Source organism: Medicago sativa, chromosome 2, assembly GCF_051527215.1.
Source record: "Medicago sativa cultivar Bolivia chromosome 2, Bolivia_mono, whole genome shotgun sequence".
NCBI lineage: Eukaryota > Viridiplantae > Streptophyta > Magnoliopsida > Fabales > Fabaceae > Medicago > Medicago sativa.
This window is the reverse complement of record NC_140750.1, coordinates 26,605,343-26,674,928: the sequence shown is the minus strand read 5'-3', so window position 1 is coordinate 26,674,928 and position 69,586 is coordinate 26,605,343. Positions and strand designations below refer to the sequence as shown.

The 69,586-nt window shown below is 34.5% G+C and overlaps 5 protein-coding genes and 1 long non-coding RNA gene across 30 annotated transcripts; 4 read left to right on the top strand and 2 right to left on the bottom strand.

Annotated features, from left to right (window-relative positions):
• The first annotated feature begins 25,419 nt into the window (after positions 1-25,419).
• Positions 25,420-27,142, top strand: LOC146945871 (UPF0481 protein At3g47200-like). The gene is made up of 2 exons (XM_085748860.1): positions 25,420-25,526; positions 25,822-27,142. The coding sequence occupies exon 2, from the start codon at positions 25,825-25,827 to the stop codon at positions 27,088-27,090; it is 1,266 nt and encodes a 421-aa protein (XP_085604986.1). The 5' UTR covers positions 25,420-25,526; positions 25,822-25,824; the 3' UTR covers positions 27,091-27,142.
• A 732-nt stretch (positions 27,143-27,874) lies between these two features.
• Positions 27,875-33,151, top strand: LOC146945870 (uncharacterized). 23 transcript variants are annotated; one of them, XR_015026528.1, is made up of 9 exons: positions 27,875-28,044; positions 28,343-28,469; positions 28,644-28,667; positions 28,755-28,821; positions 28,924-29,045; positions 30,210-30,294; positions 30,817-30,903; positions 31,219-31,264; positions 33,073-33,151. It is a non-coding gene; the product is annotated as an uncharacterized LOC146945870 (long non-coding RNA). The 23 variants fall into 23 exon arrangements; XR_015026527.1 differs by lacking the exon at positions 33,073-33,151 and adding an exon at positions 32,612-33,036; XR_015026531.1 differs by lacking the exon at positions 33,073-33,151 and adding an exon at positions 32,612-33,036 and having other exon boundaries at positions 31,122-31,264.
• A 1,564-nt stretch (positions 33,152-34,715) lies between these two features.
• Positions 34,716-35,330, bottom strand: LOC146945869 (uncharacterized). The gene is made up of 2 exons (XM_085748109.1): positions 34,952-35,330; positions 34,716-34,858 (listed from the first exon to the last, which is right to left on the bottom strand). The coding sequence occupies exons 1-2, from the start codon at positions 35,328-35,330 to the stop codon at positions 34,716-34,718; spliced, it is 522 nt and encodes a 173-aa protein (XP_085604235.1).
• A 2,369-nt stretch (positions 35,331-37,699) lies between these two features.
• Positions 37,700-43,471, top strand: LOC146945868 (uncharacterized). Its single transcript, XM_085748108.1, has 2 exons — positions 37,700-37,991; positions 38,088-43,471. The coding sequence occupies exons 1-2, from the start codon at positions 37,700-37,702 to the stop codon at positions 43,139-43,141; spliced, it is 5,346 nt and encodes a 1,781-aa protein (XP_085604234.1). The 3' UTR covers positions 43,142-43,471.
• Positions 43,472-48,323: 4,852 nt separating this feature from the next.
• Positions 48,324-50,683, bottom strand: LOC146945867 (uncharacterized). Its single transcript, XM_085744159.1, has 2 exons — positions 50,015-50,683; positions 48,324-48,804 (listed from the first exon to the last, which is right to left on the bottom strand). The coding sequence occupies exon 1, from the start codon at positions 50,678-50,680 to the stop codon at positions 50,027-50,029; it is 654 nt and encodes a 217-aa protein (XP_085600285.1). The 5' UTR covers positions 50,681-50,683; the 3' UTR covers positions 48,324-48,804; positions 50,015-50,026.
• A 2,062-nt stretch (positions 50,684-52,745) lies between these two features.
• On the top strand, positions 52,746-61,510 carry LOC146945866 (putative uncharacterized protein YDL057W). 3 transcript variants are annotated; one of them, XM_085744158.1, is made up of 8 exons: positions 52,746-53,208; positions 57,222-57,289; positions 57,370-57,494; positions 57,607-57,689; positions 59,400-59,521; positions 60,408-60,572; positions 60,794-60,887; positions 61,012-61,510. In XM_085744158.1, exons 2-8 carry the CDS (start codon positions 57,283-57,285, stop codon positions 61,211-61,213), a joined length of 798 nt encoding a protein of 265 aa, XP_085600284.1. In that variant the 5' UTR covers positions 52,746-53,208; positions 57,222-57,282; the 3' UTR covers positions 61,214-61,510. The 3 variants fall into 3 exon arrangements, with proteins under 3 accessions (XP_085600284.1, XP_085600283.1, XP_085600282.1); XM_085744157.1 differs by lacking the exon at positions 52,746-53,208 and adding an exon at positions 56,252-56,341; XM_085744156.1 differs by lacking the exon at positions 52,746-53,208 and adding an exon at positions 56,255-56,346.
• Positions 61,511-69,586: the final 8,076 nt, after the last annotated feature.

Sequence of the window (69,586 nt, the reverse complement as noted above, 5' to 3'; positions counted from 1 at the left end):
TTTAAGAGAAAGAAAGATTTTTCTCATTACATGGTGGACCAATTTTTGGCGGTTCAAAACATGAAAAAGAAAGATAGAAGAAGAAACTCCGCTCCTGAATGAAGAATACTCTTTAGGCACATAATGATTGCTCACATGCATATAGAATGACAATTAACTTTCGTTCGACACTTTTTAAAATGGTTAAGGCCTTTTTTTACCGATTTAAAAAGTGTGTCAAACGGTAGTTAATCACCGTTGGGCAGCCTAAAGAGCAATTTCCCTCCTTGGTTTACAAGATAATTGTTATATGAACATGACTTATCACTTTCATTTAAATTTGCTTATATGTTGTAGGAAATGTCACAGATGATCAGTTTTAATTTATGAAAATTTTGCAGGGAGAGAAAATCATACAATTACAGATCTTAGACCATCTATCATGTCATATAAACTAACTCGGCTTAGTTTGCTCTCATACATTAGCTAGCTATTGGGAGGTCTAATGCGTAATGTGTTTCCCCTGTCTCTGAAGTACAAGAATATGTTATGGAAAGCAAGTGAGAAAATGAATAACAATCATTGCTGGAATCAGTTGAACATCACAATTAACAGAGCAGTTTAAATTTCATTTTGTTTAAAGATGAAGCAAGGTAAGGAGCTGAAATCAAATTAGAAGTATGAACTCTAAGCAATATTTACAATATGGACTCAGAATTATCATTTTCATTTAAATTTGCTAAAATGTTGTAACTACAACTTATCAGATTTCACCATTGAAATTTTCAGAAAGAAAATAAAACTAACAAGTTGGCATGCAAAGGACAATACAAAAAGACAAATAAAGAATCATGCATCTTCATTTTTATTCATATTTTCTCTATTCCTTACACAAAATATACGAGAGTCGCCTTTGACATGCATTGGTGGCGCACCTACAACCTTTTCTTATCTCTAATAAAAGTATAAAGTGGAAACTAAAACATTTACTACAAAAGTGTTTTGTATCATTAATTTAAATAATGCAAAGTGGGTGTTTTTGTCCAAAACATAAAGGTGCATCTTGCTAAAATAGACCTTCATAAAAATGAGTGGGTCCAAAACAAGAAAGAAAGAATCAAACCAAACACCTAAAAACCACAACAACAGAACACCTTCAGAACCCAATCACCAACGATGAGGAGGTCGCCGGAAAAGCCACCCAAAACTCACCTAGTGATGTATAGAACTAGAAAACCACTCTGAAGTTCCTGAACACGTAAACGTTGATTAATTTAGTTATCAATTGAACCACCACACAAATCTTCTTAGAACAACTTTGGCAAAATTAATTTTGTTGGAGGAAATGAGAAAGAGAAAAAGATGCAGGTAATAAAGATAGAAAAAAATAGGGAATTTTTTAACCACACAATGTGCACTTGATTTGAAGAAATTCGGAGAAGAATTGAAAAAGGGAAACACGAGAAAAGGAAAATGAAGAAACGAGCAGATGAAAGAGAAGGAAGAAGAATAGTAGCAATAATCACACACCACATATTACACTTTTACCCCTTACTATTGATTTGTCCAAAAAATAAAAATGAGGTCTTTTGGTCCTAATGAAAAGGTGCATCTTGCTAAAATAGACCTTCATAAAAATGAGTGGGTCTATTGTAGCAAACCCTATATATATATATATATATATATATATATATATATATATATATATATTTATTCAGGGTCTTATCTGAGACAGGGTAAAGAAGACGACCGTCCTAGACCCTAAAAAATAAGTTTAAAATTGGGTCCCAAAAATAGGGTACATTAAGAATGTTGAAATCATTAGAAAATGATGAATTCAAAACAAAAAAAAACTTGTACAAATTCTAAGGATGTGTTGATGTGAACATTTAAAATTCTTGAGTTTTTCTAAGCCACAAATTGTTTTTCAAATGTTTAATTTGTTTATCAAAACCTCTTAACTATGTCGGTTATTATTACATCTGTAGAAAGAAGAAGTTAAACTTATTGAAAAACTACTTCAGATCGTCAATGTTACAGGAAAAGTTGAGAGATATAATAGAACATATTGATTTAGACAAAATTATCATCGATTTTGTAACTAGAAATGCTGGTAGGAATTGATTCATATTAGATTATCTGATTAATTGTTTTGTCGCAATGTATTTGTGAATTGATGTCTACTTTTTCTATTAGATTATTTTTTTAACGCAATAAAATTATCATCTTCAATCAAATAACTTTTACACCTTGGAAAATCAAAAAATTTATATACAGAGTTTAAATTGTAGGTTTGTCTTACGCCACCAAAATCTTAAAAACAGATCTGTATATATTGTTGGAGTTTTAACATAGATGTCAAATATCATAGATACAAAATATAACATATCGTAATTTATCATACATGTAAATGTGTACCTTATATGACCGAGTATGATTTGAGGCCATTGAACGATCTTAAGTGTTTGAGAGCTCTTCTATCTCTTATTAATGAATGCAGTTGTGTTTTGTTCGTGTGTGTTCTAACCTAGTGGAAGAGTTAAAATATATGTTCATCAGTTGAGGGAACACCTCTCAACATGCTTATATAACATAACAATCCAACCCATCTCAAGTTAGTTTCAATATAGTTCAATTAAAATACTTTTTTTTAAGGAGATTCATCTTTTAAACAAATGCATAAGATATTAAATAATTAAGAATGCCATAAATTCAATACAAATGAAATATGGTGAAGAAGCAGAGAACACTTCAAGCGAAAATATTTGATGAACTTATCAAGTTACATAGTTACATTGATGCATAGATATGCTAATGGTCAAATTACATCTTATATACGGCAGAGTCCTTACAATTCACGGTTCTTCGGACAAAATTAACTCCGTTCAAGATGCATACGAGTTTGATAAGATCATATCGAACCACAAGTTGCATATCATTGAAGGAGCTAATCATGCATACAATAATCATCAAGATGAGTTATCCTCAGTTCTTATCAGCTTCATCAAGGAAACCATTGACCAGAAAAAGGGTACCGCTAGGCTATGAACTCCTCATTTTCCTTTAACTAGTCCTTAGATTCGTGCGATACGAGAAGTTAATTATCAAAGATTGGTAATTTTAAATGTAAGATGAATCTCTATTTATTTTGTTGTATAATTATTTAATTTAATGTCGTTTATTTATTTACTTTTTCTTCGCTATTAAGTTTTATTAGGTTTAGTTTATTTGTATTGTAGTGCAACCCTAACTTAGGTACTTAGGTTGTGACAGAGCCTAATATTGATGTTTATATCTGCCTATCTAAGTAATTAGTTAGGAAACTAGACAATAGATACCGAAAGCGCGTAGACCCTAGTAGTGAGTATACTTAGGAGGTGACATTACTAGTATTGAGTAAAATCTGTTGAACCTAGGATGTAACTAGTAATTCTTAATTGAGGAAACAAGTACTACAAGATCTAGACCGAACCTAGTAGAATCATCTCCTAAACTCTTGGTAAGGTAGACGCTGATAGGGTTGTCCGTTTGTAGAACTACTAAGAGAGATGGAGAGTGTGCTATGAGATACTTAGAAATCATAGATGGGAAACACCTTTATGAATATTGGCTTTCATTGCCTTTGGAAATTTAAGAATGTCACTATAAAGTCTATGTTTCAATTACCTTTGAGGGAGTAAGGCCTCACACACAAGGATCACTGTGTGACCAGTAGGTGCAACTCAACATTGGAGGGATAGACCTAAATAGACCGAGATAGTATAGACCCCGCACGTAAGGATCACCGTGCGATCAACAGGTGCAGCTTGACAACTGATTAGGTTAGAACGTCCCAACGGCCTCATCACTTATATAGTCTACTTAAGATAAATAAACGCGACATGAATGTCATTTAAATCCAACAAATAAATAGGTGGATTCGAAGAATCCTAACCGCTGCTTACTTTTCTGCAACCAAAACAGGTAACTCTCTCTGTTGTAAACAGATAAAAATTACAAATCTCTATCCTTCAACTCTTTTATTTTATTTTGTCTAACCAAATAAGTAACGCAAATTGTTTGGACGAAACGACAATCCATATGGATACGATACAATACTCTACTTATCATTTTATTACTTGGTAAATGATTTGGTACACTTGTCTAATCCGACCATCAATAGTATTTATGGTCGTACTCTCAGCGTCTCGGATTTTGCGTTAATTATTAATGATTGGCATCGCCTACTTTCTTCGAATTTAGCAACCTCTGATGTGAGATTTATTAGGAGACCAGCCAATGAAGTTGCTCATAGTTTATCTAGGGTAGCTCCATGTCATGATAGTGTCCGTATTTTCATTTGAATTTCATCTTATCTCTATTCTTATTTTAATTGAAATGCATTAAGTTTTTTCGTATATTTTTTTTAACAAACTATACTTATATTTTTCAATGATACTGACAATATAATATAATTCTTTTTTTTTAACGACGCCAACATAATCACATTTTTTTAGTCAAATTTTTTTAAAGGTATAATTGAAAGTAAAAAAACCAGCCTCAAACCATGTATTCTCTTTATATATACTAGTGTAGTATGTCCGTTATTTTTATTGCGCTCACGTGTGTAAATTATTGTGAAGAATATTTTTTTTATGAAATTTAGATTTTGATTAAAATTACATGTATAGATGTTTGTGACTCCAAATCATGGCCCTAAATATGTTCGTGTAATAGGACACGATTATTATGTTGTGAATTGTTTATGAATATGTTGGATGTGGAAATCCTATTAGGAAACAACGTTGGAAAAAAACATTATTTCCTATGCTTAAATTAAAAACAAATGCGAGTTCAGGGCTTCCTTTTCTATGCTTAGTAGATAACAATTTTCTTTTAGACTAACCTTGTTTATCTATTTTAATGACATCAATGATATAACAAAAAAATATAATATAAATTCTTATCTTTTTAATGACACCAACAATAATCATTATTATTGAAATAATGAAAAAGTCAGCCCAAAATCTTATATATATATATATATATATATATATATATATATATATATATATATATATATATATATATATATATGGAGGGATATTTTGACTCCAAGAGTAAGTGTAATTTCTTACTCCAAATCTTGACCTTTAATTCCAATTTTGGTTAATGGCTTAGATTAATTGATATTGTAGGCTTTAATTCCATTTTCTATTGTAGTCAACACTTATCATCACAAAATAACAAAAAAATAAATGTCTTTTAATTGATTGATTTTTTTTCTTCTTCCATTGCTTTTTATTTTTTTTCACACTAGAAGAATGTTTGAGGTTAACTTAAAATCTTTTCCTTCAATTAAAAATTTCAAGATTCACTCGTATATTTTTCTTACGCTAAAAGATTTTTTTTCTCCCATTGATTTTTTTCTTCTCCCTTTACTTTTTTTTACGCTAAGAATTTACGCTAAAAGATTTTTTTTTCTCCCATTGATTTTTTTCTTCTCCCTTTACTTTTTTTTTTACGCTAGGAAAATTGCATATATTTTTTTTTAAATAATAGCATATTTATTCATCTCCCGTTACTATTTTTTATACGACATATTTTTTTTTTGCTTTCTTCATTATAATCCTGATCTTTTCTTATATTTTTTGTAAACACACATTTTTGTACTGATCTGTCACGGGAGAAAAAAAAAGATGATAGAGGAAGTAACCCTAGTCTTTTCTTATATCTAATTCATTTACAATAATTGCATAAAAAATAAATAAATTTGTGTATTTTCTTATATAAATAACGACAAATTAAAATAATCATCTCCATTGTAGTTAGTTTTTGTTGTCATGGACATACATAGATGATGATGTTATTTGAGAAAGAAAATGTTAGAAGAAGAAGAAGAAAAAGCAATCAATTAAAAGGCATTTATTGTTTTGTTATTTTGTGGTGATAAGTGTTGACTACAATAGAAAATGGAATTAAAGCCTACCATATCAATTAATCTAAGCCATTAACCAAAATTGTAATTAAAGGTCAAGATTTGGAGTAGGATATTACACTTACTCTTGGAGTCAAAATATCCTCACCCTATATATATATATATATATATATATATATATATATATATATATATATATATATATATATATATCTTACTTACTAAAGCTTGCCAGGTCAAGCTAACCCTAACCCTAACTCTAAAGCTAGCATTTTCCCGCTCATTCTAAAGCTTTTATGTCGACGCTTGACCTCCTCACCTTTAATACATGCCATAAAGTCATTTCATTACAGATTGTAGTAACTGCCATTTATAACATGATTGCATATTATTTTAATTTTTGAGATAGAATAACACACGATTACTGTATTAATTGTCATCCCAAATTAGACCCGTGAATTACGTACAAAATTGTATAATGGAAATAAAATAAGACACAATCAATTGTATATTGATTAGCATTAAAACCACACGGTTGAAAATTTCTTTTAAAAACAAAAGAGGCCACATGGTTGCATATAAAAAAAACAGCACCTTTTGCATATTAAAAGAAAATCACACAGTTTGCATAATGAAAATAAAATAACACACAATCAATTGTACATTAACTAGCATTATTGTATAATGGAAATAAAATAACACACAATCAATTGTAATAACACACGATTGCTGTATTAATTGTCATCCCAAATTAGACCCGTGAATTACGTACAAAATTGTATAATGGAAATAAAATAAGACACAATCAATTGTATATTGATTAACATTAAAACCACACGGTTGAAAATTTCTTTTAAAAACAAAAGAGGTCACACGGTTGCATATAAAAAAAATAGCACCTTTTGCATATTAAAAGAAAACCACACTGTTTGCATAATGAAAATAAAATAACACACAATCAACTGTACATTAATTAGCATTATTGTATAATGGAAATAAAATAAAACACAATCAATTGTATATTAACTAGCATTAAAACCACATGGTTGAAAATTTCTTTTAAAAAAAAAAGGGAGGCCACACAGTTGCATATAAAAAAAACAGCTCTTTATGCCTATTAAAAGAAAACCACACGGTTTGAATAATGGAAAAAAATAACACCCAATCAATTGTACATTAACTAGCATTATTGTATGATGGAAATAAAATAACACACAATCAATTATATATTAACTAACATTAAAACCAGGGACGGACCCACGTTCAAGGGTCTGTATGCCATGACCCTCACAACATTTTTTACTTTCTCAATACTATGTTCATGAGAATTTGTTCACTAGCTAGCATAATTATATTATTATTATTTTTAAAATATTTTAAGTGTAATAAAGTATATATGATAATTCCATCAAAACATTCTAAATATATAATAATATATGTAAAAAAAGCTAACAAAAATATTTCATACACCCTCCGGTCAATATTATAAGCAAAAATGATTTCTTTTATAATTATTTAATAAATGATGTACATGGTTTATAGTATAGACCGCATACATCATTTATAGAATGAATTTAAAATATTTATTTTTGCTTATAATAGTGACTAGATGATGTATATAATATATTTATTGTTAGAATGATATATACACATGGCCCCCGCTATACGGTATTTCTGGGTCCGTCCCTGATTAAAACCACATGGTTGAAAATTTCTTAAAAAAAGGAGGCCACACGGTTGCATATAAAAAAACAGAACCTTTTGCATATTAAAAGAAAACCACGCGGTTTGCATAATGGAAATAAAATAACACCCAATCAATTGTACATTAACTAGCATTAAAACCACACTGTTGAAATTTTCTTTAAAAAAAAAAGGCCACACGGTTGCATATTAAAAAAAAAAACAACACCGTTTGCAAGTTAAAAAAAATCACATGGTTTGCATATTAAAATCAGTCTATAAAATCAGCATCCTTTCTCCTTCCATTATTCTATCGTTGATTTCAATGGAGGGTCGTGGTATTGAAACTTTGCTGTCCTATCACTGCTTGACAGGTGCTACGGTTATTTTTTCTCACAATTACGACATGTTTTAATATCTTTTTCTATTTTTTAAACCTTTATGATGTTGCAGGTCCTTTGCTCAAAAAACCAGTTTCATCCTTTGAAAGTGTTGTCAACAACTATTGTGTGAAGTTTAGGACGTACATAGTCGAGTATGATGTTGAAGAGGTGAAGATGATTTTGTCTGACATGTTTCATTTTTTTTTTGTTATCTGTAATGGTTCTAATCGTGTTTTTTTTTGTTGCATCAGGGGGCTGTTATGCTACCGAACATGTTCACGAACGACTTTGGGGACCAAGTTCAACGATTTGCAACTTTGATTGATGCAAAGAGCAATCAGTTCGAGGTGTTGGTTGAAAGAATTGATGGGTCTGTGTTTTTCTCCAAGGGATGGAAATCCTTGCGTGTTTTTCGCAATGTATCCTAAATTGTGTACTTGGAAGGATTGACCAAAATTAAACTTCTTCATTGTTAATTATTTATGCTTGACAATTTTCCCTAGGTTGTGTACTTTCTATTACTTAAGAGAATTAAAGTTCTTCTATTCCTTTGATTCATGGCTTGTTTTACAACTTATTGTTTTAATTATTATGACTTATTCTACTATGATATAATATTGGCTTAGGTAACACTGTGAGTTTCTACATGAAAATAAGACCCGTGCGTCAGCACGGGTCATGGTTCTAGTATATATATATATATATATATATATATATATATAGGGCATATCAAGTGAGAGGACATCTTATAATGAGAGATGAGAGGGTTAAATCACAACCCTTGGATCAATCTTTGCTGTGATATGCAATTTTTATAACCGTAGAGGAATTCCAGCATCTTTCTCTTCTTACGCGTCTTCGCTCTTCTCTCAAACTTCTCCAATTCCTCAAACTTCAAACCCAGTAACTCATCATCCTTCAACAATCGAATCCTTCTTCTACTCCCAAAACCTCAAATCGTTCATGTTTCAAATGATTAGATCTAAGGATTGAGTGAGCGATTTGAAAAATTAGGCGATTTATGTTCTTTGTCTCTCTTTGATGATGCCTCGTTTTGGAGTTTATGGGTTGTTCATTAATTTTTCTTTTGATTAAAATTTAGTTCACTCAAATGAGAAAGAAGGAGATTAGTATTATAGTAGTAGAACTCGTTTTGGAGGACAAAATAGTAGTAGAACCGCAAATCCCTAATATTAATTTTTCAAATCCCTAATTCTTGAATCTGAGTTCTATGAACAATAAAAAGAAATCAAAGTTGGTCCACCGATTTCCAAATGGGCACAACGAAATCAACCATGAGCTTATTATATATTTGATTGAAAATCTGTGAAATAATTGAGAGGAAACAATCTATGAATGAACAAATACGATGATTTGGATGTGTACTTTGAGCAATGAATGAATATATGAGAAGAAGACATGGAGATGGAGAGGCAACAGTAGCGCATTATAAGGAAAATTTAATCTGAGCCGTCTATTTATATCCTATGGTTGTGATTTAACCCTCTCATCTCTCATTATAAGATGTCCTCTCACTTGATATGCCCTCGAGGGCATTTCAAATGAGAGCACTATTTAAATGAGAGGGTGAGAGGAATTAATTTAAACCGTTGGATCTAAATCAACGCTTCAGATTTAATTGCTCTTTAAAAAAGGGTCATGTACTGTGTAACCTCCACCCTTTCTCTTTTTCCACTCTGTTCTTCTCTCTGACGTTCTGTGCCGCTTCTTCTTCTTCATGTTTTTAATTTCATGAGTTGGTCTAAGAAAAGGAACTATAACGTTGAGAAAAGGAACATTGACAATCCTTATTCATGGTTTTAATTTCATGGTTTTAATTTCATGAGTTCTTCTTCTTCTTCATGATTCATTATCAATCGACAATCCTTTAAACAGAAAGATCGAAAACAACTGAGAAAAGGAACCATAGCGCTGTGAATCCCGTTGATGAGTGTTCGTCATCCTTGTTCCTATTCGTCGGCGAAGTTCCTGTTCACCGGAGTTCGTCGCTGCTGTTCTTCGTATGGGAAAAAGTGCTTGTTTTTTAATCTGAGTTTAAATGTTCTTGATTTCATATTATTTTTAAATTGGATTTTTCATGGTAATATGACAAAATTAGGGATAACAAGGTTGAGATATGAATTAGAGAAGAGTTTAAAAAACCTTAAGAAAAATACAGAAAGGGAACAACTGGAATGAATTTACGGAAGAGAAGAGAACTTGCAACTTTGAATTTAATGGGTTAAGTTTTTAGCTAGTAAACATGAAGGAAGGAAAAAATCATTCAGAAATTGTTTCACTGCACCTAATGAAATCGATTCATAATATTGTAAATCAACATTCAATTTTTGATTGAAGAAACAGTGTGAAGATTAATTGGACTTGAAGTTTAATGGTTTAAGTTTTCACCAAGTTTTTCCAACATTCTATATCCAAAATCTGAGATGCAATTGTGGAACATTGAAATCAAACCTTTTATTAATTTGATTGAAGAAATTGTGTGAAAATTTTGGTAGGTTAAATATGTTTATGAATTTTGGAAAGAAAAAAAAAATGTGTGAATCAATTGAAAGAACCAGAGAGGGATCGCAGTAGTGAGGAAGAGGAATAGATGCAGGCGTGCTAAAATTAAGCTGTTGTTATTAAAAGTAGATACCACCATAAAGATTGATCTAAGGGTTATTATTTAACCCTCTCACCCTCTCATTTAAAAAGTGCTCTCACTTGATATGTCCTCTATATATATATATATATATATATATATATATATATATATATATATATATATATATATATATATATATAGGTTTTGTTACAAGCCACCCTTTGGTGGTGTCTGTTGGAACAAAATGTGTATAACAATGAACCTTAAAGAGTTTTGATGATAACAAGGTATTAAAAATTGTAAATTGGACTAGCTAATATTTGTTCAAGTGTACAGGACCATAATTAAAAAGTTACATCATCATTGGTTCTGAATGAGCAAATAAAGAGCAAAGGAAACAACATAATTGAAGCTTGGACGCTCCTGAAGGCAACGTGCTCCTGAAGTTAAGTCGCTTCTGAAGTAAGAATAGTGCTCCTGAAGACAAGAGGTCCAGAAGTCATATCATCAGAAGCTGCATCATCAGAAGCTGCAGAAGCTGTATCATCAGAAGCTGCATCATCAGAAGCTGCCTCATCAGAAGCTATTTCACCAGAAGCTGAATATCAACTGGATTTGCAAAGATTCAAGAATTGAAGAATTATCACTGCAAAAGCTGTCTATTGGATTCAAAAACGCTACAAAGGATTAGTGGAATTTTGCAACGGTCATTTCAAAGGTGTTTGAAGGCATGTGCTTGCAATTTGGACGAAAGCGTTGACATTCGTACGAATTGTACAACCACGTTCTCCACTACTCTGTTTTGTGTCCACGCTACAAGACAAGAAAACAGCTCCAGAATACGGCTTCGCCTGCATAGATGTTCCTTTGGATAAGGAATGGATTTCAAATTAGTTCTTCATAGGACAACAACCAAATCAGGCAAAAGATCAAAGGTGAAAGATCAAGCTTCAGCAACGACTCTTTGGGTGTTGGCAATTTCACAACGTCTCTTTCACACCTCTATATAAAGGAGTGAAGACCTAGAGATTTTGTAATGCTGAACAACAGACTCTCAATACTTTTACAAGTGCCAAATCTCTGCTGAAATTGTTCTGCATTCACTTAGAATTTCTGTGTCTCAAAGTCATATCTTAGAAATTCTTAAGTCCATTGAGTCTGTATCTGATTTGTATTGTGAGCACCTCTGATTGTATATCAAGTGTTCAACCTTAAACAATTTTCTGTGTAATTTTTTTTAGTTAGGAAGTCTCTTGCAGTTGTGCTTGAGCAGGAAGTCTCTTGATTGTGTTCTTGAGCAAAGGAAGTCTCTAGCTTGTGTGCTTGAGCAAAGGAAGTCTCTTGCTTGTGTGCTTGAGCAATTGTAATCAGATATTACTCTTAGTGAAATCTCCTTGGAAGTGCAAGGGGGACTGGACTACTTTCGGATTGTGGAAGGAACCAGTATAATTGCTTTGTGTCGTTCTTCTTCTCTCTCTCTGTTTTATTCCGCTGCATTTAGATTCTGATTATCACTTCAGAAGCTGTCTCACTTAGCTTCTGATCAGTGTGTTCAGTTTTTAAGAGAAACGAAGAATTTTTCAAAACACAATTCAACCCCCCCTTCTTGTGTTTTTCTCACCTTCAATTGGTATCTAGAGCCTTGGTCTGTTGTGTAACACTTAACCGTGCAACAGTCAAAGATCTGAGAAAAACATGTCTACTCCTCCTCCTACTGGTTCTGGTGATACTAGCTATAAAAATGTCTCACATGATTATAGTGATAGTAAGAAATCCAGTGTTGGGAAGATTCCAAAATTCAATGGAGATGCTGAAGAATTTTCTTGGTGGAAGACCAACTTTTACAGTTACATCATGAGCCTAGATGAAGAATTATGGGATATTCTGGAAGATGGTGTTGGTGATTTAGTCCTTGATGAAGAAGGAGCTGCTGTGGATAGAAAGAAACATACTCCAGAACTGAGGAAACTCTATAAGAAGCATCATATTATCAGAGGAGCTCTTGTCACTGCCATACCCAAAGCAGAATACATGAAGATGAGTGACAAGTCCACTGCCAAAGCTATGTTTGCTTCTCTCTGTTCAAACTACGAAGGGAGCAAAAAGGTCAAAGAAGCAAAGGCTCTCCTGCTTGTACATCAGTATGAGTTATTCAAGATGAAGGATGATGAAACTATTGAGGAGATGTACTCAAGGTTTCAAACCTTAGTTTCTGGGCTACAGATTCTAAAGAAGAGCTATGTTGCTTCTGATCATGTAAGCAAGATACTCAGAAGCTTACTTGCCAGATGGAGACCAAAGGTGACTGCCATTGAGAAAGCTAAAGATTTAAACACTTTAAGTGTCGAAGATCTTGTTAGTTCTCTCAAAGTTCATGAGTTAAGTCTTAATGAACATGAGTCTACTAAGAAGAGTAAATCAATAGCTCTTCCATCCAAAGGCAAGTCATCAAAAGCTCTCAAAGTGGTTGAATCTGAAGAGGAAGAACAGTCAAGTTCAGATTCTGAACCAGATGCTGCTGAAATGGCCATGCTCTCAAACAGACTTCAATACCTGGCCAAGAAGAACAGAAAGTTTCTCACCAAAAGGGGTAACTCCAGAAGCTCAAAGAAAGAAGATCAGAAGGGATGCTTCAACTGTAAGAAGCTGGGACACTTCATTGCTGAATGCCCTGATCTTCAAAGAGAAAAGTCAAAGGACAAGTCAAAGAGGTCTACATTCAAACCAAGCAAATTCAAGAAGCAGATTAAGCAGAGTTTAATGGCAACCTGGGATGATTTGGGTAGTGAATCTGGATCTGATAAGGAGGAAGCTGATGAAGATGCAAAGGTAGCTGTTGGGTTGGTAGCAACAGCAACTTCAGAAGCTGGATCAGATTCAGACTCAGAAGATGAAAACGAGGTATATTCCAAAATTCCCAGAGATGTACTTGTTGAGTCACTTAAAGAACTTCTTACACATTTTGAAGTAAGAACCAATGAGTTGAAGGATTTAAAAGAAAAATATGATGATTTGGTACAACAGCAAAAATCAACTCTATTGGATCTGAAAGCTTCTGAACAAGGACTTAGGGGCTTTGACTTCATGTGTAAAACATATGAAGATCAGCTCAGGTTCTTATGTTAGAAGCTACAAGAAAAGTGTAATGAAAAACCTTTAAGTAACCATGAAATTGCTCTTGAAGATTTTATTATATCTGGCATTGACAGAAGCAGAGTAGCTTCTATGATTTATAGCATTTACAAGAACAATGGCAGAGGAATTGGTTTTCCAGAAGTGAAACTTGAGAAAACCAACCTAAAATCTTGTTGTGAATGCATCAATGAAGGTCTGAAAACCTTCTTTGTACCAGAAGGGGCTGAGTTGGAAACTGTTGTTCAATCAGAACCTGAAGCTTCTAGTTCTAAGGCTAAGATTACTTCAAAGCCAAAGAACTCTAAGTCAAAGGCTATGATCAAATCTGATTCCAAGACTTCAAAGGTTAGGATCCTGAAAAGATCAGAACCTATTCCTCAGAGTCTGGCGAAACCAAAATCTGAGGATCTGAAATCTAAGTTTCAGAAGAAGACAGTTACTGCTTCTGAAGTACCAAAACCTAAGGTGATGGTTAATCAGAAGCAACCCAACTCACAGCACAAGGTACAAGAAGTGAAGAGTAAAGCCTTAAGTACTAACCTTCCAGGACCCATAGGACAATGGGTACCTAAATCTAAAAATTTCAATGATGCAGGTATGTCTAAGAGCAGTGCCAAAGCAAAGATCATGGTACCTAGACAGCGGTTGCTCAAGACACATGACAGGAGACAAGTCCATGTTCCTCAGCCTAACAATGAAAGAGGGAGGAAATGTGAAATTTGGAGGCAACCAGTCAGGCAAGATCATAGGTACAGGAACTATTGGTAATTCCTCTACCTCAATTAATAATGTATGGTTGGTAGATGGTCTTGAACATAACCTTTTGAGCATTAGTCAATTTTGTGATAATGGTTATGATGTGCTTTTTGAAAAACCCAACTGTACAGTAATCAACAAGGAAGACAAATCCATTGTGTTCAAAGGAAAGAGAGTTGACAATGTCTATAAAATCAATTTTTCTGAACTGGCTGATCAGAAGGTAATTTGCCTACTATCAGTAAATGATAAGAAATGGATGTGGCACAGAAGGTTGGGACATGCTAACTGGAGGTTAATCTCTAAGCTTAGTAAGTTGCAACTTGTGAAAGGGCTACCAGACATTGACTATCATTCAGATGCACTCTGTGGTGCATGCCAGAGAGGGAAAATAGTGAAATCATCTTTTAAAACCAAAGACATTGTTTCAACCTCAAGACCTTTAGAATTACTCCATATTGATTTATTTGGACCAGTGAGTACTGCATCCTTATATGGAAGTAAATATGGATTAGTCATTGTTGATGATTACAGCAGATGGACTTGGGTGAAATTCCTGAAAAGTAAGGATTATGCATATGAGGTATTCAGTAACTTCTGCACACAAATTCAAACTGAAAAAGAGTCAAAGATTTTGAAAATCAGAAGTGATCATGGTGGAGAATTTGAAAATGAGCCATTTGAAGCTTTTGTGAAAAACATGGAATCATCCATGAATTCTCTTCTCCTAGAACTCCGCAACAAAATGGGGTTGTAGAGAGAAAGAATAGAACTTTACAAGAAATGGCCAGAACCATGATCTATGAAAACAATTTGGCTAAACATTTTTGGGCAGAAGCAGTGAATACAGCATGTTATGTTCAAAACAGGATCTATATTAGACCTATTTTGGAGAAAACTGCATATGAACTCTTTAAACGAAGAAAACCCAATATCTCTTACTTTCATCAATTTGGATGTACATGTTACATTCTGAACAACAAGCTCTACCTAAAGAAATTTGATGCCAAGGCCCAAAGAGGAATCTTTTTAGGTTACTCTGAAAGGTCAAAGGCATACAAAGTGTATAATTCAGAAACACTCTGTGTTGAAGAATCTATGCACGTTAAATTTGATGACAAGGAGCTTGAAGATAAAACTTCAAAGCAAGATGAAAGTTTTGCAGAGATACAGGTTCCTGAAGTTACTCCAGAACCTGATCAGATAGCTGAATCTGAAGATAGTCCAGAAGCTGAACCCACATCAGAAGCGCAAGATGAAGCTGCTTCTGATGAAGCACAAGATGGCTCACATCAAGCAGATCCTCCCAGAAACATATTCAAACATAAGTCTTCACATCCTGAGGAGCTAATCATTGGAAACAAAGATAGTCCAAGAAGAACAAGATCACATTTCAGACAAGTAGAGTCAATGATTGGACTAATCTCAATGATTGAACCTACAACAGTTGATGAAGCACTTTCAGATGATGGATGGATCCTAGCTATGCAAGAAGAGTTGAATCAATTTCAAAGAAATGATGTGTGGGATCTGATACCCAAACCTCAGCACAAGAACATTATTGGAACAAAATGGGTATTCAGAAACAAGCTGAATGAGCAAGGTGAAGTAACAAGAAACAAAGCCAGACTTGTTGCACAAGGGTATAGTCAACAAGAAGGCATTGATTACACTGAAACGTTTGCTCCAATTGCAAGATTGGAAGCAATCAGGTTACTTCTTTCCTATGCAGTTAATCATGGCATAATATTATATCAAATGGATGTCAAGAGTGCATTTCTAAATGGTGTCATAGAAGAAGAAGAAGTGTATGTCAAGCAACCTCCTGGATTTGAGGATATTAAATATCCTGACCATGTTTTTAAACTGAAGAAATCACTATATGGCTTGAAACAAGCTCCCAGAGCTTGGTATGATAGACTAAGTAATTTCTTAATCAAGAATGATTTTAAAAGAGGACAAGTTGATACTACACTCTTCAGAAGGACCCTTGGGAAAGATATTCTTGTTGTGCAAATATATGTTGATGATATAATATTTGGTTCTACTAATGCATCTCGTTGCAAGGAATTTTCTGAGTTAATGCAGGATGAATTTGAAATGAGCATGATGGGAGAGCTGAAGTTCTTCCTTGGCATTCAAATTAATCAATGCAAAGATGGAGTCTATGTTCATCAGTCTAAGTATACAAAGGAGCTTCTGAAGAAGTTCAAGTTTGAAGATTGTAAAGTGATGAACACTCCAATGCATCCTACGTGCACCTTAAGCAAAGAAGTTGAAGGAGCTAAAGTTGACCAGAAGCTGTATAGAGGTATGATTGGTTCTTTGTTATACCTCACTGCATCTAGGCCAGATATTTTATTCAGTGTATGCTTGTGTGCAAGATTCCAATCAGATCCTAGAGAATCTCATATGACTGCTGTCAAGAGAATCTTCAGGTATTTGAAGGGAACAACTAATCTTGGACTCCTTTATAGGAAATCCTTAGATTATAAGCTAATTGGATTCTGTGATGCTGATTATGCTGGTGATAGGATTGAAAGAAAGTCAACCAGTGACAATTGTCAATTTCTGGGTGATAATCTTATATCCTGGGCTAGCAAAAGACAAACAACTATTGCTATGTCTACAGCAGAAGCAGAATACATTTCAGCTGCAAGTTGTTGTACACAACTACTTTGGATGAAACATCAGTTGGAAGATTATCAGATAATTGCTAACAGTATTCCCATTTATTGTGATAATACTGCTGCTATTTGTTTGTCAAAAAATCCAATTTTGCATTCAAGAGCAAAGCACATTGAAATCAAACACCATTTTATCAGAGATTATGTTCAAAAAGGAATTTTAGATATACAATTCATTGATACTGAAAATCAATGGGCTGACATATTTACTAAGCCTTTAACTGTTGAAAGATTTGATTTTATAAAGAAAAATTTGAACATGCACTTTGTATCTGATTAAATGCTTGCTTGCTCCTGAATAGGATTTTAGGTTCTGAAGTCAGTTCAGAAGCAGTAGTCCATCAGAAGCTCTTTATTGAGGTTCTGAGGAAAACTCGCTTCTGATAATAATGACGTCAGCATCTGAAGTCCAGAAGTTGGATTTGTTGCTTCTGAATAGTTGAATTAGTGGAAACGTTGGGAGTTACTTTTTAAAAAGTAACTTCTGGCCCACTAACTTGGTAGTTACTCTGTGAACTTCTGACGCGGCCTGTATGTATTGGTGTATAACTAAAAGGGCAATGATGATTTAATAGCTTTGAAAGTACTTTTCACGCACCCCCAATTTTATCATTAATGTTATGTTTGTTTGTCTCTTTTGAATTGCAATCGTTTTACTTTTAACACTTTGTCAATTCACACACTACTCACTCACAACAAACACATTTGCTCTCAAACCTCTTGCGAAGTAAGCGCATTCTCTCAACCTTAGAACCCTAAAATCTTCATCTTCTACAAAACTTCTTCAAACATCATCAATGGCATCATCAAGCTCAAAAGTTTCAGAATCTACATCAAACATGCAAAGCGCACCAGAATCTGGGTCAGTCTACAAAGAGAAGAGTATGGATATTCCATGGAAATCCTTAATAGTTCAAGTAGAGTCACCGGTGGATTTTGCTTCACTCAAGAAGTACGAAGTGAACATGGAAGGATTGATAGAAACTCAGAAGCTGTCTGAGTATTTCAAGATGCTAAATGGGCCAACATATGTGAACTTGGTCAAGGACTTTTGGTTAAAAGCTGAAGTGTACAATGAAAAGCCTGCAAAAGTTGTAAGCAAACAAGCTGGGTCAAAGAAAGGGAAAATGACCATGGATATGAATCCTACATCATTTGATAGCTTAGAAATAAGGTCTGAGGTGATGGGCATTCCTATAACCATCACTGAGGGCGTTATAGCTAAAGCTTGTAGAATGAATGCAGAAGGAAGATTCCAAGAGATAGTCAAGAAGGAAGATGTCCTGCTAAAAGGCTACTACAACACTCTTCTGGGTGGAAAGAAAGATGCCAAGCCTTCAGAAATGGAGATTCACAACAGAATGATGGTGAAATTCAGTAATGATTGCTTCTTTCAAAGAGCAGGAGGGTCTGATCAACCTAACAACCAACAGAAGCTAGCAATTTACTTCATGGCTATTTTGGAAAAGATAAACTTCCCCAGATATGTAATGGATCATCTCTGCTGGGCTATAAACGATAGCACTATCAGAGGAAGGAAACAAGTGCCCTATGGAAGATTGCTCTCTGAGATCTTTCATCAAGGAAGGGTGGTGGAGTTCTTAAAGAGGACAAGGAGTGCTTCTGATAGATGCTTCGAAGTATCTACTGCTGAAAGGACTATCAGTAGCAGGAGCTTATTCTCTATGAAGTTTATCAAGAAGGCTCCTGAAGATGAAAAGTGGTTGGAGATGACCACAGAAGAAACTGAGATTATCAGGAACTTTCCTTCAATCTTTGAGGAAAGTAATCCTGAAATCTTGGCTAAATCAGTAGCTGAGTATGTCTTGGAAGAAGATGCAAGCACTCAGGAGGAAGCTGTTCCTGCTAAAGTGAAGAAGGTTAAGAGTGCTACTGCATCAGAAACTGCTACAGATAAGGGCAAGCATAAGAAGGATGTTAAAAGAAAAAGAGGGAAAACTGAAACAGTTTATCACAAGGAAAAACTGGATGAAGCTGTGGATGAAATAGAAAAAGAGGAAGCTGAGCCCAAGCTGAAGAAGAAAAAGGCACCTGTTGATATGAAAAGCTCTATGGTTGAGCTGACTCCTGCCAAGGCCAAAATGGCTAAGGAAATTGCTGCTTTTAAGTTAGCAGATTTACAGGAGAAGAAGAGAATTAGGGCTGCTTCTATTCCTGAGAAAAGAAGTAAGGGCAGATCAGAGTCCATCATCACAGAAGAGCATCTGAACAAAACCCTTGATGGGATAAAGGGAAATGAGGATAAGGAGAAGGCATCTGAACTAACCTTCACTCCAATGGTTGTAGTGACTTCTGATATGGAGAAAGAAGCTGATGAGCAAGCTGTTCAGATGCTAACTGAGATAAAGAGGAAAGAAGCTCAGTACAATCTGGAAAGGGATCAAAGGCTCAAGGCTTCAGGACTGGAGAAATGTGATGAATTCTTCAAGAAGAAGTCTGAAGAAGTCAAGGAAGTGGCTGTTAAAGCTTAAGAAGCGGTTCTGAAAGCACCTAGTGCTACCACTTCAGTAGCTGGCTCTTCAGTCAAGGTATGTCAGATTCCAGTCACCTCTACCCCCATTTCACCCCTTTCACCACAAGCAACTGAGCAAGAAGAAGACACTTCTGTCTTAGACAGTCTTGCTCTCCACTACTCAGGTGAGTTACCTATAGACAAACCCACCTCAGAAAAAGCCTCTGAAACAACCCCAGAAGCAGCTGCTTCTGAAAATGTTGTTTCAGAAAACCCCCATCAACAAACACCTGAACCACATAAACCCACAACACCCCCACAATCACCAATAGTTACCATTGACCCCCAACTCAACACTCAAACATCAACTTCACCACAACAACCACCAACTGAAACTGAAACCCAACCAGAACACATTGAACCCCAACCAACTCCCATGGATATTGACAACTCTCAAGTCAATGTCCAAGACCTAACCTCTACCGCACACATTGCTTCTGACCAGCCATCAACCTCAACCCCAACTCAACACATCACCATTCCAGTTTCTAGCCCTGTTCAAGACCTTGAACTTAGTGATTCTGATCCTGAAATTCTTGAACAACCACCCACAAACACCCTGGAATCTGGATATATTGATGCTGAGCTACTCTCTATTCTCTCTCAAATGCATAATCTGGTGGATCAAAGGAGGACAATCGATCTCACCAACGCATATGAAGACTCCTGGGCATCACTTTAGAACCGGGCAACTGAGCTTATTGAAAACATAAAGGCTAAGTGCATCAGAGTCAAGCAAGCTTCTGTCAGAAGGCTTATGGAAAATCTGAATCAGAGTCTCAGAGTTAGAAATCCTACACTGCTCCTGGCAAACCAGCCTTTCTTCTTAGAAATGGACTACTTGACCAGAGAAGCAAGGTTGTGTAAGCTTCTGAAGAAACAGATGGCACAGCAGCAGCAAGAGGCTAGAGAAAGGGAACAGGCTCTTCTCCAAAGGCAACAATTTCTTGAAGAACAGTTGCAGAAGAAAATTGAAGAAATGGAGAAGATGAAGAAACAACAACAAACCAACCTTTAGTTGCACACCTTAGTGTTATCTTTTGTTTGTTGTTTGTTTTAACTTCTTAGTCCTTGCTTCTGAAACCATCTTGTTTTATTTCTCTATGCTTCTGAATGCTTAATGGTTCTGACTGCTTAGCTACTTCTGAATTATGTATAATGCCTGGATATTCTTGTTCATATACATTGCTCTGATTGACTTAGTTATTTTCCTATTATACTCTCTTCATGTTTGAGTTTTTCTCAAATCTTTTTGTCTTTTATGCTTATTTTTTTTAATCTTTTTGATAATGACAAAAGGGGGAGTATATGTGACAAGTATTTAAAGGCTCTGAGCCCCATTAATGGCATTTGAATTTTTTGAAAAACTTCTATCATTTTTTTTACCTTATTGGTATAAGCTATGAACGAAAGAAGGAGTATCAAAATTCAAGTAAAATTAATTGAACCATTCTTCTTATCTCTAAATTAATTCTTTCAATGATTCTTTTTTTAAAGCTCTGATAATTTTATTGTGCGAAAAATGAATTTAATTAACCTGGATAGAACTTAGGGGGAGCTTACAAACCTCACCTTAAAGACTATCAGACTCAGGGGGAGTTTGAGCTTACAAACCTCAGATTCTGAGCTTACAAACCTCAGAACCCCAAAGTCAACTTGTTAATTAGATTAACAACAATTGATCAATTTTTAAATACTTTTGTTTGTCATCATCAAAAAGGGGGAGATCGTTGGAACAAAATGTGTTTAACAATGAACCTTAAAGAGTTTTGATGATAACAAGGTATTAAAAATTGTAAATTGGACTAGCTAATATTTGTTCAAGTGTACAGGACCATAATTAAAAAGTTACATCATCATTGGTTCTGAATGAGCAAATAAAGAGCAAAGGAAACAACATAATTGAAGCTTGGACGCTCCTGAAGGCAACGTGCTCCTGAAGTTAAGTCGCTTCTGAAGTAAGAATAGTGCTCCTGAAGACAAGAGGTCCAGAAGTCATATCATCAGAAGCTGCATCATCAGAAGCTGCAGAAGCTGTATCATCAGAAGCTGCATCATCAGAAGCTGCCTCATCAGAAGCTATTTCACCAGAAGCTGAATATCAACTGGATTTGCAAAGATTCAAGAATTGAAGAATTATCACTGCAAAAGTTGTTTATTGGATTCGAAAACGCTACAAAGGATTAGTGGAATTTTGCAACGGTCATTTCAAAGGTGTTTGAAGGCATGTGGTTGCAATTTGGACGAAAGCGTTGACATTCGTACGAATTGTACAACCACGTTCTCCACTACTCTGTTTTGTGTCCACGCTACAAGACAAGAAAACATCTCCAGAATACGGCTTCGCCTGCATAGATGTTCCTTTGGATAAGGAATGGATTTCAAATTAGTTCTTCATAGGACAACAACCAAATCAGGCAAAAGATCAAAGGTGAAAGATCAAGCTTCAGCAACGACTCTTTGGGTGCTGGCAATTTCACAACGTCTCTTTCACACCTCTATATAAAGGAGTGAAGACCTAGAGATTTTGTAATGCTGAACAACAGACTCTCAATACTTTTACCAGTGCCAAATCTCTGCTGAAATTGTTCTGCATTCACTTAGAATTTCTGTGTCTCAAAGTCATATCTTAGAAATTCTTAAGTCCATTGAGTTTGTATCTGATTTGTATTGTGAGCACCTCTGATTGTATATCAAGTGTTCAACCTTAAACAATTTTCTGTGTAATTTTGTTTAGTTAGGAAGTCTCTTGCAGTTGTGCTTGAGCAGGAAGTCTCTTGATTGTGTTCTTGAGCAAAGGAAGTCTCTAGCTTGTGTGCTTGAGCAAAGGAAGTCTCTTGCTTGTGTGCTTGAGCAATTGTAATCAGATATTACTCTTAGTGAAATCTCCTTGGAAGTGCAAGGGGGACTGGACTACTTCCGGATTGTGGAAGGAACCAGTATAATTGCTTTGTGTCGTTCTTATTCTCTCTCTCTGTTTTATTCCGCTGCATTTAGATTCTGATTATCACTTCAGAAGCTGTCTCACTTAGCTTCTGATCAGTGTATTCAGTTTTTAAGAGAAACGAAGAATTTTTCAAAACACAATTCAACCCCCCCTTCTTGTGTTTTTCTCACCTTCAGTGTCTTTTAACAAGTCACACCTTAAGGTGTGATTTTCACTTTTTAGTTATAACTTTGCTAAAAGACACTTTCATAAAAGTAAGTTGGTGTCTTTTCGCAAATGCTCATAGAGTAACTTGATAAAAGACATCTTCATAAAAGGTGTCTTCTATCATAACCCTATATATATATATATATATATATATATATATATATATATATATATATATATATATATATATATATATTCGATCTAGGTTTTTACACTTTTTAAAACATAAAGGAGAACAAATTAGACATATATTCATAGTGTGTGTTACATTTATTTATTTATTTAGGATTCACTCCCATCAATTATCTTTTTAAAGGATAAAGGATAAGGAAAAAAAATTGATATATCATGAACAATAAAGATTGAATTTGTTACACTTTTTTTAATATATTTGAATTTACTCTTATCTATTTGTTATATGTGTTATTTGTATTTAAAGTTGATGGTAATTTGAGAAAGAGAAAAAGTCAGCCCAAAAAGAGCCAAAATGGGCTATTTTCTTTATCTATACTATATATAAAGAAAACAACCTTTTTCAGCTCTTTTAGGCTGACTTTTTCTCTTTCCAAAAATGCCCTCAATTTACAATACAAATAAAACATGTAACAAATAGATGATGATAAATTTAAAAATTAAAGAAAATGTAACAAACACGATATAAATTATATATATATATATATATATATATATAAATGTATGTATGTATGTATGTCTGATTTTTTTCTTTATTATTTAAAAAGTGTAACAAATTACTCCCTCCGTCCCATAATAAAGCATAAAAAACTCATTTTCTTTATCCCAAAATATAAGAAAAAAAGACAAACTTTTATCCTATTTAATCTTGTTTTTTTAAAATATCTCTTTTCCAAGAATTTTTTTTGTTTATTCTCATAAAATTAAATGCAAATTACATTTAATTTTCCATCAACCAATATACTAAAAGTATACACATTCGGATTAATGTTTTCCGATATCATTCTATTAAACAAATCAACAGCATCTTTCAATTTACCAACAACGCAAAAGCCACTAATTAAAGAACTATAAGTGACAACATCAGGAGAAATTCTCTTAGCAACCATTTCACAATATAAATCAAAAGCATCGTTAACAAGTCAAACAGTATTGAGAGAGGAAATTTGTTGTTCACACCATTAATAAGGCTGAAACACACTAGTAAATGACCGTAATACCCCTCAGCAGTTAACTGCCGTCGGTTTCTTATTTTCTCAGTGTACTAAAAATATATCGAAGTAATAAAATTTATAAAGTTTGTATCCACATGGACTGTTTTAATTTCTACTTGACAAAAGCGTTAAAATAAAGGATTTAACAAATAGCGGGTATGTAAAGCATATATTTGATTGAGTTCAACAGCAAATAAAAATAAAAATAAATGGTTTTGAAAAATATAGAGATAAAAAGTGATCAGATCTTTCGAATCAATTAATTATCGATGTTTTGTAAATTGCACCTAGTCTCTACAATTATTCTCCTAGACTCACGACAAAATTAACAAAATATTTTTGATCAATCCCTTGACTAAGAACACACTTCTAAAGCTACAACACCCTAATCCCTTAGGTGAGTTCGTAACCGTTGAAGGCTTTATGAACGTTAATTTTTATGTCATAACCTAACAATCATCTATCCCGTTAGATTAACCAGAATTATTAGATCTAATTGAATAACTATGGTCAGTAGTCAATTGATATTTGAATTCAGTTTATATGTGATCGTATACAAAAAGCATCAAGAGCAAACAATTCTGAATAAGACTAAGACTAAGATTATAATTGCATTGAAAAGAGTTTATACAATCACATGGTTCAAACAGCTCAAATTAAAATCATCTAAGACCTAATCAAGAAACTAGCCACACATGATGATGAAACTAAACAACATAAAATAAGAAGATAAACCCGAAAGCATCCTCTGTTGATACGTTGTTGTTTCCAATCCGTTGATGCTCTTGTGTGTGTGTGGCTTCTTTCCCTTCTCCCCCTTGATTGTGATGTGTGATCCTTCCAAAACCCAAATCGTGATCATACCGTAACGTGAATGAATTCCTGATGTCCAAAGTGCCTCCTTATAAATGCTCTCTTCTATCCCACACTTGTGTTGCGTAGACTTTTTTTATTCTAAGGCCCACTTCTATTGTTTTCTTCAAATGCTATTCTTTACACCTTTATATTGGCTCACCACATATTTTATTCTTTTGTTTGGTTGGCTACTAACTTTAGCAATAATAAACCTGTAATCTCAATCTTTTGCTATTTGACTCAATAAATTAAAATTGACAAATTTATTCAAAATGACTTTAAATTAAATACTAAACTAATAAAAATGGAATTAAAACTTAATTAAAAAGAATCTAAAAATAATGAATAATCCGAAAATGAGTTTAGAATTTATAATCCTAACAAAGAGTATTTTGGAAATAAAAATAGAGTGTGAAAAAACTAATAGCCATTTATCGATTGGTTAACTCATAGCCTCAAATTACACAGCCTTCAAAAATATCACGGGCATTTTATGGAACGTGAGACTATAAAGCAAGACCAAACGTCAGAAACCAATGCAAAAGCAACACTGAGAGACACTACAAAAAAAAAAAAAAGCAACACTGAGAGAGCGGAGTTGAGATCTGTACCAAAACTACTGAAGATTAAACTTCACTATTTCAACATTCAGGTTCCTCTTTTTTATTAGTATACATTGTTCTGTTTTCTTTCAACGATGAATTATTGATAACTTGTTTCTTATATGTTATTGGATAACTTCACCAAGTAGCTTTATAGGTCTGACTTGTTAAATAAAAGCAACAAATATAATTTAAATCGTAAAAATTTAAGCAGGACTATTGTTTTTATATATGAAATTTTAGTGGTTACCATCTTGCTACAACTTTGAAGCAATTTAGCCTCTATTGTTAAAAAGTAGAGTATAGCCGATAAATTATCTGATATTGAATTTATGACGTTTTTAGAAAATGGAGGCAACAAAACCAAATGGTTATGAGCATGGACTGAAGAATGAATTGATTGAAATGCTTGAAGGAGTGGTTCCAGAAACTAGAATTAATGATCATTGTATCTATAAAGTACCACCAGATATTCGCCAAACTAATCCACAAGCTTATACACCTCAAACTATTTCCATTGGTCCTTTTCACAATCCACATGGCTTAAGTAGTGACAACAACACTTTGCATCAAATGGAGGAACTCAAACTCAAATATCTCAAGGGATTTCTAACTAGAACAAATCTATCTGTGGATGATATTGTTTTAAAACTTGAAGTGTGGGAAAATAGAATTAGAAGCTGTTATGCAGAACCTGTTAGCTTAAACAGCAATGATTTCTTAAAAATCATTATAATTGATGCATGCTTCATAATTGAACTTTTTCTTAGGTTTTTTACAGACGGAAGTTTCCCTATAATTGGTGACGTTAATCGTGACTTATTACTCCTTGAAAACCAGCTACCCTTTTTTGTTCTTGAAGACATATACAAATTAGCTAGTTTAAATCGTGATGAATTTCCCCCATTTATTACGATTACTCTAAATTACTTTGGTGGCTTCATTTTCAACCCACAGAACATACACTTAGAAAGAGCACAGTGGCCAAAACACTTCACAGATCTTCTAAGAACTCTTTCGCTGCCATCATCATTTGATTTTGTACAAGAAGAAATGGGAAATGCAATTGAAAATGTATGCAGTGTGAGCCAATTATCAGAAGCAGGATTAGTATTTCAAGTAAGTGGTAAATGCTTACTTGACTTGGAATTTGATAAGGGCGTGTTGAAAATGCCATGCTTTCATGTCCATGATACGACAGAGATACTCATGAGGAATATATTGGCATTTGAACAATGTCACATATCAGATAAAAAATACATTACTCAGTACTTAATTATCTTAGATTTTCTTATTAATACGGAAAAGGATGTGAGCATCTTAGTTGATAAGAACATTATTGTCAACTGGATGGGTGATGCTAATGCAGTGGCTACAATGGTTAACAATCTTTGCAAAAATGTCCCAATGCCTAGCCTCAATTTAAAATATCTATCTATATGCGATGAGTTAAATCGTTTCTATAAAAACCCTATGAATAAACATAAGGCTACCTTTGTCCGTGAGTATTTCAACACTCCTTGGAAAATAGCATCTACTATTACTGCTGTATTGCTGCTCTTATTTACGTTCATCGAGGCTGTATGTTCAATTTGGTCATTATTTAAAAAATGATACAATTAATATCATGTAATATGTTAATCCTTAGCTACTTTGTTAATTACAATAGTACGGTGATTTTCTTAATAGTTTGTCTGGGTGCAACGGAGAACTCAGAACTACAGTGATTATAAATCATTGTTGGATTTAGGTTGTACACTTAATTCTTTCTAAATATATTGCTTTTTATTTTTACAAAACATTTTAAATTAAATACACGTACTCAGATCTGTGAGTGCAAATTTACACCCATGTACCGAATCTATTTAATTTCACACTTTCGGTTTCTTTTTAATGGAGTTCTCTTTCCTGCAACAGGGGTTTATTATATCATTGGCAAAGATGCAAATCAAAATCAATTCAAACTTCAATCGACCGACATTGCTTTTTACATGGTTATAATTTTAATATTTGATACCATCAAAAATTGTGCAGGCTTTTCAAATTTGATGCGGAAATTCATTACGAAACATTAAAAATCTAATTGAATGAGGGTTGAGTCTAGGTATTGGGTTACGATGGTGATTAAATCAATAAATCGGTGGGACTGAATTTTATGGTTATCACCACATGGTGCTTGTTAATAGTTGTTTCGACGTCAACGATGGCTTTGATTCATCATGAGGAAAAGCAAAGATCGGGTGTCTCTCAATTTTTAATACTGTTACAAAATGAATATAGGGGGCATATCACATAAGGAGGCTTAATACTGTTACAAAATGAATTTACTTCTCTGGGATATTTTGGAAGTTTGATTGCATTAGCATTCATATATATATATATATATATATATATATATATATATATATATCAATAACTCTTACAAAAGATTTTAGCCAAAATTGCCTGGTTTCACCTGTTCATCTCCATTCCGATGGGTTTAGTTTTTTAAATCCGGCCAATTTTTTTATCACGTGGATTTCCCCTTTTCGCGGAAGCTTGGCGGAGACAGTTTTTGAGTTGATTCAGGTTTGTTACTCAAACTGTTTTTTGTCTTTTAGGGGAATTTTTTGTCTTTTTGGTAAGATACTCCCACATCATAATCTTCTATTTTGTTTTGTTGTGAAAGTACAGATTCCTTTTGTCTCATGGGTGTCTCTTTGTTGAAATCTCCCTATTGCCCTCTTTGTAGTGTATAAATAGTTGTGTGTTCTGGTTGTTTTGTTCAGTTTTCTCGGTCCCCTTTCTTTTTCTGCTTCATCTGGTTCTGATTTTCTGGTTTTTGTTATCGGATTTGAGATGGATAACTGTTTTCATTCATTGGCAGTTGTTGCACCTGAAGGGAGGGGTGGCGTTTTAAGGTCAGGGTCCTTAGGATACGACCCTGACCTTAATCTGTTCAAGTTTTGCTGATTGATGAGAAGTAATTACTTTCATTTTGTTATTCATACTAGGTAGTGATTTTCCTCTTTGAATTATGTAATTGTGAATTATATCCTCTGTTATTGTTATAGGGTGCCACAACTAGGAAACAATTGCTGTATGTTTTTTTTTAGAAGAATTAGGACCTAAATGTGGAAAGTAATCTAAATACAGTATTGTATACTAATGGAGCTACTGTATTGCAGGTAAGTTTCTTGCCGACAGAGAAGGTGGGTTTAGGGATTGGGTTTGTTCAAGTCATTATCATTTTTTGTATTTGATTTTATGCTCATAACATGTTTGTGAAATTGTCTCAGGATAAGAAACTAATGTTGAATCTGCACAAATAACTTTTGCAGATTTTTCATTTCTCTAGATTATCATGTAAGTGCTGATCTTCTTACAATGGACTATCATTTGCATTGCTGAATCCTTTGTTTTTATTTGGTTAGTATTTTTAAGCTCCTCAAACTTTACATATGACAGGTGGAGCAGTTCCTAAAAGCATTCAAGTTGAAGAATTTTTATTTAGGTGTGGTTTTGTCAACTTATGAATTTATAGCTACAAATGAAAAATGGAGAATAATTTATGCAATTCGAGAAGGCAGGTTTGAGTTGTTATGCCATAGAACCTCTTATTATTTGTTTAAGCCATTGTTTTGAAGTTAAAAAGTTTTTTTTTTAAAGGCTTTGAAATTAAAAAGTTGTCTCAATGTTTCATTGTTTATTTAAGTTAGTAGAACTTTGACTTTTTACTTAACACCAATTTTGTTTGACACAATCAAATATGTAAATGACACAAGAAATATGAAATATGACTTTTACAATTGTTGATCTTAATAGAGGAACAGGCTTAAGTTCACCTGTCTTCCTTTTTTCTTCTTCTTTTTAGTATGAAAAGCTTCTCACCATTTTTTTGCATGTATAAAATGACATGTCTATTTCCTCATACAAACAAAAATAAAATTCCAATTATGAATTTCAGAGGTCTTTTACACTTCTCCTTGAGTTAGTACCGCATATACTTTTTAGCATTAAAATTTATTGATCCCTTTGTTTTGAAGCAAACAACCAAACTCAAGAGCTTTGCAAACAAGTGTGATGAAGTATTATAACTAGCTTATTTGATAAACACTTTAAAGTGATTTATGTAAAGTGATGACTTCAGCTTATTTGATTTATCTATTTATTTATAATTTATAACTAGCATTGAATTTCATGGAGACTTATTATATCTTTATTTTCATTTTCTACCTTCTAGATAATGAGTTTGAATAACATGAGATAGAAATCAAGGTTGGGATTAGTAAAAATCAAAGGGAATTCACAGCTTTTGTTCTCTGCCCGTTTGTGTTGAGAGACTTCATTTTGGCAAGACATGTTTTGAATTTCATATTTGTTAGTGTAGATAAGTGATAAAATAATGTTGATTTTCATATTTTGAATTTCAATAACTCTTTCAAAAGAGAATAGCAAAATTGTTTACTATTGAAACACCAATTTAGTGAGTTCGGTTTTCACTCAATTGTTTAGCTTGGTTTTGTCAGATTCAATTGCCTTTTTTCTGTGAAAATCTGTTGTACTTCTGCTGTTGCATTTTGTCAGAATGATATCAATTTGATTGTGTTGTTTGTTATTGTCTGAGTTGCAGATAAGGCATTTGTTATTGTTGTTAATTACTATAAATATTTGCATATGGGATGGATCTGCTCATGTATCAAAACCTCGCTGATATTACTTTTGTTGTGCGTTTGTTATTGTCTGAGTTGCAGATAAGGCATTTGTGCAGAATGTGATGAATATAACTAGGCTCTTGATCAATCCTGACATTCCAGAGGCTCTTCAATTGAAGAATGGGTATGTTTTTTTATTGTATATCTATATAACTTTGGAAATTTTCTGATGTAGATGTCATTGTATATCAATTGTTGTGACGTGTGTGCTATATTTCTGGGTGGGCTTTGATGGAGTTGAGACATCCAAGACTGTTAATGGATTGGTTGAAGGAATTTAGGAGGAATGAGAGTTATGAATATGACTGTGGTTGGGTGGTTGATTGAAATGCAGTGTAATTTGGAACGGGAAGTGATTGTGTACAACTAAAGGGAGATGGGATTATTCTGGTAGTATTAATTGTTGAGGTTGTTGTCGTTGTCTATTCTTTTTACTATGAAGCCATTTCCTGTGTGTAGATTCAGTTGAGTTTTTTTTGGTTGAAGTAGATTCAGAAAAGTTTTTTGAAAAGGAAAACAATTTTTACCAAATATTCTACCTTCTTTTGTTATGACTTGATTTTTTCTTTATATTTATTTTTTTGGGTTTTGTTGGGTACCATTCATCTCGCATGTTATTTCTATTTGGCCTTTTTTTTTGTTGCAGAGGAGTTTCATGTCGAGCCTATTTGTCCACACAAGATTTGTTTTGCTTAATAATCAGTCACTTTCATGATTGTTGTCCTGAACAAAGGTATAGGCAATGAGAAACAAACAACTGCATTCATACTACATTCTCATGAGTATAGCCACAATTGATGTTCAATAATGAGAAACATGTTTAGTTGAAAATGCATGACATCTATGGGACAATATTATGCTTTTGGTTATTTTGTTTTATTTCATTGCTTTTTGCATTTTTGTGATTGTGAATTGGTTTGTAATTAAAATAGATAGCTTCTATAATTGCAGCTTCGTTTACAAGCAATGGTCAACTACACTCTGCAAATTATAATGTATTTTGAGCACCATCATCATTTTCATATATCATGCGGTGTTTGTTTTCCAGGTTGGTGTTTGTTTCCCAGCTTAGGACTTTCAGTGAAAGTACAAAGGTATACCAACTCATTTCTTCATCTTATATCTTTCATTCTAGGGAATTTTTTTTTAGCTTTTAGAACTTTAAAATCTGACCTTTTTTGAGTTATAAAGCTTTATAATCTTAAAAGCAGGTTACCTTAAAGTATTACTTTGTTAAAAGCAGGTTACTTTTTCAATAGGATTTTAAAGAAGTTTTTGAACTTACATATCTGACCTTTTTGAATCTATGAAGCTGTATTAGTTAGTTTAAATCTCCATGCCGTTTTACAACTTCGAAAACTGAACTCTTTTAACCGTGTAAAGTCTTACTTAGTTTAAAGCTTCATTTATTTTTAAAGAGGGTTTTAAAGAGAAGAAGAAACTAACTAATATAGAAGATGAGGTTAAATTGACACAAGTTTAAAGATTGATGAGACATTTACGTGTAGTAATGTAAATTTCGTTATGAAATTTTGTGTTGAATGTAAATAGAGTTTGAGAAGTGGAAAAGTGTGTGAGTTTGAAATTAAATTGGTTGACTTGGACTCCTTGAGTATTCTTTTCTTTCATTACATGATTGATATATAATTTGGGTTGTCTCATTTGGGTGCATGAGTCCTCTTTATATTCCTAAATTTGTGATGATCCTTGAGTCAAGAGTCAAGAATAATGATTCTTTGATCTGTTTGGATCTATTAAACACTAACTTCATGAAATATTTCAGTAACTTTGTTAGGTCAGTCGAGTGTTATTGAAGACAAAGGAACGAAGAAGTATTGATGATGAAAATACAAAATAAGAGGGATAGAGTCGCGGACAAACTCAATGACCTGCCTAGCTGCAATCAAGAAACGTCTATGGAGAAGCACCTTATGCTTGATAAAGCAACTTCAGCTACAACATTTAATTTTAAAAGGTTTACAAGAGGTGGATATACTGTCAAATAAATTTACAGTCATGTTAGTTTCTCTACAGATTTGGATTTTGACTCATTTTTTATGTAACACCTACTTCTCATACATTATCTATATGCAGTTATTGAGCATATATGATATACACCTAATTCATGACATTACTTTTGCTCTGTACATTCTACTCCAGAATTGACATCATTTGATGGATGATGACTCTTTGGTAAAATGTAATGGAAAACTCTTTTTATAGCTTAGCTTAACCCCATTTCATAATTATATTTATATAGGTTATGTTTGAAAATGAAAAGTTATAGTATATCCAGTATTGATTCTTTCATATACTCATGGATTGTTTGATTAATGCACGTGCTTTTTGCAAAAATGTAAGCGGATAGGCACTAATGAGTTATAATACTTTGTAAATGATATATACATGCTTTGATGTATCATTCTTTCTTGACTCTGTAGAAATGTTCAGCAAGCCGTTCATGATAGTCTATTTGCTTCACCAACAAAAGCATTGAATAGCAAGCTTTCAATTATATTTAATTGAAATTCGGAATTTAGCTTTGTTTTCGTGGATCGATTGTCATTTTAGATCAAACTGGACAGTGCAATGTCCCAATATAAAAGAAGAAAAAAAAAACAAATTAAATTGGTGTGTCATCCATTTCTAAGGACAAATGTATTGCGTAAATGTTGGTTTATACATATTATTTAACTAATAAAAATGAACATGTCGTAGAAGAATTTTTTTTGTTGGTTTATACGTATGAAATGGAGAATCGATGCAAGCATATTTTGTAGATGATTTTAAAGTTTTAGTGTTCTTAGCTTTTGTGTTCGTGTGGTGTGCACATCATTTGATATGTGTCATGTCATCGGTTGTAACACACGTAATATTTATTTTTATACAAATTGTCGTGTAGATTGTCGACGACGTGTAGTCGAATGTCAACTGTTTTCCACCCGTGCATCGCACGGGCACGACACTAGTATATAACATCACAAATACCAAACCATCAACACTTAGAAAACGCAGGATAGAACCCTCAAAATTGAAATTGGGAAGAAAAAAATTGAAATAATTCAAAGATAGAAGAAGGCCCCGTTTGGATAAACAGCTTATATTGATGCTTATAGCATTAGAGCTTATGGCACTAGAGCTTACATCATAAGCTCTTATACTCAATAAGCTATTTACGTTTGGATATGTACACTAAAAAGTACTTACATAAATTGAAGTGTTTGGATGTGACATTACATAAACAATTATTGAAATTTTAAATATTTTTAATTTAACAAAAAAATTAAAGAATCGAACCACAATTATAAAAAAAAATTTGATAAAATTAATCAAGTTGTAGAAAACAATATTATAATATATTAATTTATTTTTGAGGGAATAATATAATTAATATAATATATTAATTATATATATATAGTATAATCAATATTCGTCCTTAAAAAAATATATAGATATTAAAATATAGTTTGTTACCAAAAAAGATAAGTTAAGTTTGTTTTTTTTATTCAGTTTCATTTTGTTACGTAACAAAAAACTAATAAAAATCTTCCGTAAAAAAAAAAAAACCTTAGTTACGTGTGTTACTTTTTTTTTTTTGGACCAAAAGTTACGCGTGTTACTTTAATAAGATAAGTATATAGCAATTTTGTTACTCATGCACCGCCAAAGATAATAACATTATAATTAAAATATATGTTTTGAAAAAGTGGTTCCAGAGAGAATCGAAGGAGGTTACATAAATTCATAAGCTCCTTGTTAAGCCGGAGGATAAGCTGAAAATTTAGGCTTATTAAAATATGGCATAAGCAGCTTATGAAACTACGATAAGCTATTTTTATTTATTTACCCAAACACCTTTAAAAAGGCTTATGGGAGTAGATAAGCCCACATAAACTCAAAATAAGCCAATCCAAACGGGGCCGAAATTAGATGGAATTTGGAACCGCAAACCCTGAAGAGAGGGACAAGAAAAATTAGGGACGCGTGAATGATGGAAAAGAGGGAGAGAATGGTTACATGATTGGCACATGAGTCACTTAAGTGGTGTTTTCATCTCATCCATTGCTTTTAATCCGATGGCTGCAATTTATTCTCATCATTCTCACATAAGTTACCCATTCTCATGTGATATGCCCCCTATATATATATATATATATATATATATATATATATATATATATATATATATATTTGAAAGATGGATGGACTATAGGTGTAGGCTTCTATGGATCTTGTCCCATGCTGTCCAGTAAATCTAATGTCCATGTCTTGATACTAGAAAGAGTAGAAACATGGCCAGTCATAAATAATTTGTATGATTAAAACGAAGCTTTTTTAGTTTTTTTTACCGAAACAAAGTTAACTATTATCATTAATCATCCAATGTTCAATACAAGAAGGATAAGAATCAAAAATACGGTGACTAGCCCAAGAACAGGCCGCCCTAGCTAAACTATGAGCAACCATGTTCGCTTGTCTCCTAACAAACTTCACCTCGAAGTTGGAATGTAAAGATAACTGATAAATAATACTAGAAACAATAGCTTAGAATTCCGAATCACCCTGGCACGAAGACGATAGAGCTTGCACTAGAGTAGATGAGTCGGACTCGAAGACAACCCGGTCCCATCTGTTCGCATCAGCAAAGTGAAGAGCCTCAAGTAATGCTACTGCCTCCCCCTCCAAAACTGTCATATTTGCCCGCTGCCATTTCGTTTGAGCCCGAATAAATTGCCCGCGGGAGTCTCTAACACAACACGCAAAAGATGTAATATGGTTACGGTCATGGAACGCGGCATCCACATTGCACTTCAACCATGTCTCGCGTGGTTTCTCCCAAACTGAACTGTTACCTTGCACTCTATTCTGCCCGGGTTGCACAACCGGTTGTGGGGGATGTTTATGAACCTCTTGCCATTGCTGCCATGCATCTAGTGCCGTCCTCCCAATGCTTGTTGAAGTATGATGAGCGGCATTCCAAATGACATCATTACGTGCAGCCCAAATTTGCCAAAGAAGTGAAGCCACCCGACCAGCAATGTCTCGGCTTTCGGAACGACATATATCAAAAACAAAATCTGCGAAACTGCTCACAGTTCCAACTCGCGATTGCAGCACAGTCGAAAGGTCTGCCCAATACCAACTCTCACGCGCCACCATACAACCCACAAAAGCATGCCAATCATCCTCAACATCCGTATCACACCAGGGACATATCACCTCACATTGTACATGCCGTGATTGTAGTTGGAGACGCGTCGGAACACACCCTTTGCAAATCCTCCATAACAAATTACGTGCTTAGTGAGGGGAATTCACATTCCAAATTCTATGTCACTCTCCTTCAACATGGAACCGATCAAAAGCTTTTTTAGTTTACTAGTAATTTTTAATGATAAAATCTTAAGTTACTTGTTAGCTTATACATAATGACCACAAATTCATCACCAGAAGCTACGAGAACTCCTAAAGCCACAAGTTGAATTCACATCATCTGGCAGTTACATAAGCTTTATAAATTTTAGGTTTAATTGTAAGTTTGGTCTTTCATGTTTATTTTTGGTTTCAAGTTGGTCCCTTATGTTTTAAAAGTTTCACATTGGTCCCTTATGTTTTAAAAGTTTCAAGTTGGTCCAAAATGTTACTCAACCCTTTTATAAGTTATTTTATAGTAACATTGTTGTGGACCTGCAGTCCTGTATCACTAGTTTAGCCAATGGTTTCAGATTGTACTATGTCATATTCATTATGTTGCATAAAGGAATTGTAAAAGCGTTGTTATATGATAACCATACACCGATCAAAGGACCTTATTATTTGTTCACTAGCTTAAGTCGACAACAAGACTAATCATTGATTCGACAACTCTTAGAAATCACGATTGGACCTAACACAACCCTGTAAAACCAGTTTGTGAGGTGAAGATTACCCCCACATAGAAATACTTGTCCAGATCATCTCTCAACCAATGTGAGATTCTTTAACACATCCCTTCACGCCTAAACTTTATTGGTCTTGGTGCGTGGATATAAATGTTGGGTGGCTTGATAGCGGAAACCTAATAGCATAACATGTAGCCCAATGGATCTTTGAGGAGACTCTGATATCATCTTAGAATTTGTCCCCACAAAACTGACTTGCAAGGTGAGGGATGTCTTTCTTATCAATAGTCGTATCTTTTATATGTGGAACTTAGGTTTTTCGCATTACACCCCCTCCCGTCCTGCACTAATGGGTTTGGTGTCTGCATATAAATGGAGGGTGACCCGTGATGACACCTTGTCATCTTAGTTTTCCTAGGTTTTTTTGATGACATTTTGGGTCATTTTCACTGTAATTCTGGAGCTAAGAGCCACAAAAGAGCAAAAGAGAAGGCCTAAAGAGAAGTCAGAAATCGGTTACCGAAATTGAGCATCAGTAACCGATTTTGCTGCTGATTTTCACGCCCTCGTCACTGGATATTTCGGCCACCGATCCTGTATTGTGGATCGCATTTTCCTGGGCCTTAATTGTGGATCGGTTACCGATTGGATGCCATCGGTAACCGATTTTGACTGTGTCTATTTAAAGGAACTCAATCTCAGACTTGAGGGATACGATTTTTGGAGATAAAAACGGCTGGAAACACATAGGAGAGCGATTGGGAGCATCTTGGAACACCATTGAAGGAGTTTTAACAAGGTTTATTCATGAATTCATCTTGTAATTCTTCTTCTTTTGTTTATTGCTCAATTATGTGTAACTAAACCCTCCTTTGTTGGGGATGAGTAGACCTAGATGAACATCATTGTTATGACCTAGTTTAATATTATTGATTGAAATTCATATGATTGTTTCTCTTATTTCCGTTCTTAATGCTTTTTATTGATTGATCACCTTTAAATTGATTTACGGTTTATTTTGTGAAACGGAAGTGGAATTGATAAACGCTTTGAAATAAGAGATCCTTGCCTTTGTAATCTAGGAATAGATACAAACCCTTGGAATCATCAAAAGAATTCTTGTTCGTAATGCTTAACCCTAATCTTCAAATTCACTAAGGAATTAGGTTTTTATTTTAGGTTTAAAGTTTTTGTCACTAAGGAATTAGGGCAAGAATAAATTAGATGATTCGATAACAATCATACGCGTCGATTCAATAGTTAAAACTAGGTTATTAGCTTTTCATGGTCATCTAGCGAAACTCATCCCTGACATCTTTCTCTCACTAATCTTAATCACTTTAATTTCCGTTATTTCCAATATTGCGATAAAACAAACCACTTAACCTTTTGTTCAATTAAGTCATAAATACAATTCAACTGTATAACGCGATCCTCGAGTTTGACACTCGGTCTTACCGTTTTATTTACTACTTGAACGATTTCGTACACTTGCGAAATACGCTATCAAGTTTTTGGCGCCGTTGCCGGGGATTGCCAAATCACTGTTGAATTTTATTTTCTTAATTGAAATTTTTTGCTCTGCAACAAAATTATTGTTTTTATTTTTGTTTTTAAAATTAGTACTCACTCATTGTCTAACCTTGTATGCGAGGCCAACCCTCAGCTGAACTTACCTTTATTCCAGAAGTTGAAAAGTACTGCCGAGCAATCCGGAAAGAAGCAAAACTCCGAAAACTTCGAGAAAAGGAAGGGACCAGCGGAGTAGAGGTTGACACGGACGAGCAGTTAGACGAAGAGATGGCGGAGGGACAACCGCCACCACCGCCACCACCTGAAGAAAGACTTCTAGGAGACTATGGGGCCCGTGACAGAAACCGAAACAGGCTGACCATCACTAATCAGCCTGTGACGGTAAACAAGTTTGAAATCAATCCCGGTCTGTAGCGGGAGTTGAAGGAGAATCAGTATGCGGGAAAGTACAATGAGGATGCCAACAAGCACTTGAAGAGTTTCTTGATACTTTGTGAGACAGCTAAGGTACAAGGGCACTCTGAGGAAGCAAAAAGATTGAGACTGTTCCCGTTCACTTTAACTGATGATGCATATGAGTGGTTTGATTCCTTACCGGCTGGTAGCATAACAACTTGGAATGAGATGGAAGATAAGTTCTTGGAGCAATTCTTTCCTACAGCTCTATTTGTGAGGAGGCGACAAGACATTTCCAGCTTCCAACAGAAAGAGGGAGAGTCCTTGGGAGAAGCTTATAAAAGGTACAAGAAGTTAATCTCAGCATGTCCCGAGCACAACTTTGATACTACGGTTCAAATGCAGATGTTTTGTAATGGTCTACGTCTGGCTACTAGACAAGTTCTCGACACAGCTTCCGGTGGTTCCATCAATTTCAAGACCGCCTCTCAAATAATCAAAATCATTGAAGCTGTTGCACTTAATGAACAAATGGAGATGAATGATAGAACCGGTGGTACAAGGGGAGGACTCATAGATCTGAATCAACTTGAGCTCAAAAATGCTCAAAGCATACTAACTGGTAAGCAGATTCAAGATGCAGTAGCTGCTGAAGTGTCAAAGAAAATGGCAGCACTTAACTTAACTCAACCCCAAGTTGCTCCGGTGAATCAAATGAACACTGTCAAATGTGATTGGTGCGCTGGTCCTCATTTCACTATGCATTGTGATGTGCCCATGGATGCGACCCAAGTGGAGATGGTGAACTACCTCAGCAGTCAAGGGAACCAGGTTCGAAATAACCCTTTTGCAAATACATATAATCCAGGCTGGAGGAACCATCCAAATTTCTCGTGGAAAAATCAGCAAGGTGGTTCTCAAAATCAACAACAAGGGGGTTATCAAGGAGGTCCATCAAATCAAGCTCCAAAGAAGGCTGATTGGGAGTTAGCTATAGAAGCAATGGCATCCAACATGAATGCCTTAGCTCAAGAAACCAGAGAGGCTCAAAAGAATACAAGGGCTTCAATCAAAAATCTTGAAACTCAAGTTGGTCAAATGGCTCAACAACTCACACAACGAGCACCAGGAACCCTTCCAAGCAACACTGTCATCAATCCAAGGGATCATGAAAATGTGAACATGGTCACTACAAGAAGCATGAAGAGGGATGAATCACTATCATCTCCAGCTAAACATGATGAAGGTGACTCATCTCCTGAATTAATTGAAGTGGAGGTTGAAGTGCATGATGCCGTTAACACTCATGTTGTCGAAGAGCCAGAAAAGAAGAAAGATGAGCCTCCAAAGCCACAAATCAAGCTGCCTTATCCTCAAAGGCTGAAGAGAGAAAAAGATGAGAAGTGCTTTGCAAAATTCATCGAGATGTTCAAGAAGTTACAAATCAACATCCCATTTGCTGAAGCCCTCCAACAAATGCCTTCATATGCAAAATTCATGAAGGACATCCTTTCAAGGAAGAGAACGATTGATGATGAAGATGTGATGCTCACCGAGCAATGTAGTGCGGTCTTGCAAAGAAAAATTCCAAGGAAACTAAAAGACCCCGGGAGTGTCACTATTCCTTGTACGATTGGGGATAGAACTTTTAAGAAGGCGCTGATTGATCTTGGAGCTAGTGTGAGTTTGATGCCTTTGTCTATTTATAAGAAGTTAGGCATCGGAAGGGTAAGAGACACAAGGATGACTCTACAGTTTGCAGATAAGTCTTACAAATTTCCCTATGGCATAGTTGAAGATGTTCTTGTGAAAGTTGATAAATTCATCTTCCCGGTAGATTTTGTTGTTCTTGAGATGGAAGAAGATGATGATATTCCTTTGATTCTAGGAAGACCGTTCTTGCAAACCGGAAGGTGTTTAATTGACATGGAAGATGGCACTTTAACTTTGAAATTCTTTGATGAGGTGGTGAAGTTGAATGTTCTTAAAGCTATGAAGCACCCCGAAGAGAAAGAAAAATGCTATAGGGTCGACATGATCAAATCCTTTGTGAAAGAAAAACTGCAAAAAGAGATACCAGCACTACCACTTGAAAGAGTCTTAAGTATGCCACCGAAAATTGCACAAGAAAGTGAGGATCCTAAAGAAGGTGAAGTCTTAGCTATGTTGGAGGCCTCTCCATCCCACAACCGTCGCACCCCTACTAGGTGGGAGGAACTTCATCCTCAAGACGAAGTTGTGGAGAAATCAAAAGAAGCACCGGTAGCTGAACTCAAACAATTACCTTCTCACTTGAAGTATGTGTTCCTTGGTGAGAAAGAGAAGTACCCAGCCATCATTAGTTCTAACTTGAGCAAACTTGAAGAAGAAAAATTGTTAAGGGTGCTTAGAATGTACAAGGGTGCTTTGGGTTGGTCTATTGAGGATTTGAAAGGCATAAGTCCTACTTTCTGCATGCATAAAATATTGATGGAGGATAACTTCAAGCCGGTGGTGCAGCCACAACGAAGGCTAAATCCAGCCATGAAAGAGGTGATTAGAAAGGAGGTGGTGAAGTTACTTGAAGCTGGTATCATTTATCCCATTTCTGACAGTTCGTGGGTGAGTCCCGTCCAAGTTGTTCCTAAAAAGGGTGGGACTACCGTGGTTACAAATGAGAAGAATGAGCTGATCCCAACACGTACAGTCACCGGGTGGAGAGTTTGTATTGACTACCGAAGGCTGAACACTGCAACCAGGAAGGATCACTTCCCACTGCCTTTCATTGATCAAATGCTTGAGAGGTTAGCGGGTCATGAGTACTACTGTTTCTTGGACGGGTACTCTGGTTATAATCAAATTGCGGTGGCACCTGAAGATCAAGAAAAAACTGCTTTCACATGTCCTTATGGGATATTTGCTTACAGGAGGATGCCATTTGGGCTATGCAATGCCCCTGCCACATTTCAAAGGTGTGTCATGTCCATATTCTCCGATATGCTTGAAAAACATATTGAAGTTTTTATGGATGATTTTTCTGTCTTTGGCTCTTCTTTTGATCATTGTTTGCATAATTTATCTCTTGTATTGGAAAGATGTCAAAAGGCTAATTTAGTCCTAAACTGGGAAAAATGCCATTTCATGGTGAGAGAGGGAATTGTTTTGGGTCACCGAATCTCCCACAAGGGGATAGAGGTTGACCAAGCAAAAATTGAAGTAATTGAAAAACTTCCTCCTCCCACTAACGAGAAAGGCATTCGAAGCTTTTTAGGCCATGCAGGTTTTTATAGGAGGTTTATCAAAGATTTTTCAAAAATAGCAAAACCCCTTACTAACCTGCTTGTCAAAGACATTCCTTTCCAATTCAATGATGAATGTCTGAATGCTTTTAATACTTTGAAACAAAAATTGATCACTGCCCCTATTGTCATTGCACCTGATTGGTCACTACCTTTTGAAATTATGTGTGATGCAAGTGACATAGCTATTGGGGCAGTACTTGGTCAAAGAAAAGATAAGTTGTTGCATGTTATCTATTATGCCAGCCATGTTTTGAATCCAGCACAACTTAACTATGCTACCACTGAAAAAGAACTTTTGGCTGTTGTTTATGCTTTTGATAAATTTAGATCTTACCTGTTAGGGTCTAAGGTCATTGTTTACACTGACCATGCTGCACTAAGGTATTTGTTTTCTAAGCAGGAATCTAAGCCAAGGCTTCTTAGGTGGATATTGTTGTTGCAGGAATTTGATTTAGAGATCCGTGATAAGAAAGGATCGGAGAACACGGTGGCTGACCATCTTTCTCGCCTGGAGAAGATGGATGAAACAGAGGAGGAGAGGCCTATCAAGGACCTCTTTGCTGACGAGCACATCTTAGCTTTTACGATGGTGCCGTGGTTTGCGGACTATGCGAACTACATGGTGGGTAAGATTATTCCTCTTGACTTTAACTCCCAACAACGTAAGAAATTCCTACATGACTGCAAGTCATATGTGTGGGATGAACCATTTTTGTACAAAAGGGGGGTTGATGGTTTGTTAAGAAGATGTGTCCCCGAAGATGAACAAGAAAAGGTGTTGTGGCACTGCCATGACTCCAGCTATGGGGGACACTTTAGTGGGGATAGGACTGCTGCAAAGGTCCTTCAGTCAGGCCTGTTTTGGCCTACTCTTTTTAAAGATGCTTTCACCTATGTTCAGAAATGTGACCGCTGCCAACGCACAGGAAATATTTCAAAAAGAAACGAGATGCCACAAAATCCTGTGTTAGAAGTGGAAATCTTTGATGTGTGGGGAATTGACTTCATGGGACCATTCCCGTCCTCATACTCAAAGATGTACATTTTGGTGGCAGTGGACTACGTTTATAAGTGGGTGGAAGCAATTGCCACGCAAACCAATGATGCTCAAGTAGTGGTGGCCTTCCTCAAGAAAAACATTTTTTCACGCTTTGGGGTTCCTAGAGCCTTAATTAGTGATGAAGGCACCCACTTCCTCAATCGAAAGATGGAGGCGTTGTTGAAAAAGTACAATGTGCATCATCGGATTGCCACACCCTACCACCCTCAAACTAGTGGACAAGTAGAAGTGTCCAATAGGCAAATCAAGCAAATTTTAGAAAAAACTGTGAACTCGTCCCGAAAGGATTGGTCTCTTAAGCTTGATGATGCCTTATGGGCATATAGGACTGCCTTCAAAACACCTATAGGTATGTCCCCTTTTCAAATTGTTTATGGAAAATCTTGTCATTTGCCCTTAGAGCTCGAACACAAGGCTTTGTGGGCAACTAAGCTCCTTAATTTTGATCTTTTTAAAGCAGGTGAGTCTAGAATTCTTCAACTCCATGAGTTGGATGAGTTCCGGAACTATGCCTACGAGAATGCCAAAATTTATAAAGAAAAGACAAAGAAATGGCATGACAAAAAGATTCAAATTAGGGAGTTTAGAGAAGGGCAACTTGTTTTACTTTTTAATTCCAGGTTGAGGCTGTTCCCTGGAAAGCTGAAGTCAAGGTGGTCCGGGCCATTCAAAGTGGCGAAAGTTTATCCGTACGGTGCTATTGAGGTTCAACATCTGAATTCTGACAAGACCTTTAAGGTCAATGGACAAAGACTCAAACCATATTATGGGGGAGAGTCGGAGCGTTCAAGGGAGTCCATTTCGTTACAATCCACTTGAAGGAAGAAAAGTGGACCGTCAAGCTTAGGACGTTAAACCAGCGCTTGATGGGAGGCAACCCATCGTAGGTATATTTTTCTTTTTCGTTATCTTTGCATTTATTTTATGAAAAATGTGGGCATTTCAGATTTTAAGTCCCACACAAAAAATTCAGAAATTTCCTTTTGAAAATGACAAAAATCGGTAGTCGTTTTTCACAATCGGTGACCAATTTTTGACACCAAAAATATTTTTTTAAGTCTGGAAAAATCGGTAGCTGATTGAACAAATCGGTGACCGATTTTCTTTTTTTTTTTTTTTTTCTGGCAAAAATCAAAAAAAAAAAAAAAAAAAAAGAGGGGGCAAAATCGGTGGCCGATCCTCTACTATCGATAGCCGATTTTGGCGAAAATTTTTTCCCCACTCGCTGGAAATTTCGGTGGCCGATCCTTTGTCCATCGGTGGCCGATTTCGGCTGTTATAATACCCAGCCTTCATAATTTCAGTCATCTTCAACCCTTTAAAACTTCCCTTGTGCGCCGCCCAACCCCCATAGGTACCGAAAATCTTCCCTTTCTTCTTCTTTTCCACCATTCAATCCAACCCAAACCTCACATATTCATTTAATCTTCATCCTAAACATCCATAAACCTTTCCCAAACCCACACACCTCTTCCTCCCTAACCTCACACATTCATAAACCCTTATCAACAACACCAATAACCACTACCCATTACCTTCCCCAAACCACCATTAACATAAATCTTCACCACAAATTCATCATACACCAACATTTAAACATTCAAACCTTCAATTTTTCCCAACACTACACCATAACCAAACCCTAACTTTATTCCCAAATTTCTTAATTCACATACCCATTCCCAATTTCATCAACACCCATGGCCCAAACTAGAAACCAAGGTCAACCACCGCCACCACCCACACGAAAGAGGAAAGGAAAAGAGTCTTCCTCCTCTCAACCACCACCCCCAAACCCTCCACCCTAACCACAACCCAATAACCCACCACCTTACCGACGGTTTGTCTCTGAGACGGCGGAGAAACGCTACCAGGAAATTAAGGGGAACACGTTTACTAAGGAGCGGGGATTTGATTTTGGGTCACTCACTAGGTATCCTATTTTCGCTGAGAGAATTGAGCAGAAGGGTTGGCACGGTATTGTGAATATGGTGACCGGTGAAAGCAACAAGACTATCGCCTTGGAATTTTTGTCTAATGCATTTGCTGCGGGAGAAACGAGTAGACATGCTAAAGTTCGAGGCAAGAGGGTGGGGTACAGTGCTGATGATATTGCTAGGGTGTTGGGGCTTACTAGGCCGGACGAGTGTGGTGTTATTGAGCGGAGGAAGGAATCTGGAGGAGGGGAGAGAAATGCTGATTATTGGGCTGGGTTACTTGCTGGTCTAGTTCGAGAGGGGGCTGGTTGGAAAGGAAGGGGCGGAGTACCGCAGCGCATTGATGTAGTGGATTTATTGCCAATATTCAAGGCTTGGTCAAACTTTCTTCTGACCACTATTGAGCGGACATCCGCTAAGGCTGAGATGACCCGTGCTCGCTTTTACATTTTGCAGGCTGTGCTTTCTGATGATGACATTGATGTTGCCAGGTTGATGTATGCGAGTTTGAAGGACCTCATCAACACCACTGGGTCCACTGCTGGTCATTGTTGTCTGATTAACGCTCTCTGCCACGAGGCACAGGTCCCTTCAGAACCTACTGATATCTATCTCACATCTCAGCTTCCAATTTCAGACAAGACACTGGTAAAATATGAGAAAGAGCAAGAGAAGTTTGAGCGCGAACTCGCGCGACAAGGGTCGCAGCAGGGTCAGCCTCAGATGATGGAGGAGGATCAGGCACACCAGATACCGCAGATGCCTCAGGTGCAGCCACCTATGATGCAGCAGCAGCAGGGATACATCCCTCCTCATTTTGCACACTACACTTATGCTATGGCCAACTGGGCCATGGATATCTCCTCCCGAGATCGGATACCACCACCAGCATTCCATGAAGAGTTTATTATTGCAGCTGATGCATATCGTCGTGGTCCTGATGCCACGACTAATGCATATCAGAGATTTGCGAGCCCCGAGGACATGGAGAGGTACTTTGCTGAGGAGAGGGCGAGGGGAGCCGCCAGAGAGGCTAGCATCAGAGAGGAGTACTACCGGATTCAGGCTGAGCAGCCTAATACCGAGGAGCATCCACATTACTATCCATTCCCACCATCTGGACCAGGAGGGTCGTCAGGAGCAGGAGGAGCACATTGACTTGGGCACCTTGTCTAGCCCAAGCATTTTATCTTGTTTTTCAGTATTTTTGTTTTTGTTATTTGATCCAGTACTTTGTTTCAGTTGTACTTTCATTTGAACTTGAGTAGTTTCCTTTTTTTTTTGTACTTGTTCTTGAACTTGTTTATTATCAATGAATTTGTTTGTTTCAGGTGACCTATTCCAGTTTAGTAACAGTGATTTGATGAAATGATATTCTGAAAGTTCAAACAGGAGGAGTGACTTGTTTCTTCAAAAGGCGAAGTGTACGGCGTTGCTAGGTAGTCACAACTCCCAGAAATCTCAGCCATAAGGTTCATTGCCCAACTTTGTTTTTCAATTTACTTATATGATAGATTAGATTTCCATGCAACTACATTTCTAGAACTTGCATTGTTTCTCTACTGTCGATTGGTCTTTGTCATTTACACACTGAGGCAAAAGTGCTTGGTCCTGTGAGCCTTTTTGAAGCCTACCCTGTTTTAATGATTTAAATTTATCCTTTCTTAGCCAATTTGAGCCGGTAGGTTTAGAACTTGTTGTTCGGTGACAAACTACAAATGAAGCCTAGAGCCTTTTAGGATGATTAACCTGAAATTTTATTTTTGAGTTAGGCTATGTAGAATGTTGCTAAATGATAAGTTTGGGGTTGCCTTTGGAATTTGCAACCCAATAAGTTTGGGGTGGGGTACTAGAGAACAAGAGAGAAAGAAAAAGAATGAAAAATACACACAAAATGGTGTATCAAAAAAAAAAAATTTTGAAAAAATGAAATGAAAAAAAAAAAAAGAAGAATGAAATTGAAAAAGGGACACACATTGCTATATCCGAGTAAATTTCAAACTCGAAGTGTCCCAAATTTTGAAAATGTTCTCTAGGTACCTAAAATCGTTATTTCAAAGGGGAATTGGGGGATTGAATTTTGTTTATCACTTGTAGGAATGCCTAACTCAAATTTTGTGTAGCCTACTTATCCAAATATATCCCACCTTTTACCTAAGCCCCGTTACAACCCTAAAGACCTCAAAAGTGTGTAATGACTTTGACTTTGATTGATGTTTAGAAACTTTTCAAGCATATGGTAATATGTAGACCTGCATGTCGACTGGTAGAACCCTATTTCATAATTGTTGCGTGGAGTTGTGAATTGGTGGATGCGAACAAGTCAAACTAGCTCATCTTTAGCTAGAGGGAGATTGAACTTTTGGGCACTATCATTTCATCAGGTACCTGTTATTTCACTGTCATTTGTCACTGTTGCAAGTAAATTCCTTGAGGACAAGGAATAGTTCAAGTTTGGGGTTGTGATGACACCTTGTCATCTTAGTTTTCCTAGGCTTTTTTGATGACATTTTGGGTCATTTTCACTGTAATTCTGGAGCTAAGAGCCACAAAAGAGCAAAAGAGAAGGCCTAAAGAGAAGTCAGAAATCGGTTACCGAAATTGAGCATCAGTAACCGATTTTGCTGCTGATTTTCACGCCCTCGTCACTGGATATTTAGGCCACCGATCCTGTAGCATCGGCCACCGATCCTGTATTGTGGATCGCATTTTCCTGGGCCTTAATTGTGGATCGGTTACCGATTGGATGCCATCGGTAACCGATTTTGACTGTGTCTATTTAAAGGAACTCAATCTCAGACTTGAGGGATACGATTTTTGGAGATAAAAACGGCTGGAAACACATAGGAGAGCGATTGGGAGCATCTTGGAACACCATTGAAGGAGTTTTAACAAGGTTTATTCATGAATTCATCTTGTAATTCTTCTTCTTTTGTTTATTGCTCAATTATGTGTAACTAAACCCTCCTTTGTTGGGGATGAGTAGACCTAGATGAACATCATTGTTATGACCTAGTTTAATATTATTGATTGAAATTCATATGATTGTTTCTCTTATTTCCGTTCTTAATGCTTTTTATTGATTGATCACCTTTAAATTGATTTACGGTTTATTTTGTGAAACGGAAGTGGAATTGATAAACGCTTTGAAATAAGAGATCCTTGCCTTTGTAATCTAGGAATAGATACAAACCCTTGGAATCATCAAAAGAATTCTTGTTCGTAATGCTTAACCCTAATCTTCAAATTCACTAAGGAATTAGGTTTTTATTTTAGGTTTAAAGTTTTTGTCACTAAGGAATTAGGGCAAGAATAAATTAGATGATTCGATAACAATCATACGCGTCGATTCAATAGTTAAAACTAGGTTATTAGCTTTTCATGGTCATCTAGCGAAACTCATCCCTGACATCTTTCTCTCACTAATCTTAATCACTTTAATTTCCGTTATTTCCAATATTGCGATAAAACAAACCACTTAACCTTTTGTTCAATTAAGTCATAAATACAATTCAACTGTATAACGCGATCCTCGAGTTCGACACTCGGTCTTACCGTTTTATTTACTACTTGAACGATTTCGTACACTTGCGAAATACGCTATCAACCCGATCGATAGGTTCTGATACCATCTTAGGATTTGTGGTTGAACCCCAACCCCACAAAACTGACTTGTAAGATGAAGTTTTCCCCCACTCTTAAACATATCTTCAAACCATCTTTCATCTAATGTGGAATTCTTAAGACAACTATTATTATAGATTGTGTATATACTTCAGAAAGATCCACAGAAGCTGAAAATTGCTTTGGAGGTATCCAAGGATATGTTTCTTTAAATAAAAGAAATGTACCAGCTAATCTGAACCAAAAACAATCCATTTTATTGATGAAGGCATGAATTTAACAAAAGAAATTCCAGAACATATTAGATTGCATTTGTCCTATTTAGACTTGTTGAAGATGCTTGCTGAGAGTCTTGAACATAATGATAGGCAACAACTCCACTATGATATGCATTAATATGATCAACTCTGGGAGCGACATTTTAGCATGAAAAGACTAGATGTGTAATTTTGTTGTCTAATCATATACAAATAAAGAAGAAAAACATATGTTCATTTGAAGACAGGTCCATGAACTTCAGTTGATGTAAGAGATATAGGGAAATCAGATACATTTTTACATCAATTCTTGATACCGATTTTAAATCTCTTATGAATCAACCAGTATTCCAATTTCTATGTTCTTTTGGCTCAAATAGATCAATCGATTCTTCTACAGAATTTAATCACTTACCAAAATATTTGAAACCTTCAAGAAGATAAATAGGACAGCTCCGACATTGCTTTCCAAACTCTAGTCTTTATTCAATCTCTGATACTGTATTTCCAAAACATTCATTGTAAACCTCATGTTGATGTCTGTACAAAATATTTCTCACTCATTTCCATCACAACGATACAAAGTGGATGGAAGATGCCCCATGTTGATGCTTGTATAGAATATTTCACCTCCATACATAATTGAGAGTTCTCATGCATCCACCTTAAAAAATAAATAAATAAAGAGAGGAGCAACACTTAATCTCTGATAGAAATCATAACAAAATGAAGTCTTTCCGAAGGGTGTATTCTAATCATAAGAAAATATGTAGTTTATCTCATAACATTGCATCTGTAAAGGAATGAAGTTTTCTGCAGAAAAACAGGGCAGACCAACATGCAAAATGCCGTCCTCATTTTGCATGAAAAAAAACCTGAAAAGAGCCCAGCTGCTACATGTTTTTGGTCGATCTAGGGACTTCGGGTGATACATCAGATCGCTAAATTAACAAATAAGCTCAATAGATGTATTAAAAAACATAAAACTTACATATTATTACTCGATTAAGAAAACTAATTATAATTCCATTTGTACATATAAATTGTGGTTTGGAACAACCAGCAATTGAAAAGGTTGCTAAAATATATTATATCCTTTGTTCGGGTTTCAGTATGAATTAGCTAGTATTATCAATATAACAAACTAATATAGAGTATACAATGTTCTACAGATTGATTGTTAGGCAAAATAATTCCCATCTCCTAACATGAAGAATATAGAAAAGACACAAAATAAACTGCATATATATTCACATGTATTTTACATCTGTATTTGTTAGAATTCTAAAACTGTAAACCAGGAATGAATCAACAAGTAACAGAGAACGGGAATGGCGGGAATGGAAAATGCAACTATATTAAGATTGGAACTCAAAAGAATAGTAACCAACTTTTCTGTGCCTTTTCCCTCCAACACTCCCACCATCTGCCAGGTCACGCTTCTTCACTCATTACCTCACAACTCATTTTCTCTTTTCTAGAATAGACTTTCCATATTTAAGGCCTGTCATACATAGGTCTATGAGTTACCAACTTACCCAAAGACTAACTGATTCATCCTTGTCGCAATCGGTATTGAAATGAATTTTTCTTCATACAAAGAATTAAGATATTGGCTAGAGATGTAGTACAATTAGTACAAACTCAATACAACACTCCTAGACACGAAAAATTACAATATTCTACAATTTCCTTCAAGTTGGAACTCAGAACCAACCTATATGTTTGTGAAGGATAAACACACTTAACAAAAGAAAGTAAGAAACAACGGTCTTTTTTGTTCCATAAGATGAAGCATCTACATATATGAAATGATGGAATAACATTGAACATAAATTCAAAATGAAAATATATAAATAGAAAAAATATGTTACCTGGTTGCGGTATTAAAGTAGACCTCTCGCTATCATTTCACGAAGAAGTTTCTCTGCTTTATCATTTTCATCTTTTTCAAAGAGAGAATGAATAAGTATTTCGTAAGTTATAGCATTAGGATTGCAACCATTGTCTTTCATTTTTGACAGCATGGCCAATCCTTCATCAAACAAGCCCTTGTTACAAAATCCATTGATCATAGAAGTATACGTATAGATATTTGGATTGTAGCCTTTGATCAAAAGATCTTCAAAAACCTTTTGTGCATCGTCTAGTCTTCCAACTTTACACAATCCATTAATAAGAACAGTATACGTGAAAATATCTGGTTGAATACCCTTCTCTTTAATTTTTGTTAATAACACAATTGCCTTATCAACATGATGGTTTTTGCATATAGCATCTAATATAGAATTGTAAGTAATTATATTAGATGGTTGACCTCTACCATGCATTTCATCGACAAGCTCCAAAGCACACGAGGTTCTCCCAGCTTTACACAAACCATCAACAAGGGAATTGTAAGTTACCACATTTGGAAAAATCTGTTTACAATGCATTTCTTCAAAGAGCTTCATGGCTTCATCTACCATTTTAATCTTACAAAATCCATTAATCATGATATTGTAGCTCCAAACGTCAGGAGTTACTCCCCTTTGAGCCATAGCGTGAAAATGACTACCGTATACATGAGGAACCCCCACCTAACACCAAAAGCAAGAGGACCTAATTCTAATAGGTCTAAAAGGCTAAAACAAGGGGACAGAAAATGGCTGGGGGTATTAAAAAAAATTGGAGGGCAGTAGTACTATTGAGTATTAATTTTTTTTTGAGGCCCATGGCTGAGGGAGGCCCAGCTCTGTTGAGCTGTTTGCACCCCCTCAGGGCCGGGCCTGAATGCTCCTATACTAGTATGAGGTCGAATACTCTAGATTTATACATTATTACTTAATACTTTAACTTAAAGTTGTGCTGTTAAAGTAACAATATGGACACTTGCATAGCTGCATAGGTAGGTTAAGAAATTTTGATGCTTGTGTAATTACTTGATTTTAACGATCCTTGTTATTTCAAGTGAAAGTTGTGTTAGACATTCTAAAGCAATCATCTTGCAAATCTAATGGTTTCATATGCATAAATTTACTTTGTATGTCACACACAAAAAAAAAAAAATCTCTTCATGATAATCACGGATGGATGATTTCTCGCTATTTTCAAAATTCACATGTATGCTTGAAATGATGTTTTTAGCAAATCAAATATGAGAATGGGTTGGCCGAATAAAGAAAATTATATATTTCATCTTTATATATTATTCTAGCGGATGGAGTTGCATTCATTCCAATTTTGAATGCTTTCTTGTAGGTACAGGGTATAGTAACATTTTTTTTTTGAAAGAAGGGTATAATAAAATGATTGAGATGAATAATTTAAGTTTGGTATTTTAGCATGTGAAGTATAAAATATTTGGAATGACAATTATGAGAATTATGATTTTAGTCTACATGTGAAATAGTTAAGATTTTAAGTAGATATTGTTTTCACCTCGTTTTGACATGATATCTCATCAATTAGATTGTATAGCATTGTACAATGATATCCTAAAATAAATTAAATAGGTAAAACATTATACTTAACCTATTTTATCATCATTCCACATTCATATTGATAAAAATGAGGAGTTCATTATATTTGTTTCTAATTGATGTTTTGTGTTAAACCTTTGAGGGACATTAGTTATTCAAAATGACAGTTTTACTATACTTGTTAAGTGTTTTTCTGTCATAGTTGTGCTTGGATATTGGAAATGATGTATGTTGCTTCGTTTTGTCCTAATAATAGAGTTATGAGTCTAAATATTATTTTCTATGGATGAGATTTATTATGCTTAAAAACTATGAAATGAGACATCTAAATATTTTATCAATAGAATTGTTTCTTTGTGATCATTGTGTTATTATCAACTAAGCATGTGAGGAACCTATTTTTATCTATTACAAAATACATTCACTCACTTATTATAGCGAACTTATTTTTTAGTATTGTCCATGAAACTTGTGTTGTCTCATAGAGGTTTATTTGGGGGATTGATAATAAAATTACGGCAAAAACGGTTAAGGTTGCATAATAAATTCCGTCATTTATCACCTCTAAGTTTTGATATTTGACATTAATAAAGTATGTTCATGCATATTCATGACACCTTGTGATTCTTACCCTAGTATGAACTATGTAATTACTTTGTTGTTGTAGCTAATAGAGATTATCTTATTTGTCCAATAAAACTAATAGAGATCCTTATAGTTAAGAAATAGACGACTATATCTAAACGATGATCCATACGGTAAGTCCAAACGTACTAAATTAAGATAATCAAGGTGATGCAGCAGAGAATTGAGAGTCGTTAGTTAGATTTCTTGATTTCGAGGACGAAATCTTCTTAAGGGGTAGAATGTAACATCCCAAACTATGAATAGTATTTTTAATCTAGTATTATATGTTTATAATTCCATGATTTTGAATATTAGTGAATTTAACTAAATAAGATAGAATAAATAATGAAAGGGTGTCCTCGTGAGCGTAGCTCAGTTGGTTGGGACAATGCATAAAATATGCAAAGGTTCGGGGTTCAAACCCCGGCTACTACCAAAAAAAAATAAAATAATGAAAGGGTATTTTAGTCTTTTAGGACCACAAATGTTATTAGAAAGGAAGTGAGTCAACCTTATGAGGTAGAATTATTCCCCATCTTCTCCCTCTTTCACGTTAAAACCTAAGAAAAAGGGGAGAAAAAAGCTCAGAACACCATTACATAATCTTACATGCAATCATGTTCTCACCCATTCATAAATCAATCACCCAAGTCGGATTATAGTTCAATTTCCTTTCATCCTAATTCTTATTATCGGCAACACTCTCTTTAACACCATCATCCATCACCATTCCTTGAGAAAATGGTAGAAACCTTACACCCTAGCAAGGAATTAAATTAATCCACTCATTTCAAGATCAGAAAAGTAGATTAATGGTTATAGGAACAAGATTAAGGTAAGGTTTTGGCGTAATCAAAGGGAAGAAGCTATGAATTGAAGATGGAGATTTGGGGGAAAAAGCTAAAATGGGAGGAAGTTAGTAGCAAAAGAGAATAAATGCATATGCTTGAATCATTATTATTTTCAGTCTAGAATCAATGGTGAGTTCCCTTTCCCTCGTTCCTCATGCAATTTTTAGGGTTTTGACAATTGAGAATTATAGCTTAAGAATAATAGAACATGTTTCATGCATAAAAATTATAAGAATTTATGTTGATGCATGTTGGATTGATGTGTTTGCATTTGATTGAATTTAGAAAGGATGTTACGTTTAACCTTGTTTTTGAAAGTTACTTTTATACTATTATGTCATGGTAATAATGTCTTAGATTAAGAAATGTAGAATTATGATCAATTGAGTAAGTGAAAAAAAAAAGGAATAGATTGAAATTCTGCATTTTGCAGCTTAGATACCCTGTTAGTAAATATGGTATAACTTAAGCTACAAATATCCTTTGAGAGTGGAACTTGAACCATTAGAAAGTAGACAAATTATCTACATAATAGGCACTAGAATCGTGGAATTTCAATAAGTATAGTGGGCAAAACTCTGATTATAAGTTGAATAAAAACTGCTGACATGTTCTGTACCTGTACACGTTCATTAGTAAAACTGTACAAATTGGATATTTAAACACCAAAACTAAAATTATATTTATATTCTTGACATTCTAAGCTTTCCAGGGAATGTTCGTTTACTCAATTCGGACACCGTTTGATATTCTAATTAAATAGACGAAGTTGAAGTCTGTTTACTAACAAAACTGGACTTTTGGATTGGTTTTGTAGAATTGCACGCATGTATGATGTTTGATGAAATAATTGTTAATATGGAACTTATGGTTTAATGCACACATTGTGTATGTATGTTCTATAATTCTAGAGTAACTAAGTATTAAGATGAAGTAGTAGCATTTGTAGAGTTGGGTTGATAACATGTTAAGGTAAATCTTACGTAAAGAATATATAAAGTTGGACTATTTTACTTGTCCTTTGAATATTAAACAACATAATTTGACATTGGTGATTGTTAATCATGTTTATAACGAAAGATAAAAATTAATATACTTTGTTATTAATTGATAAAGAAGTTACAAGATTTATATATAATCTTGAAAGTAGATCTTGTTTATGAATCTTGATCTAGTAAAGAATCACTAATGTGATTAGTTGTTAATACTCATACTTTATGTACTTGAGTATTAAAAAGTAAAGCATAATAATAATAATAATTTGTGAGGGTTACGCTCGAAAGGGTTTGATTCCACCCGGTGGGTTACATTGGATAGGGGTTTGATTCCTCCCGATGGGCGGTGACTCTTGAGAATACTCACACTCAAGGGAATCCGAAGTAAAGTTGACAATATAATATAGGCGTAAATATGTCTTTAGTCCCTGCACTTTCATCAGATTTTGGCATTGGTCCTTGCACTTTTTTTTGTTTGGAATTGGTCCATGCACTTTGTAAAAATATTGGTATTGGTCCCTCTGTTAATTTCTGTTAAAAAAACACAAAACTATTGGTTTTGGTCCCTGCACTTTGTAAAAATATTGGTATTTGTGCCACGTTTCGTGAAATGATTGGGCCACGTGGCACTCCGTTAGTTTTTTGTTTTTTTTTTTAACAGAAAGTTAAAAGAGGGACCAATACCAATATTTTTACAAAGTGCAGGGACCAATGCCAAATAAAAAAAAGTGCAGGGACCAATGCCAAAATCTGATGAAAGTGTAGGGACCAATGACACATTTAAACCTATAATATATTGTGCTAAGTTATTATGAGGCAATTTTAAAAGAGAAAAGACCAGCCCAAAAGATGCTATTTTCTTTATATATAGTATATGCTATACTTCGAGATTTTGGTTTAGATTATTTATTATTCCAATTATAACCTTAAACAAATGTTATAATTTAAAAAGATAAACATGTTACAATTTGAAATCGCAAATATCTATATGTATCATTTTAATTAAAATCTAACTAATTTCATAAAAACATATTGTTCATAATTTACATGTGTTAGCGCAATAAAAAGAGAAGACAGACATGGAGTGACCGTCTAAACGTTAGCGTAATAAAAAGAGAGGACAAACATGGAGTGACCGTCTATATTTTTGTTTAAATTATTTATTATTCCAATTATAGCCTTAAACAAATGTTTTTTTTGACAAAAGCCTTAAACAAATGTTATAATTTAAAAAGATAAACATGTTACAATTTGAAATCACAAATATCTATATGTATAATTTTAATTAAAATCTAACTAATTTCATAAAAACATATTGTTCATAATTTCCATAAAAAGATAAGACAAACATGGAGTGCTTCTTCAAAAAAGAAGACAGACATGGAGTGACAAACGTTAGCGCAATAAAAAGAGAGAACAAACACGGAGTGACCGTCTATATTTTTTGTTTATCACTTTAAGGTCTGTTTGGTGCGCATGATAGGGAGACATGATATGATAGAAATATCATATTCTACTCAAATCCTTTGTTTGATACACCAATAGAAAAGGGATAAATTAAACCTTTCCTAATCCTATCCAACTTACTCTTCATAATTTTAAGGGTTAAATATGTATTTGGTCTCTATAAATATACCAACTTTTCGTTTTAGTCTCTCTAAAATTTTCCTTCAACTTTTAGTTCCTCAAAAAATTTCCATCTTTACTTTTGGTCCCTCCTTTAAAGTAAACTCATATGTAGAATTCATATTTTTTAATAAAATTTTGCAAAAAAAGTTATAATATTATAAGAATCTTTCCCGAAAAAAAAATAGAATTTTTTAAAAAAACATAAATTAAATATGAATTTTTATATTGTTGGCGGTTTATTTTTTTTGGTGGTGGCCAAGGTTTGAACCTGGACCTTGCATATTTGATGCATTGTCCATAACATATTGTTGGCAGTTAAAAATTAATATTTAATTTATGTTTTTGTTAAAAGAAATTAATTTTTTTTTTTAGAGATTTTTATAATATTATACACATTTCTGCACAATTTTATTAAAAAAAAAATACAAAAATTAACTTAAAAATAGAGACTAAAAGTAGTAATTAAAAATTTTATAAGGACTAGAAAGGGAAAATTTTATAGGAACAAAAACATATTTAACCCCAATTTTAATCATTATTTTTTTAGTTGGGTTAGCAACTGTATAGCCAAAACGCGCGGTGTACCCTTTTTCGACTCCCACTTCTGCCAAATCTCTCATAGCTTCTTCACCCTTCAGGTCAGGTAACACCTTTTTATTCTACTCCATCAATCGAATTGTCGTTTTCTTGTGCTTCTGTGAATCAAGAATTGTTTTTGTAAATAAACTATTGAAATTGTTTTTCTTGATTAGCCATAAAAAACAACACGATTGCATAATTAGCTATAAAAAAAGCAACAATATTTCTTTTGCTTCTGTGATTCCTCAACAATATAACAATTTTCTTATGCTTGTTCATCAGCGATAGAAGAGAAAAGAAAGACGATTGAAATAATGATTGCATAATTAGCGATGGAAAAAGCAACAATATTTACACTTTTTATTTCTTTTTTATAAAAAAGTTTGTGTTTTTTTTTTTTTTTTTTAATGTGTTTCTTCGTTTGTTTGAATGTTGGGATGGTTATCATCTTTATGTGAGTACCAAAAGTGTCTATCTTTATGGAACCTCTTTATCATATCGCACCAAACGAACCCTTATGTCTATTTTTATGGAACCTCTTATCATATCGCACCAAACGAACCCTTATATCTTTTATACTACATAATGTTGGGATGGTTTTTTCATTCTTCCAATTATATCTTTAGATAATTTCTTTTATAATAATGTTATATTGTTGGTGTAGATAATTTCTTTTTTATACTACATAATGTTGGGATGGTTTTTTCATTCTTCCAATTATATCAATATTATTGAATTAATTTTCAATAAAAAATATTGAATTAATTTTCATAATTTACATAGCAATACCTCTACAAAATACATTAGCCTAAGATAAAAAATATGGAGATATAATTTAAAAAAAAATACATTAGCTCAAAAACAAAAACTTGAACACTATTCTTCAATAACAACAACAAAAAAACGTAATTTAATGCTTCTGAATATTCCGTTGTTTAGGTCAAATACACAATCTCACACTCTAAGGAGCACGATTTCAAAGTCAGTGGATTCTACAATCATGACAGGTATATTTATGTTCTCTTGTTTGATATTACATGTGATACATTGTAACTATGTTTGCATAATCTCTCATTTGTTTTTGTAGCTGATCAGAGTCATCAGAGAGTGATAATACCTAACAAGCGCGGCGAAAAACTAGTTGGCATATTACATGAATGTGGAGCAACCAACGAAATTGTTATCTTATGTCATGGCTTTCGTTGCACTAAAGTTTGTTCCTTTGTTCCTTTTTATTTCGACTTAAGTATTATTCTAAAGTTTGTTCCTTTGCCAGATTATTTTCATTGATTATTTTTAATTTTAAATTTTTTTTGTTTATTAGGATACCAACCTCATGTTGAACCTTGTTGCTGCATTGGAAAAGGCACAAATTAGTTCTTTCCGTTTTGACTTTTCTGGAAATGGGTAAGTTATTTTTATGATGATGCATAACACAACCATATTGAGTTAATATTCAAATTTACTATGTTTGAATGTATAGAGATGGATGATGCAATATGTGTTATTTGATTCCATTTATTGATTTTAATTGATCCATGTGCAGTCAAAATGTTTGTGAAATTGAACTATACTACAAATAGATAGGCTAAAAGCTGAGAAATATAGAAAATGGACCATGCCATTTATGTTTGGACGGATACATGTATTCTCAGTAGGGGTGGGCATAAAAACCAAAAACTGAACCAAACTATTGAACTGAACCGAACTGAACCAATATTAAACTGAACCGTGTGTAAAAGTTCAAAACTGAACTGTATTGTAAGTATCAGTTACTAACTGTAACTGAACTGTTTTGAAAAATAAAATAGAATGAATTGAACCCAAATTGGACCAAATTCATTGCTCTCTTGCGATCCATCCAACAAAACCTACAAAGCATGATTCATTCCTCCGCCTTGATCCCTCCGTAACGATTCATCTCTGGTCACTGTCGTGATCCCTCCATCTCCGGTCACCGTCGGGATCCCTCGGTAGTGATTCATCTCCACTGCTGCAGCTCCGAGGTACTCATTTCATTCATATTCATCAAAATTTATCTCAATTTCATATGCCTTTTGAGGTAACGCTGTTGCTGTCGTCTGGTTTTTAAGTGTGTTTCGGCTGTGGGGTGGCTTGCTGGCTGTTTTTAGCGCTGCTGTCATGACAGAACAGCAGCTATTAGGGCTGTTTTCTGTCAGCTGTGCATCTTTATGTTGGTGTTTTGGCTGCAGTAGCTGTTTTCTGGTTTGGGGGGCTGTTGCTGGTTGGTTTAGGCATAGCTAGGGGCTTGAATTTTGGTTAGTTTTATTAGATTTCAGACCCATGGCTGTTGCCTTGCTGTTTGGTTTTTGTTCCTGTCTTGCTTTCTCTATCACCAGAAAAGAAAAGAAAAAGATGAAACTAAAGTAGTAATTCAGTTCAGTTTTTTTTCAATCAAAACAGTTAACTATTTTGAAAACCGGTTCAGTTTGGTTCAAACTATTGCATTATGGTTCAGTTCAGTTTTGACACAGTTTTGGTCTAAACTGAACTTTGCCCATCCCTAATTCTCAGGATCGTTAGGATTTCATGTAGTGTATGACTTTGAACTTGTGCCCGTTTGGTGTGCTTAAAACATATACCTGTGTTGACATTCACATTGACTCATTGACACGGATAATAATTGAGAAAATAAAATTATTGAATGTAGAAATTTGTGCCAGGTGTCTGCACATGCCTTCAATAGATGGATGAATATGAGTCATATGATTGTATGATAATTGAAATAGTGTGTTTCTGGCTGTTTGATGCGATTTCTTTGGTCGCATATGTTATACTTGTTAATCATAAATAACTAATGTTGAAGAAATTACTCTTACAATAGTGGTTGTTAGTTTAGAATTGTCAGTTTAGTTGTACAACTAGTTTATCTTCTGTAACTCAATTTCCTTATAATAATTTTATTTTGGTATTAGATGGTAACATTCAAAGAGTGACTTGATTCATTCACTATTTCTTTGCCTGGTGTAAATTGGATGGTATTTTCTTCATTGCTTCATGTACTGAAGTTTCTGAAGTCTGATACCTTGTCTTCATTGCTAGCTATGCTTCATTCTTTGCTTTCTCTTAACTTTAGCTTGCGGGTTTACCTTCCAGGGAAAGCGAAGGTTCGTTCCAGTATGGTAACTATTGGGGAGAGGTAGATGAATTACACGCTGTTGTTCAACATTTCCGTGAATCAAATCGTGTAATCCGTGCAATTGTTGGACATAGTAAAGGTATCTTGATTTGTTTGCTTATATGAAAAAAATGTATATCTGGATATGTTTTATGGATATGTGATTATATGTGTCTTGACTTTGGTTGGAAGTCTATCTTGAAGTAATCTCCAAACCATCACTGAAATTTTCAACGGAATCAAAGGGTTCCAAATGCACTGAACATAATTGTTAGTAATTTCTTAGTCAATTTATCGCACACTTTCTTAACTGAATACTCCCCCCCTCCCATCCACCCAAATCCACCTATCCAATTGAGTCTTTCCGAAATCCACATTATTTAAAAGACTAGAACATTCTAACATTCAGTCATTTTGCCATTGGAATAACTCTCTTCTCCAATCCTTAACCTTAATATTTCTCTCCTTAGCTACTATGTACAGCCTGCCAACACTGTCTTTCAGTCCTCCACCATCTAACCAAGGGTCCTCCCAAAATAGAGTGTTGCTGGTGCAGACGCTTTTCTCCATACACCAAAATTATGACGTGAACTGTTCTTGTCAGTATAATTTCATGTCAACCCTGAATTAGATGTTAAGATTGCAACCTTGATTGATGCAATATGAAGAGGGTTGTGTAATTTCTGAAAGAAAGAAAAAAGATCATGTATGAGCTTTCATTTAATTGATGCATAACACCTAATTTCCTATCCAAACTTATAAATGAGATTAGTAGTCAATACGTCGAAATGTAAAGAAACCTTTGTAAAACCGTGCCAGATATGTGCTTGATCATTATATTTCATTTTAAGATAGTTCTTAAAATTTGACTTGTCAGTGTAACTTCTGAGTTCTGACCATCCATCATCTCAAATTCTTTTGTCCTTTCACGCAAATTTGTTTAAGCTGATCGGACTAATAGTAATTGCTTCTGTGTTGTGATGCAGGAGGTGACATAGTGCTTCTCTATGCTTCCAAATATCATGACATTAAAACTGTTGTCAACCTCTCTGGACGTTATGATCTGAAGGCAGGCATCGAAGAACGCCTTGGTAAAGATTATTTGGAAAGAATTACGAATGAGGGTTTTATTGATGTGAAGACGAAGTCAGGTAAATTGTTTACTCAAGCTTATAGTATCACAAGCACAAAGTTCGAGCTAGACATAATCATGAACTATCTTGTTCAATGCGTGCAAAGTTACTTGAGTTTAGAACTTTAGAATTCAGATAATGAAAATTTATAAGTTCTTTGTTTCAATCTATGTAGCACATACGCATTGAATTACTATGTTGTTTATTAAATGATCATTTGAGGACATCTACTGTTGCAGGAAGTTTGGATTACCGTGTTACTAAGGAAAGTTTAATGGATCGCATGGGTACAAATATGCATGAAGCGTGCCTGCAGATTGACAAAGAATGCAGGTTAGGGGAAAAATCTGTTTGATCTCTTCTCCTTTTACTTCTGGCTCCATTTCTTCGTTGATAAACTTATCAAGTTACATTGATGCATAAATATGCTAATGCCAAATTACATCATATATGGCAGGGTCCTTACAGTTCACGGTTCTTCAGACAAAATTATCCCCGTTCAAAGTGCGCACGAGTTTGCTAAGGTCATACCAAATCACAAGTTGCATATCATTAAACGAGCTAATCATGCATACAGTAGTCATCAAGACGTGTTATCCTCAGTTGTTATGAGCTTCATCAAGGAAACCATTGACCACAATAAGGGTACTGTTAGCTAGGTCTGTTCTTGCTTGGACATGAATTCCTCATTTTCCTATATTTTTCTTGTTTTCCAAGTGATATTTGTCACCATTGTTTGTCTTTTTTATATCAACATTTGACATTATTGATTACGGATGATTAAGAAAATTAACCAGTTAATTCAAACATCTTCCTCTGGAAAATAATCCAGATGGAGATGATGAAAAAGGGTAAATTAGATGGTTCTCTCTCTCGAAGTTTGATGAAATTACATTTGATGTACGGATTTCTCAATTTAGTCGATGAGAATATAAAATTTTTAAATTGGGCTTCAACTGTATAAAATGTTTCTGATATTCATCCTTTTGTGATTGCTTATGGTTTCACGTCGTGTACTTGATGATTTGTCCATTAAATGCACTATTGGAAATTCTAGTTAAATAATGAAGAATACAAAATAAGTAAACCAGGTTGGTAAAAAAAAAAAGAAAAGAGTATGCCACCAAATGGTTTGTGACCTTGTAAGACGGTCTCAAATTATGGTATTTGAGATTATGTAAAACGTTACATCTAAAACGTTATTCCATTTTTTGGCTTTTGGCTAATCCATATTCTCACTCTTTGCAAATATTTTTTTCACAAGGTTAATGACCTACTCTTCTTGAATGAAATTGAATGAAAATAGGCATAGTAAAATGTACTTTGCTCCTGTTTCAAAAAAAAAAAAAATGTTCTTTGCTCTTTCCTAACTAACTACTTCAATGCTGGAGCAAGAAATGCAAAAGCGTTACCGTAGTAACAGTTTGGTCATGGTGGATTAATAAAAGAACAAAACTTAGTTGCAGTTTTACATTTGTTGGTTTTCTTGTTCCTTTTACAAATAGTTTTTTTTTTAATTTAAAAAATTGTAAAAGAAACGTTTTTTACAAACAAAAACTACCTTCTGTAAGAGGATCAACAAAATCAGCACATGTAAAACATCATCTAAGGTTTGTCCTTAATGCGCATAAACATTGCTGATTATGCAAACTTCGTGTTTGGTTGTAACACTATTCGTTCACCAAAAATAGTTGTAGGATTAGTATTGCCTTTGGTTCGTGCAATATAGGCGAATTTGAGTTTCAATTCCTAAAAAAAACAAATCCTTCCAATTTACCTCGATTCTTTACGTTTTTGTCACTCATTTATAAATTTACTATTGATTTAATCGTTAAATTAGTTGTGAAGAAAAATGCCTAAATCTTATATATATTAACTGAACTTAAGCTAAAAATGAATATTAACTTAATCGTTAAATTACTTGTGAAGAAAAATGCCTAAATTACTATTTAAAAGATCGGTTTAACAATATTTATTTACTACTTGTTAAAAAATACTCATTTAATTTAATTGCTAAATAAATTAAATCCTATTCAATTATTCCTAAGTAGAAGAAAAAGTCACCTCCATATTTTTATTTAAAAGTAAATAACAAAAATAATTCTTTTTCATACCTAACGTCTTTATTTTTGGAAAATCTCTTTTGCTCCTATATATACTTTAACCAATAACATGAACCATTGATATTTTTTTTATACCTAAAATATTGATTTAAGAGGTCAACTTTCATAATCTACAATCATACAAATCAAATTAAACATACGATACAATATTATTAAATAAATTGTATAAGATATAAATGGCCAAATTTTTTTGTCCGATTCTATTATTATTATTTATTTTTTTGTTCCGATTACTTTTTTGCAAGGATTCTGATTTTGTTGTGATTACTATTATACTGGTTTTGTTGTCTATAGATTTTGATGAATTCTTAGATTTTATAAGACTTTTTAGTTAAAAATATAAATACTACTTCCATCTAACAATCTCACGTAAACACTTGAAATTTTTTCATTGTCTTTCAAACCCTTGTCTACCGTCATCTTCCATGCCAATTTTTTCTTTTCTCTATCAAATTCTTCAACTTGCATTTTTTTTTGTCCGATTCTATTATTATTTATGTGCTTTTTTTCCCATGCATACTTGCTTCTTTTTTCCGATTGTCCATGCTGTTATTTGCAATTTTGTATTATTTTATTCTGTTGTTTGCAATTTTGTATTATTTTATTTTTAACTGAGTTTCTTGTATATGTTGGAACATGTGTGAAATTTTATTTTTAACTGAGTTTCTTGTATACAGTGTTGGAACATGTGTGAAAATTGAGTAATTGACTAAACACAAATTCTCATAACAGTTAGAACTAGTGTAGTGTGAATTGAAAAAAATGAAAATCCCACTTCGGATGGATCCCACACATTAGTAGTATTTATATAATGGGGGTTTACCTCTAGGGGGTGCATAATTAAGTGAACAAAGTAAGCACTAAATAAAAAATATATATTAATATATTTTATTATTTGGAAATGATAAATTAAATAATTAACTTAATCATTATTATAAAGTGCTTTCTTTGTCCCCAAGTTTTACTAAAATATTTTTTAACGCAATCTAGCATATTTTGGAACACAATACGAAGTATTTTGGTATGCAATCTAATATAGTTTAGTGTTTGATCTGAAATATATTTTGGTACATAAATATAATATATTTTTGTACTCAATTGAGATATTTTTGTATCAGATCTTATATGTGAATTACTTAATGTCAAAGTAATGTATTACTTGTTCCCAAAGTTTCTCACTTATTAGTTGTGAATTTTCTCTATAAATAGAGAACTCACACGGTACATTCTACACACAAAAAATTCACAGTTGATGCTTCTTGTGTTTTATTCCTCCGTTCTCCCTCCTTTGACTTGTGTTAACGAGTCCTTCTTCCTTTCTTCTACTCCTTTTGTCACTTCAGTTTCTAGTGGGATGCTTCTTGTGTTTTATTCCTCCGTTCTCCCTCCTTTGACTTGTGTTAACGAGTCCTTCTTCCTTTCTTCTACTCCTTTTGTCACTTCAGTTTCTAGTGGTCTTCGTACCATTCCTTTCTTCTACTCCTTTTGTCACTTCAGTTTCTAGTGGTCTTCGTACCATATTGAGTCGTTTATTCAAACGATTCAACAATATTTGCATCACGTAATTGAATAGGTGAACTGTGCTATTTTTTCTTGGAGGTGGTGCGTTTGTTAGTCCACCTTGCACAAACTCGAGTAGTGCTGCAAAATCTTAAAGAAAACGACATGATCGTGACTCAATCCGGTAATATCTTCTCTGATAATTTTGATTTTGATAAAAGGTACATTGAAAAAACATACTACCTCCGTCCCAATTTAATTGACACAATTTTGTTTTTCACACATATTAAGAAAAATGTATAAATAAAGGGGAAAGTGAAATATATTGTATTGGGAATGATAAAAGTAGTATTATTTAGTGTTATATTGTATTGAGAATTATGAAAGTTGTATTGAAAATTGAAATGGGTCAGTTATTTTGGGACTTTTTTAGAAAATGGGTCAGTTATTCCAGGACGGAGGGAGTATAGTTTTTCTTTGGTCCGTTGAAATTTTTTACAACAAAAAATCATTGTTTTTTTTATTGATTTTACTTGTTTACATTTTTTTTTTGTTGGCCGGGGTTTGAACCCCGGACCTTGCATATATTATGCATTGTCCATACCAACTGAGCTAAGCTCACGAGGACACTTGTTTACATATATGTTGATTCATTATTTTCCCTCAAAAAAAAATGTTGATTAATTATTTATCTTTCCTTGATATTATGTTGTTAGAAAATAGGGCAGTAGACATACCCGTAGGAGATGATCCATTTCCCTTTCTTTGAGGTTACTTTCAACTAAAAACGTGAAGCCCACGTAAGGAAAAACGTGAAGCCAAAAAACCTAGAATCACTCTAGAATCGAAAACTCACCTTCATAGACCGGCGAACGCTTCATGGCCGTTTTATTTTCTTTTCACCGTCATCGCTGCGAGCGTTTGTCTCTCCTCAAGTTCCTATTTTCTAAATCAATTCTTATGATTATTGTGAATCTTCGTAATCGTTGCTTTGTTTGTTGTAATTGTTTATTTCATTTAACCTTTGTTTCTGTTACTTTCCTTTCATGCAATTGTTGCCTTGTTCATTGTGTTTGTTCATGTCGTTGTTTTGAGTGGTTTTGGCTTGCTGATCTCTTGTTACTAGTTTCACCATAGTTGGTGATTATTGGATGTTTTGTCAATTGTTAGCGATTATAGGAAGACGTCGTTGCATTGTGACTTTTGAGTTGTTCATTGTGATTATTCCGTTGTTTAGGTCAAGTACACATGCGCGGGAAAAACTCGTTGGCATATTAGATGAATGTGGAGCAACCAACTTGTTATCTTGTGTCAATTTTAGTTAAATATATATTCTAAAGTTTGTTGCTTTGCAAGATTATTTTCATTGATTAATTTTGTATATTAGGATACCAATCTCATGTTGAACCTTGTTGCTGCATTGGAAAAGACACAAATTAGTTCTTTCCGTTTTGACTTTTATGGAAACGGGTATCTTTAGTTATGACGATGCATGTTAGCGGCCAACACTCCATGTGGAAGCTTTTTTTAGCTGCTAAATCCTATGACAACCCGAGACAACATAACTTCTTGACCAGTCTCATTAGTTGTTGATTCCAAGCATCACTCAGACGAGGAGTGAGGGGGGGCGAAGGATTGTGTAGCATCTGATTGTGTATCTTTTGAACCATAAACCACAAGATTCGTATTTGGTTGACACTTTGTTTGTTGCAAATTTGCATCGGCATCTTTAGTCTTTTTGATCGTATATTCTAGAGCTCTTTTAGAGGTGACATCAACGGTCGGCTCAGGTTCTTCTCTAGCTATGCGTTTTGAACGTTGAGGGCGTTTTGAACGTTGAGGAGAAATTTCAGGCTCTCTCTTGCTATTGAACTCAGACACTCCATGAGACCAAACCCTAAAAATTAGAGATACAACAATTTACGGCTAGAAGTTACGCTCCCAATTGTCAACCGTCTTCCGGTCTCCAATCCGACACTATTATCACCATTCTTCTGAAAATGGGAAAAGCCCAATTTCATACACTATCAGAAACTATCCCATTTTCAGAAAAATGATGATGATGATAGTGTCGGATCGGAGACCGGAAGACGGTTGACAATTGGGAGCGTAGCTTCTAACTGTAAATTGTTGTATCTCTAATTTTTAGGGTTTGGTCTCATGGAGTGTCTTGACTTCAATAGCAAGAGAGAGCCTGAAGTTTCTCCTCGGCGTTCAAAAAGCATTGCTATAGCTAGAGATGAACCTAGGCTGACCGTTGATGTCACCTCTAAAAGAGCTCTAGAATATACAATCAAAAAGACTTGAGATGACGATGCAAATTTGCAAGCAACAAACAAAGGGTCAACCAAATACGAATTTTGTGGTTCATGGTTCAAAAGATACACAATCGGAAGCTACACAATCCTTCAATTCCCCTCACTCCTCGTCTGACTCATGCTTGGAATCAACAACTAATGAGACTGGTCAATAAGTTATGTTGTTTGGGGTTGTCATAGGATTTAGCAGCAACAAAAAGTTGGAATCAACAACTAATGAGACTGGTCAAGAAGCTATGTTGTTTGGGGTTGTCATAGGATTTAGCAGCAACAAAAAGCTTCCACATGGAGTGTCTGAGGTATCATCTGCAAATGAAAAACATAATATCGGGGCCTAACTCATCCTTACAAAACCGGCTTGTACGGTGAGGAGTGCCTCCTCTTTATAAACTCTTCTCAAGAATCCAACTATCAGATGTGGGACTAAATCTCACCGAGTGTTGGCCGCTAACAACATAAACAAGCCATATTGAGTTAATATTCAATTTTACTATGTTTGGATGTATAGAGATGGGTGATTCAATATGTGTTATTTGATTCCATTTTATCGATTTTAATTGATTCATGCGCAGTCAAAGTGTTTGTAAACTGAACTATACACTGCAAATTGATAGGCTAAAAGCTGAGAAATATAGAAAAATGAACCATGCCATCTATGTCCGGGTTGCTCTTTTGGAATGATACATTTATTCTTAGCTTGTTGAGATACTTTGAACTTGTGTCCGTTTGGTGTGCATGATTAGTATGATTAAAGCATATACCTGTGTTACATTCACATTGACTCGTTGACACTAGTATTTGAGAAAATAGAATTATTGAATTGGATGGTATTTTTCTTCATGTACACTGAAGTTTCTGAAGTCTGATACCTTGTCTTCATTGTTAGCTATGCTTCATTCTTCGCTTTCTCTTAACTTTAGCTTATTGGTTTACCTTCCAGGGAAAGCGAAGGTCTGTTCCAGTATGGTACTATTGGGGAGAGGTGGATGAATTACGCTGTTGTTCAACATTTTCGTGAATCAAATCGTGTAATCTGTGCAATTGTTGGACATAGTAAAGGTAAGTTGATTTGTTTGCTTATATGAAAAAAGAATGTATATCTAGATATATTTTTGGATATGTGATTATATGTGCCAATTTATTCAATCATTCATTGATCATTTCCCATTATACACAACAATTTTTTTGGGGAAGCAAAACATTTTATTGATGTAATTTTGACTAAGCACACTCCAATAAACCTGTAAATTGCCCTAAATGCTCCCGTCTTTCAGCTGCAAAAGCTGTTGAAACTTGAAGCACCGAGCCACTGCAAGATTGAACTCCACACAAATAACGCAACAGGGCAGCCAAAAAAGAGATGCTGCAAAATTTCCTCCATTTAATTGTTGTTCAAGCATGTGATGTTTAAATATCACAAATATTTCTACAATAGAAGCAATAAAAAACATGATCACTCTTAATTATTTTAATCATAGACATTAAGTGCAATTTTTGAAGAAAATTTAACTACCACATTTCTGTGCTTCTTTTAAAAACTAATATTTATCAAGTAATCCTTTAACTAAATTTGATTTTAATACCTACCTGTAGTGTTTTCAAAATAGCCATTGTAAATAACACATAATAATACTTTAAATAAAACTCAAACCTGTTCATTTTATGACTATAGGAAACTCTAATGAATTGAGAGAAGGAAACTTGCAAGATTAAAAATATGTTTTTGATAATCGAAACCAAGTTGTTTCATTTTCAATTTATTTACTCCCTAATCAAGTGGGGGAACCCCCAATTTAGTATTCAAATTTGTGTACACAATCATGGTATAGTTCTTTGAATGCAACAATTGTTGATAAACTTATCAAGTTACATTGATGCATAGATATGCTAATGCCAAATTACATCATATATGGCAGGGTCCTTACAGTTCATGGTTCTTCTGACAAAATTATCCCGGTACAAAGTGCGTACGAGTTTGCCAAGATCATACCAAATCACAAGTTGCATATCATTAAACGAGCTAATCATGCATACAGTAATCATCAACATGTTATCCTCGGTTGTTGTGAGCTTCATCGAGGAAAACATTGACCACAATAAGGGTACTGTTAGCTAGGTCTGTTCTTGCTTGGACATGAACTCCTCATTTTCCTATAATATTGTTTTCCAAGTGATATAGGTTGCCATTATTTGCCTTGTTTTATACCAACCTTCATTTGACATTAGTGATTATGGATGATTAAGTAAATTAACCGATTAATTCAAACACCTTCATCATGGTAAATAATCCGGATGAAGATATTAAAAAAGGGTAAATTAGATTGATCTCTTCCAAGTTTGATGAAATTACACTTGATGTCATACTTACCTTTTGATTTAACAATAAAAAAATGGTCTGACTTTGTGAGGTGCTCTCAATTTAGTCGAGGTGGTGGAGATCGGCGCTATAGAGGTACTACGGTGGAGATCGGCGACGGTGAGATAATGTGTTTTTAGATCGCGAGATGGTGCACTGTGTTCTGCAAGAATGTGTTATTTTATTTTTTTAACAAAATAGATTTTTGACATAAAATTATTTCAATATAGAAAATCCAAATAAAACTAATTTCAATCAAATGGTAGCTAATTATTCTGACATTCCGTAGCCCAGGTATCCTAGCTTATATTTTCTTGTAGTGAGAAAATTCTAATGGTCCAAAACTGGGAGATTAATTTTTTTAATAAGGTTTTAAAACATTTCTCCCAACACCTTGATTCTCTGAGTAAATAGTTGGAACAATGCTCATAGTTTGAACATAAGAGCAATGTGCCATAAGACTCTGAAGTCCAATAATGAAGTTTATCATTTATGGCTATTTTAGCAAATATAGTTTATGGCAGAAAATGATAATGTAGTATTAGTAATAATTGTACCAAGCATTTGAAAGACGCATCAATTCCTAAATTGCTTGTAATAGAAGAACACTTCAAGATAAACTATAATTGGATTAACATGATAAAATTCAAATTTGCAATTACACAATAAATGTCACACTTGGTCACACTTGGTAATGAAAACATGACCCAAATTCATAAGGAACCACAAAAAAGT

Coding starts and splice junctions, on each gene's coding strand:
- LOC146945869 (XM_085748109.1), bottom strand. CDS start 35,330: ATGGTGGCGCGTGAGAGTTGGTATTGGGCAGACCTTTCGACTGTGCTG. Junction 34,859..34,951: donor GGATGCCGCGTTCCATGACC/GTAACCATATTA, acceptor CAAATATGACAG/TTTTGGAGGGGGAGGCAGTA.
- LOC146945866 (XM_085744158.1), top strand. Junction 60,573..60,793: donor TGATGTGAAGACGAAGTCAG/GTAAATTGTTTA, acceptor CTACTGTTGCAG/GAAGTTTGGATTACCGTGTT. Junction 60,888..61,011: donor CAGATTGACAAAGAATGCAG/GTTAGGGGAAAA, acceptor CATATATGGCAG/GGTCCTTACAGTTCACGGTT.
- LOC146945867 (XM_085744159.1), bottom strand. CDS start 50,680: ATGGCTCAAAGGGGAGTAACTCCTGACGTTTGGAGCTACAATATCATG.
- LOC146945868 (XM_085748108.1), top strand. CDS start 37,700: ATGCGAGGCCAACCCTCAGCTGAACTTACCTTTATTCCAGAAGTTGAA. Junction 37,992..38,087: donor CAAGTTTGAAATCAATCCCG/GTCTGTAGCGGG, acceptor TTTGTGAGACAG/CTAAGGTACAAGGGCACTCT.
- LOC146945871 (XM_085748860.1), top strand. CDS start 25,825: ATGGAGGCAACAAAACCAAATGGTTATGAGCATGGACTGAAGAATGAA.